The 72,089-nt window shown below is 38.4% G+C and overlaps 2 protein-coding genes and 1 pseudogene across 2 annotated transcripts in view; 1 reads left to right on the plus strand and 2 right to left on the minus strand.

Moving 5' to 3' along the window:
• LOC143539628 (acyl-CoA-binding protein-like) overlaps positions 1 to 489 on the minus strand; it is a 712-nt gene extending 223 nt beyond the window's left edge. The window contains exons 1-3 of the mRNA XM_077032894.1: positions 478 to 489; positions 83 to 200; positions 1 to 5 (exon numbers count right to left, since the gene is read on the minus strand). The exon at positions 1 to 5 is cut by the window's left edge and continues 58 nt beyond it. Of these exons, the coding sequence (XP_076889009.1) occupies positions 1 to 5; positions 83 to 200; positions 478 to 489 (135 nt within the window). The remainder of the gene's footprint in view (positions 6 to 82; positions 201 to 477) is intronic.
• Positions 490 to 25,173: 24,684 nt separating this feature from the next.
• LOC143539654 (cyclin-dependent kinase B1-1-like) lies at positions 25,174 to 25,672 on the plus strand. Its single transcript, XM_077032910.1, has 2 exons — positions 25,174 to 25,488; positions 25,574 to 25,672. Exons 1-2 carry the CDS (start codon positions 25,174 to 25,176, stop codon positions 25,670 to 25,672), a joined length of 414 nt encoding a protein of 137 aa, XP_076889025.1.
• An 8,531-nt stretch (positions 25,673 to 34,203) lies between these two features.
• LOC143539656 (F-box protein At4g22280-like) lies at positions 34,204 to 43,769 on the minus strand (annotated as a pseudogene).
• Between the last annotated feature and the right edge of the window lie 28,320 nt (positions 43,770 to 72,089).

Raw genomic sequence — 72,089 nt, forward strand, 5'->3', positions numbered from 1 at the left:
GCGGTCTACAAACACATAGTAATCTTATATATCCGTTTACAATCACAAGCATATAAAGTTAACCAGATCGGTGCATTCATACCTGTGTTCACCGGTCCAATCGTGGCTTGCTTGTACAAGCCGTAGAGCATGAGCTTGTCCTCATTCTTTGTTCCCGCGGGGAGAGTCTTGGCTTTCTCGGCATACTCTTCAAATTCCTCCTATAAGTTTATTGCATAATTATTAAACACATTAATATCAATGACATATTGACATTATAACACGTGATTCGGATTTTTAAGAACCAATTAGGGAATACATAAATGACCATGATCTTTTAAGGACCAGATCCATTGATCTATGTTTTGTGAATATGATCAAAAACATTCGGATTGCATAATCATGTTCCTCAAATGACCTAATTAATGATAGATACGTTTACAAATATAAATGAAAAGCCAAAAGAATTCAACAAATTAAAGAAGAAAACAATAATACCTTCAAACCCATTTCTTGAATAAAAATTTGATATTTTTCGGTGGCTATCTATGCATGAGAGAGAGGTCATGACTCCATTTATACCAAGTTTCAAACGATTAAAGAATGTCCATAATTTTTTATTTTTATTACTTAATTTATTTTATAAATAACTATATTATCGAAACTCTTTCTACGGGTTTCATCTTCGGCAAAGTTGTCTTGCGAGGAACACATGCATATATATAGCCATTTAATAACAGTGACCGGTTAACCCCGGTTAGGATTTTTGATCGATTAACCGAAATTGATTAATTTTAATAGGTTAGTAACCGGTTAGTGATGTAGTAATTTTTTTTGTTGACTGTTATTAAACGGCTATATAGCCATTATTGAACCATTACAATTAGAGTAGTTAGAATCTAGTTTTTGACCTTTTGTTCTTATCATCTTAAGTGTTAGTATAAATAGGTATTGGCAAGTTGTATTGATTTGATTACACCATTACCCTAGTTTTCAATATATAGTTGTTATTTTCAAGAGTCGGTGTCAATTTTTTCATGGGATCGGTTACAAAGTTTCATAGGTGTCCGTGTGAAAACGTCTTGGAGATCACTTGGTAGCAGCAAAGGTTTACTATACTAGGCCAAGGGATCCCCCCCCCCCTCTCGTTTTTTTTTCTCAGTAGCGTAAATTTACTTGTCTTCGTTTGAAAATTTTTCTACATAGTATAAATTTACTTCATTACTTGTTTTTATCCAGAAAATTTGATTCTGGCTGCCTCCATTAAATAATTTGTTATACGTATAGAGTCGCCACCCCATCCCCCCTCTCCTAGTGTTTTCACCCAAGCTGCGTCACTATTAATTGCTCGGGATTATGATTATATTTTGCTTATATACTATACAAATTATAGGTGCAACCGCACGTCCACATCCCATCTTACTAATTCAGATATATCACTTTCACTTTGTAAAAAGGTTTCCCTTTCTAACCAAAAAAGGAAAAGAGAAAAAAACAAAATAGATTGAAGATCATGACCAACTGAATTCATTTCACAGTGGAAGTGAAGTGTTTTATTACAACGAATAATAAGCAGCCATTATTATTACATTCACTTCCATCTTAATTCCTCTGATCAAGATAATTAATCGGTACCTCTCACATATCTGCTAAGCCTTTGGGGTTGTCCTTGAGGCTATCTGGACGTCCAAGATACCAGTTGTTAGTATGTGTTGAGCCTTTGGAGTTGCCTACAAGGTGGTCTGGACGACCAAGATACCAGTTGTTAGCATTTGCTGAGCCTTCGGGGTTGTCTTTGAGGGCGTCTGGACGCCCAAGATACCAGTTGTTATCATCTGTGGTTACGGTGGTGATGGTGGTTTTGTAAGCGGGGCCCTTAGCAAATGCTAGGATGGCTGCCAAGGCGAGTACTGTCACAACTAAAAGTTTTATCATGGTTGGATGTTTGATTGATTTTTTGGATGGTTGCAGATTGATCAAGTGCTTCATTATTTATAGTGAAAGTTGGTGGATTTGCATGGCCTGCAATTGGTATTGTTTATGGTAATCCTAATTAAATATATTTATTTGCATGTTAGTCTCGTGTAATGTACATCGCTACAATTAAGTAGAATTCATTGGCCGTTTGCATGTTTTTATAATAAAACCTTGGTTAACTGAATTGCTCCCTACATATTTTCATAATTCAGTAACCGAGGAATATATAAATATTTAAAATTAGTAGTTTAATTGGTAATCTATAATCTTGGGGTTAGTCTAAAATACAAAACAAACAAAAAATAAAATGGGTGAGAAGCAATCTGGTTTATTTGATTTGAATGGCTGTGATTAATTTGAGAATAAAAAAAATATCAAAAAGGCATATATGAAATAGTTCATATTTGTTAGGTTTCTCTCTCCGCATGCAAGACACATTTCCCATCATTTTAAAACGTCTATAACTTTTGCATACGACAATTTAAAAAAAAATCACCATAATTACAAACGTTTTTTTTATCTTTAATATGAGTGTCATATTGTTTAAAAAATTAAAAAAAAATAATGGGTTTTATACATTATGTTATTGGTTTATCATTGTGTTTTTTTAATTGAGTTTCTAAATTGTGTTATATGTTATGGTCATTGTGTTTTACAATCGTTACACATATTAAAGATTAAATTTAAAACAAAAGATTTGTGCTTTTATATATGCTCATTATTTTGTCTATTGTTCGTTATTGTGTCTTTATACTCATCATTGTGTTTTAGTCATTGTGTATTATGTTCATTGTGTATTATGTTAGGGTCATTGTGTATTATGTATTTACCATTATGTTTTATGTTTCAGAACATTGTATAATAAGATGTATTCATTATTGTGTTTTATGTTTTATGTTATTGTGTAATATGCATTAATAATTGTGTTTTATGTATTAGATATTATTGTTATTTTATCATTATGTTTACATGTTGAAATTACACAACGGTGTTATTTTAGTATTACAATTTTCAAATTTTACCACTTTTGAAAAAAAAATATCATAAAGATGAATGTAAGACACAATGATAAACAGAAAGACATAATAACGTAATTTTTTTTATCTTATAAAACAAAGTCATACTCATATTAAAGATAAAAAAACATTTGTTATTATAATGAACTTTTTTTTAAAAAAAAATATCGTATGAAAAAATTATAACATTTCAAAATTATAGGGGAATTGACATGTGCTTAGCATGTGACTAGAGAAAATATGTCTTTTTCCTTTTATGTCCTTCATCTTTTGGTTCTCACTTGACACATGACAATCAACTATGACTTTTCATCCAGTCTCATTTTTGTTACCCGTTGTAGAATAACTCAACCTCTATATATACCAGAATTTTTCCAATTATTTGTTTATTTTATAAACTTTCAGTAAATATATAATTATGTTCTTCTTTTATATATAAAGTTAAATAGTAATGTTATTTTATAATTTTAAAAATTGCAGTTTGTTTTTGTTAAGGTTCCGGTGTGACAAAAACACCAAGTGCATCTACAATTCTACTACACCTTTTTTTTCTTATTTTTTTATTTTGGATGGTGAATGGTTATATCACGTTTGTGGCGTTCATTTGGCTTGTTTTACTCTATAAGGGTGGTAAAGTAGTTGCAGCCAGGATGAGGGATAGATTCACATCTAGTTGGCGGGGTTAATTGCTGCTTTAAGGGTGGTCGGGGCCAATTGATGCTTTTAAGGGTGGTCGGGATTAATTGCTTCTATAAAGGATTAAAGGTGATCAGGCTGTAGGGCGAGTACCCCCTGCGGGTAGTGTTGTCATGGCTACCTCACCCCTACCAAGGTTGGTGCAACTAAGAATTCTCAAGGAGCGTTTGGAAAAAAGATGATTTAAGCACGAGAAGAAATTTATTGATGAGTCGCACAAACATGTTACCGATCTAATGTTGGAAATAGTTCTATCCTGAAAACGTTGAAATAGTGCAAATATACAATTTGCCTTGTAATTTTTAGATTATTTTACTTTATCTTTTCATATTTTTATTTTTATTTTTATTTTTTATAGTTTGAATTATGTGATCTTCTATTTTTAATGAAAGGTTATTTAAATTCGTGTATTAAATGCATAATTTATTTTTTAATAAATATAAGAACATTATGTAAGGTATTTGAAAGGGTTTACGTCATCAAATATGATAGTTTAGGACACTTATGAGGTGTCAGCGCAAGATTATGGTACATGAAATAAGTGCCCCTAGAACCCTAAATTATTTAACCTATATATGTTATGTGGCAGGTAACAACACAAGATGAACATGAAGTCGGGCATCGCTCGCCCAGGTTTAATAATTGTTCTAGCCTTTGAAAGGTGGAGATAATTGTAAATAGATTATGTGAAATGGTCAATTAACTTGACCACAATATGCCACGTAGATAGTCACTTTCATCACCTAGAACTCACTTGAATATGTGTATTTGTTGTAATTTATTAGTTTAAGACATCATTTTATGGTTATAAATTTTTATAATTGATTAATAGTTAATTAATTTATGGATTACTTTATATAATAGTAATCAAGTTTTAGATTTGTTTCAATCAGGTTACTGGTGTAAAGTTTTGTTCTATTTAGATCGCTTAACATTTATTTAGTGTTTCAATAATAGATATTTGACATGGATAACAGGTTATCTAGTTTATTTTTTTTTTCAAATATTTTGACATTGCATACTGAACACCTAGGCCTGTAAACGAATCGAACATTCGGTGAATTATTCGTGAACCGTTCGGCGGAAAGTTCGTTTGTGTTCGTTTATTTAATAAACGAACGAACATGAACAAAAAACTTATGTTCGCTTAATTAAACGAACGAACATGAACACATGTTTCGTTCGTTCATTTATGTTCATGAACGTTCGTTTATTTACGTTCATTTATGTCTGTTCATTTTATGTTTGTTTATGTATTAATAGAAAATAATTAAATATTATCTAGATATGTCATCTGCTTAAATGTTTTATATTTGTTAATTTGTGTTCATTTAGGTGTTTTCATTTAAGTTCGTTTATGTTTGTTTGTGTTCAGTTACATTTGTTCATGTATGTTTGTTTATCTTTATTTAGTTATGACGTTCGTTTAGATTTTAAACAAACGAACACAAATGTCCCTTTTTAAATAAACGAACATGAACATAAATATTTGTTCGATTAAGTGTCTGTGTTCTTTTGAAGTTAAATGAAAGAACACGAATGTGCCATTTTTTGTGTTCATTTGATTCATTTACAGGCTTTCATTATTCACATTGATGAATACATCAGTCTCAATCTCTAGGCTTTGCCGATTTTATTTTTGTTCGTTTGTGTTCGTGAACCGTTCGTAAACTCATTAATTTCCTTAATGAACGAACATGAACATAAAATCTCGTTCGGTAAGTGTTCGTGAACCATTCGTGAACGCACTATTTTCTTAACGAACGAACATGAACAAGGCCTTGTTCATGTTCGTTCGGTTCATTTACAGCCCTATGAACACCTATTAGCTTAAAAGAGTGCAAACTAAACACATGTTAACTTAAGAGGAGTGCAAAGTAAATATCTCTTAACTTAAGAGGAATGCGAAGTAAGCACCTCTTAACTTAAGAGGAGTGTAAAGTAGCAGATGTTAACTTAAGATGAGTGCATAGTAAATACCTCTTAACTTAAGAGAAGTGCATAATTGTAATATTGTCAATTTCGGGTTATTTTATATTTGTATTCTTAATGTAAACCCGACCCGTTTTGTATCCCGAACATTTTGATATTATCAAAATGATGAATTTTATGTTATATATTAGTTTTATAGTTGTCGGATCTAAAAAAACACCCTTTTCGGTTCTAAAATGCCCCAAAAACGCTCAAAACGAACTCTAGGGACTAAAACTACCAAAATGAAGACTTGAAAGACCCATTTGTAGTTTGTGCTTTCTTGGGTCTATAACCAACTCATTTTCATGAAACACCTTTTATGAAAGACCCATTCAACTTACCCTATATATACACACCCATCTTCTTCATTTGTGCTTGCTCATTTTCTCATTTCTCTCTCAAATTCTTGAATTCTAAGGTTGTTCTTCATAGTTTGACTCTCAAGGTCAAACTAAGCTAATCTTTCATTTTAACTAACTTCTCGATACTTAAAGCTTGATGTTACAACATATATATAATATACACTCTTTGTTTACCTTCGGTCTTTCATTTCTCCGGTCTCGGCCGGTTGAAATGTCGGGCTAGTAAGGCAAGGTTACATGGAGAACTTTGTAGTCCTTGTTTATATATTTAACAAATCTAACCATATAACTTTTTATACTTGCTTAACTTCTGCATATTTTAGTTTATTGTTCATATTTGTCAAGTTCCATGGTATTGGGTATGTGGTGACCAGCCTCGGTTTCATCCCGAGTTGAGAACCGAACCAAAAACCAAACTTTCGTTTAAAAGCTTTATTGTTAACTTTTTGAATGTAAAACTTGAGTATTATTATTTATAAGTTATTTTACAAGTTCCATGGTAATTGGGTATGTGGTAACCATCCTCGGTCTTATTCCGAGTCAAGGACCGAACCAAAAATCGAACTAAACCGAGTTCACTCGCTTAAGACACACAAGTGTGTTTTTAGCCACCAAAACTCATATTTTTCAAGATTTTATTTTAAATCAATTTTAGTTAATTTCTAAACATACTTGGCATGTCGGTAACCAACTTGATCTTATAACAAGTTCGGACCGATAAAGTCGTATACTCGCTTAACGAACGTTAAGGTTCTTCACAATAGAACTACATACTTGGTTAAGTCTATTTTGATTTTATTGAGTTATCTCATAACATTTATTATTTTGGGAAGTTAACTTTGAGCTTGGTCAGTTATCAAGTCTCGAACCGACAAACCCGAACACTCGTTTAAACCTCGTTTTGGTATTCTTATAACCAAGGGTTTTGCAATATTGCATTTTAACCCACATTATTACTTAACATAGATTGAGTAAAAAAAAGAAAAAAAAAACTAATACCGAGACCCGGTTTTGAGTAAACTTATTTTACAAAACTCGTTTCTTTAATTTCTTAAATATTTACATTTTAAATCCTAAACTTTATTTATTTACTTTATTTGTCATGTATTTTATTTTAAACCCTTCCAAGACTACCTACTAACACAAGACCCGTTTAATATAGGTCTTGCTCGTTAAACCGATCTCTCCGATTATTCACGACACTATCTTTCAAGTTACTTGTTAATGTGAGTACTTTTTCATCCCCCGTTTTCCATATTTCGTTTTGGGGGTGGCATTGCATACTTATTCAAATTCAAATGATTTATACTTGAGTCTTAAACCACAACACTTATTGTATATGTTTGCTTAAATAAATGCTCGATTTGGTGTTATATGCTTTACATGATTATGTGCAAATTCTTGAATGCTAAGGCGGGTAGCCTCATCAAAGTATGATCATACGTTAATTCCGAGTATATATGGCATCCCCATATAGAAAGGTGTCGTTAATGTATTCTTATAGACGGTTTTATTATCTAAATTGTTGCTATTATTTATTGTTTTCATATACTAGTTGTGGATTTCATACTATATACTTATTGTCCAAAACTATGAAAATTGCTCACCAATCTTTGTGTTGACAAACTCTATTTTATGCAATGTTACAGGTTTGATGTTAGCTTGATTGGATTACTTGAAGAAACTTATCATCTTGGCTTTAGGATATTAGAAAATGAAAGAACAAGTTATTTGTTTATCTATCTATTTGGCATTTTGTATGAACAATTGTTGTGTTATTTATGATGATATGGATTTAAATGAGTTGTTTAAATACTGTAACTTTATAGTGTCGTTGTGCAATGAGCAATCATGTCGAGCCTCGACGTTTCCGTCTTCATTGGTTGGGGCGTGACAATAATAAACACCTTTTAACTTAAGAGGAGTTCATAATAACACCTTTTAACTTAAGAAGAGTGTAAAATAAGCATATGGTAACTTAAGAGGAGTGCACGTGTTCACCCCTTACTTAAGAGGAGTGCATAATAAACTTAAATAAGTTGATATCCATGTAAAATATTTAGGATTGAAACACTAAATAAATGTTAAGTGACCTAAATAGAACAAAACTTTACACCAGTGAGCTGATTTGAACAAAATTAAAACTTGGTTTACTATTCTATGGAGTAATCCCATTGATTTATTAACAAGTTATAATTTGTCAAAACCCAATAGATACCAACTGGTTAAGGACAAGTTTGGGACGAGTTTTCGTATGAGTCGCTAGTTACTTTACGAATTGTCGATGATTTAGAGATTGACTTTCCATACTTCCAACAAAGAGAAGATGCTAGACATGAGCTAGGATTTAGTTCTATTAAAGTATCGCTATGTTATTTCTACATGCTTATTACTTTTATTTTATTGAAATGTTATAGTATTTTATCGTGTAGTTTTATTATTTAAATGATTATATTTTTACTAATTAATAAAATATTAAGCAAGTGAAAAAAGTGATTGAATAATAAAAACATTTAGATAAAACCACAACACTTGATTTAAAATGGGGCTTCATTGAACGCATTTTTACCTACGTGACTCCTAGGTGACATTTTAACTAAATAATTGGTTAAAATTAATACGTATAGTCTTATTAACATAAAATGTTATTGGCCGATAATAATCCCAACTGAGTTATTCCGAATGGTGGCTCCAAATTTTAAAAATTGGCTCTCAGTGGGTCCCGGTTAAAAAAAACCTTAATGATGTTAAGTTTTTTCGAATTTCAAACTGATTTCTTAGGACTTTTGGTCAGAATTTAGAATACGAGTTTATTGATGTAAACCCTAGCTCGAAACGATACTCCAAACAGCTTGATTAGTGCTTCAAATCGTGTGTTTGAACTTCCAATGAACAAAAACTAAGTCATTTGTACCTTTGTTTCGACCAAAGTTTACATAAATCGGCTCATATCAGTCTTCCGATAAAAAACCCTAAAAACTCATTTTGAAATTCGGGAAAAAAAAAACTTAACGTCGTTAAGTCTTTTTTAACGGGGGGCGCTGAGAGCCATTTTTATAAAATTTGTTCTCACTAGTGGGAATAAACTCAGTTGGGATTGTTATTGGCAAATAGCATTTAGTTAGTATTATTAAAATCCAATTTGCCTCGCAAATTTGAATGAAAAAAGAAAATGAGGCATGGTTTACTTATCAACGATAATCCACATACATGGTCAGTTAAATAGGCGTGACGACCTAATAATTTGGGAATATACCCGGCCAAATATCACAGAAGCAATTGACAATCTGGTCCAATGATATGTAGTGATGCTTATGACTTGAAATTTTTGAGGTCTCAGGTTCGAAACATAACTCAATGGGGGTTTTCCCATAATGGTAGGTTTTCTCCTTGATAGGTGAGTCATGCATAAAACGTCAAAATCACTATGAATGATTGGCATCCCATTAAGATTCACTCGAATATTGAGGTAGTTTAAAACATCGTTAAAAAAGTTCTATCACAAGAAACGTAATGAACTACATAAGTATAGTTGGTTTTAAGGGTGTCATCCGTAATGGCATGGGTTGATTTGACCATGGCATAGTTGTAACATTCGTAGTGTTTATATCAATTATAAGTAACATTAGTTTAAAGTAGTCTTTTACGCGGCGCAACGATAAAACCCAAGCATTGTATGTCCCGGCTTTGAGGCGGTAAGTCGAGACGAATTCGGTCAGTTTTGGTCATGTGCGTTATGGTATCAGAACTAAAATAAAAAGCAAAACAAAAACTATTTAAAAACTAAGGTGAACCAATGGGTGGCTTCTGTCAGTAAAGCTCGGGCATTGGTAAATCCCGAGTGTTGTCGATCTCGGGTGTTGGGGTAATGAGATTTGGTCAGTCTCTGCCACGTTCGTTACGGTACCGGAACTAAAAAAACTTAAAAACAAAAACAAAATTGATATTCGGCCAGTTTTCGTTACTATACCGATATTAAAACAAAATACGATACGGTTTCATTTAATAACACAACTATCTAGTCCACACTAAAGTTATGTTGAAAGACAAACCATTCTAAAATACACAAAAACATAAATAACACACTTAAAAAGCTTAAACAATTCTATATTCTAAGAAACACAAAAGGCATAACACACTTAAGAAATTGAAATAAACATATCCACAGCTTTAGAGAGTCAAACCCGGGTTCCAAACCGGTACATGCACTTACACTTACAAACAAAACCATCCAACCAAACATTAATCTATATGCCTAATACCAGAACTATTAATACATATACAGGAACAAAAATTACACCCTTTGTGACACCAAAGTTCTTAATTATTCTAATTTATAATATATATCTCCATGATTAATGATGCCAAAGACCAAGATCGAGGCCAAGAACAGGACCATTAGAAGGTGAGTCATTTCGGGTAGGATTCAGGCTGGGTTCGGACTTCCAACAGCCCAACCATATAAATTGTTTTGTTATTTTGTCTCCTTGGATTGGAGCCCAGTGAAACTATTAACCGACGGACATTTTATAAAGATCAACACCATTAAAAGGAACACATGCCTGCATTGAATATGGGATTGTCGGGCGGTCTTGGGTTGGTCCTGGTTATCTAGGCGCGTTCGTTTCATGAATTCATAACATTTTAGAGGAATTGGAATTTGAATCCCCTAACATAGCGACGTAGCGTGTTCGCTTGGATATACAAGTTACTGAAATATGAAACTAATTTCAATCAAATCTCTATGTTCACCCAAATTCAATAATTTTCCACTTTCAAAAAAGTGTTTGAATGTTTAACGTGGTTAGTCGAAATGGGTCTCAGGTTGGAACGGCTTCCACTCACCACGGGTTTGGGTCGAGTTCTAGGTCAGAACGGGATTCGACTCAACATGGGGGCGGGGCAAGTACTCAGGACGAGCTTTGGGTCGGGGCGGGATTCGGGTTTCTGATCATAACGGGTTTCGGCCCGGCAAGGGTTCGGGTCAGGTTTCAGGTTGAAACAAGTTTCAGATTGGCACAAGCTTGGCTTGGAACGAGTTCAGATCGAAACGGAACAAGTTTCGGATAGGCAAGGGTTTTTGCTCGGCAAGGGTTTGGGTCAGGACTGGTTTCTGACGGATTTTGAGTTGGAACGAGTTTCGGATCAGATTGGGTTTCTCATTAAAATGAATTCCCAAAATGACTCGCCTCCAAAGTCATTCCGGTTCCATTTTGAAGCGCCACCACCATTTACTACTAGCAGGAATAAATTGATGTCTCTTAACGAACCAAGACCAAGACCACCTTGCTTTTTATCCGCCACCACTCGATCCTAACAAACCAAAAGAACTTTTCTATTTTCCCAACGTCCTATCTGAAGAGGTAGGTCCCAGCAGAGCCCAGTTGGACCCGCAGGACTCACCTTGAAGAGAGACGTCTGCGCAGAAACCAACTGGATCCGCAGGACCCACCATGCTCAGAGACGTGACGTCCTTACGCGCAGTACGCAAGCTGTTCCCGCAGGAAATGCCTCCTAATGGCGAAGTACTCCACCAGTTCCCGCAGCTGCGGATACAAGCCATCAGGGAAGGCCACCCGCGCAGCAAGGCTACACGCACAAGGCACTTAGCTCTCAAAATAATTCAGTAGTCACCTGAAGGAATGAGCAAAGCCGGGAACAATCCCGCACAAAGGCGGGAGGGGGAATACTCCCGCCCAAATGAGCCAGTCCGTACGATACTGGAGGATCTTTTGTACTGTACCTGACGAGGTATGGGCAAAAGATCTGACCAGAGATACGACAGCTCATTGACAACAGTATGGCGAGCAGCATGCTCTTGTACTGTATGTCACTATTAGCCGCTGCCTACTCACCAACTCCTGTCATACCACGTGCATAGCCTGCAGTTGGTGGAAAAGGAATAGTACACAGCAGGCCTGGTCACTGTCAGCCGCTGCCTACCCACCAACTACCAGCATGGCACGTGCGTAGGCCACAGTTGGTAGAACAGGAATACTATTCAGCCGGCTATACCCTCTTGGAAACCTACCTTCGGCTATAAATACCCCAAATGGTATGATCATCTCATCTTATCTTGTATCTTATATCTTATACCTGATATCTGCTATAGCAATCTCTTAATATACACTTATATTCAAGAGCAATCTAGTCTGATTCTCACGCCGGAGGGTGGTCACAAGGAGGTACCCCCCCTTCTCAGTGACGAGCTCACGGTGTCTGTTTTGCAGGTTATCAGAAGAACCATCTTTGCCGGATCTAACCCCTCGTGGGAAACATCTATTTAACCCCCAGATTATCCGTAATCTGCCCGGGGTAACTTAGTGTTTCTTCATTGGCGCCATCCGTGCATAAAAGCTAGAACTTCATTTCTTTTCAGTTTTTTCAAACTTCTGGAAAGATGGTTAAAGAAACTCCGGTAACCACAACCCCAGCTACTGGGGGGAATACCGGCGACTACACATTTTTTACGAACACTACCCTGGTTACCCAAGCCGGGGTAAGTGCAGTAAATTTTACAAACACTACCCCAGTTACCCAAGCTGGGGCAAGTGCAGTAAATAATCGCTCACTGGGATTCACCGATACCCAGTTAGAGAGACAACGAACGAGGCTCCCCCGCCAAACACTCGATGAAGTTAAAGCGTGGGCGGAAGCACGTCAAAAAGAATTCCAAGCTGAGTTGGATGAACGCTTACGTTTACTCCAACAGGCTGATGAATTCGTAGAGTACTTTGACGATGATTCGGAGGAATCCGATAGTGACGCAAACCCTCGTCATAGGGCGAAAGGGAAGCGTAAGGAAACGGACTCCCAACCGAGAAGGCATTTTGGAGAAACCTTCAAACCAAAAAACGCGGGTGGAAACCCACGTGACTTTTCCAAAGCATTTAGACCAACTGCGGCAAATGCGGGAACGTCCAAATTTGCAAGGGACATTGCGGAAGCAATCGCCCCGAAAAGTGCCAAACAGATGTCCAACATCGGCACTTACGATGGTATATCTGATCCAGACGATCATTTAAACAGATTCATAGCGGGGGCAACCGTCAGTAGTTGGACTGAACCTACGTGGTGTTACATGTTCCAAATGACGCTTGTTGGGGCAGCTAGAGCGTGGTTCGATCGTCTACCGGTCAACCACATCTACGACTGGGCAGACTTCCAACAGAAGTTTAGCCAACACTTCAGCCAACAAAGAAAGTATACCGAAGAGCAATGGACAATCCTCAATTGCATTCGAGAGGAAGATGAATCTTTGCCAGACTTCATCACTCGCTTCAACTCAAAGAAGCTAAGTCTGGGTGATATTAGCGAAGATCTTGTTCGCGCTGCTTTCATCCAGGGCGCGAACGACCCAGAGCTCATCCGCACCTTAACGGGTAGAGATGGCATGCCATCCACATGGGATGCCATCATGACAGCAGCTAAACGCTTTGCGGAAACGGAGAAGCAACTGGGTAGAGATCTCCCCCAGAGCACAAACCTCTACACCCAGAAAACAAGAGAAGACAACGTCCTTACCGCCCGACTAAATAAAAAGCGGAAGCTAGGCATTTGGCAGTCAAGGGTAAACTTTGACACCTCATCCGGCTTGCAACATCGGTTAGGCGGAAGGGATAACGTACAGTCGAACCAGAACTCCAAATGGACGCCACTCACCAAAAGCGTCACCGAGATATTCGCCACTGAGGAGCTCCCATGGCCAAAGGCTCCAATAATCCGACATCGTCACAATGCTGATCGGAGCAAATACTGTGACTTTCACAGGACAAAAAACCACAACACTGAAGAATGCACAGACGTAAAGGACATCGTCGAAGCATTTGTCAGAGATGGGACGCTCGCGCACCTCGTGGCGTAACGAACGCTGAGCAGGCTGACGCGTGTAGAACCCCAGTTGGGGAAAACACGAATAAAATTGCAGCTTCAATGTTGGAGACTACATACTGCGTAAACAACGAGATCCCGAACCAGGTGCATATCGGCTCGATGGCACTCCCATCCCAACAACATGGAAGGGAGCTCAATTACACAGTTTGCATGTAGATCAATTCCAAATTTGTAAAGAAAAGGCCCAGAGCCACTTCTAATGGAAATGATTCTCCTTAGAACATCGATGCTGATGATCTTACATTTATACTTATGAACTTTCCACACGGATATGCCGGTCTTCACCGCATACATAAGTGTGAAAGAAAGTCGTTGCATGGGGAAGGCGGCAAAACCCGCATAAACCCAAAAAACGACAAACCTTCACGCAGGTCAGTTAAAGGTAAAGTTCAGTCATCCCACTAAATGAAAGTGCCGGTCTATCCGCACGAATCATGATAGAGGAAACTGAACACTAACCTATTAACAACCGCGCGTCGAACGGTTAATTTATTCAACACTGATATGCCGGTATTCACCGCATAATTACGTGGAAAGTCGTTGCGTGGGGAAGGCGGCAAAACCCGCATAAACCCAAAAAACGGCAAACCTTCACGCATGTCAGTCATAGGTAAACTTTGGTCATCCCACTAAATGAAAGTGCCGGTCCTAACCGCACAAATCATGATAGAGGAAACTGAACTAACCTATTGACAACCGCGCGTCGAACGGTTAACTTATTCAAAATACTTAGAAAATTTCTAACATAAGGATGAGGAAAACCTCCACGCATGTCAGATGTAGGCAAAGTTTAGCCATCCTACTAAGTGCAAGTGACGGTCTTACCCGCACAATCACGAACGAGGAAGCAAAACTTCAACCTATTATCTACCACGTTCAAAGGTTAACTTATTCTAAACACTTAGAAAATTTCAAAGGAAAAGATGAGGAAAACTTCCACGCAGGTCAGATATAGGTAAAGTTTAGCCATCCTACTAAGTGCAAGTGACGGTCTTATCCGCACAATCATGAAAGAGGACGCAAAACTTTAACTTATTATCTACCACGTTGAAAAGTTAACTTATCTAAGTACTAAAGAAATTAAGTTAAATCAGAATATGCGTGAAATAAACAAGGCAAGGGATTGGCAAATAATCTTTATTCCATCGAAATTCAAATATTACAAAGATTGCTGGGTACATACCCGCATACAAAAGAAGCTATACAAAAATAAAAATCTACTCTAATGGTGGAAAGGGATCTTCAGGATCAAGCTTCAGGACCACTTCCACTTGGACCAGCACCATCAGTAGAGTGTGGCGGTTCAAGGAAGGTCTTTAGAATGGCTAGCCCATCATCAGCAGCAGCAACTTCGTTCACCTTCTCCACCACCGGATGCGGGAAGGCGGCATACTGATTCACTGCTTGGTCATATACAGCTTCAGTATCAACATCATATAAAGGGAAGTTGGAAGGCGGGATGCCTTTCTCAACGAACCCTAGACCAAGCAGGAAGCCGGCCTTTTCCCCATCCTCGTGAGAAGCGTTGAGGGCTGCGCTCATGGCATCGTCGTATGATGTGTCCGTGAAGACTCGATGAACAACCTACAAGAAAAAATACAAGTATCAAAACCTTTTCTATTTACAAAGAAAAGCATGAAGACATTAGGAAGCTAAGCTTACCTGCGACAACGCTTCTCGAAGAAGCCATTCCTTGGTAACCAGAGCCTCCTGGAGGGCAGCTTGAGCTTGGTTACGGGAGCGTTCGGCTTCACTTTTGTTGAGATTGGCAAGCAACACTTCTTTAGCTGCAGCCTCTTCAACGCCCTTTAGCTTCCGCTCAGTATGGTCAAGCACCCCCCTCTGGTCCAAGATCTCTTGGAGCTTCTTGGCGTCTTCCATCGCCAAGGCATCATGAGCCTGTTGGAGCGCCTCTAGTTTGGCTTTAAGTTCCTCATTCTCGAGGCGTAGAGGCTCAGCAACAGCTTCAGCCTTGGTGGCCCTCTCGGTTGCGTTCCGTGCAGTTTCCTTAGCCAGCCGAAGCTGTTCGTTAACAGCTTGGGCAGCCTTGGAACGGGCCTCGAGCCGGGCCTGAACTTCAACCTCGAGGGCCTTGAAGGCCTTCTCCTTTTCCGTTGCCACTGCGGTAAGCCTCTTGTTCTCCTCCCGGACAGCCCGCGCCTGAGCTACTTCTTGAATACGAGCTGCTTTTAACTTGTCGTTTTCACGACAGAGTAGCTCGACGCGCGGCTGCATCCGGGCCAGGAGAATCCGAAGCTCGTTGGTTAGCCTACCCTCCTGGTAGCTAGCCATTGCTTCCCCCAACGCACCACTGGGAGCTGCGTGACGAGCCCACTCCACGCACTCCACAGGCGTGCGAAGGGTTGTTCCTCGGCGGATGTTCCATCGTGGAACATACACTTCATTGGAATCCGACACTGCAAAAAACAAAAAGCAGTTAGGAAAAGATGATATAAAAAAAAAGGCCAAAAGAACCCTACTCACCTGTAGGGTCGACAACAGGCCGATAGCCCCCAAACCCATCACCTGAACCCAAGGGAAATCCATCCAAAAGGTCAGGCAGATGGGAAGGAGGCAGAGGTTGGCGAGAAGCCCCAAGCATACCTGAAGGATCGGCCGTAGCTGCCGACGTCGGAGGAGGCATAGAGGCCGCCGCGGTAGAAACCAGCGGAGGTGAACTCACCGGAGGTGAACTCACAACCGTGGTCGCCGCTGCGGAAGTACCCGCAGAAATAGTCACCGCCGGCTCTGTGAAAGATTCAGTAAATATGGCACTGACAGCCGGCGGAGATGTCATCACAGTTGGAATAGTTGGCTCAACTGGGTGAGCAACTGAACCAACAACTGAAGCAGGCGCAGCCGCCTGGGTCATCGCCTCAGGTAGGTTGACCAAGCCTACCGTCATGGGTCCGGAGGTGCTCCTCCCCGCTCCACCCTGGAATGCGGTAGCATCCACGCCTGCACAAAGAAGATATAAGTATAATGGCGGAAAAATATGAAGTTAAAAAGTAAAGGAAGTTTGTACTTACGGGTTTTCTTGAGCCTAAAAGTGCGAACAGGCGGGGACGAACCCGATAGAGCCGACCTCTTCACGCCGCTCACCGTCGTTGTCCTGGGCTGCTCGGAAGTGACGGTCGTCTCAGCCTCCGGAGCAGTGGTCTTAGCACCACCAGGGTTCCCCGCCACCTCCTCGCTTTCGGTCTCTGAATCAGACCGATGCACCGGATCGGCAGTGGAGGCAACCTTCGCCTTCCCCTTCCCGCCGGCAGCCTTCTTCTTCCGCACCAACAGAGGACCATCTGCGGATTCCTCATCAGAAGATGACAAGATTAGAGGAATTCCAGCAGAGGTTTCAGCATTAAGAGGTCGAGGGTTGAATAACGCCTTACCTGGCCGCGTGGCGCTCAGAATAGGGTGGCCTGGCGGGTAGACCTCCACAAACCGATCCCTCGTTTGCTCCAAGATGGGCAACTCGTTCTCATCGAGAGCACGAGTACCCATCCGAGCGGGACCATCACTCTCCCGCGGCTGCAGGAGAGACTGCAAGTCGTTCCCCTCTGAAAATAAAAGAAACAGTTAGAAGACAAACCTATATAAACAAATAAGACAAAGCATACCGTAAGGGACAGAGTTCAAACCGTATTCGAGGACGATGGGAACCTGTGACGCCTCCTTCCACACCCGGCTCATCCCAAGCATCACCATCCCAGACTCCGCAAAGCGGTACACCGGAGTCTGGATCCGGGAGATCTTGGCGAACCATTCCGCCTCCTGGTAGTTTGGGGCGTGAAGGGCGGGGAGTGCTATCCCATTCTTAAACGTCATCGCTATCGGGACGACACGAGCGGAGATATAAAAAACTCCCTCTTCCACGACCGAAGACTGCGCTCGGTTGCGCAGATCCTCAGCCCCTTGATCCGGTTGACCAAGGTGTACCACCCCTGGATGCACCTCCAAGAATAGAAGGTCATCAACCGGTCAACATGGGGCTCCACGCCCAGAATGAGGCACACCCACTCAAAGTGGCGGATCTTGGCGATCGCCATCGGGTGTACCTCCGTCAGATGCACACCGTGCCTCTCCAAGACACGGTATACAAACTTCGTCAATGGGAACCTGAGATTCCCATAAACGAAGAATGCAGCGTACACCCCTATCTTGCCCTTGGGGGCATCGTACACCGTCTGGTGTGGCTCCAGAAACTCAGGCTCGAACGGCTCGAGCATGAACTTCCGGACGATGTACTGAAAAAGCTCGGCAGGAAGAGCGCACTGGCACTCGCCAGCAGTGGTCTTTTCGTCCTTATCAGAAGTGGACGACGGATTCTCGACGAACACGTCAGACTCCTCGGCAAAAGAAGACATGTTTGGATGTACAGAAAAACGATTTCAGAAGAATGCTCGACGGAATAGTTAGTATTCGCCGGAAATCGTTTAGAAGATGAAGAGAAGTGAAAGTGTGGATTGCAAAGGACCCTCTCCCCCTTTATATACTCATCGCAATTAATGCGATGAATTTAATGCGGAAGAGAGAGAAATCGCAGGTGCAATGAAACTATGACACGTGGCAATGAGCAAGCTGGCAACAGCTGTTGAAAGGACGCGTGCCATTAATTTCGCGGCCACGCGCCCGAAAAATCGCGCCCACGCGCCTGAAAAAGCGCCTGGAATGACCATATACTGTCACGTCGCCATAACTTCCTGCACGTCCTGACACTGTCAGAAGAAACCGTCGGACGACGTTTCAACAGTTTGGACTGTTCTTATCCTTTCACCAACTCTTCAAATTTCAAAATTTCAAAAAGATTCAAAAGTAAGCGGGAAAATACCCCTTACATTGGCAACCAAGTAACTATAAGACGGGTGCGGGTACAGTGTTAAGGCAAAACCCTTCACATACTTAGCACCCGCAGGGAATTGACGCCAGGAATACCTTGGAAGTAAAGTAACCGTAAGACGAGTGCGGGTACAGTGTCGAGGCAAAACCCTTCACATACCTAGCGCTCCGCAGGGAATTGAAACCAAGAAGGATCTTCTGGGCCATGCTTTCGGAAACGGGAATAACATCCCCGCATAGCGGGAACGTCGAGAACTATATTGTTTGAAACTCCAAGATGGAATTGGTGGTTTTAACATAATTGATCACTATGTTCAAAACTACTAAAACCTCATGGAGAATCCACACAAGTGGGACTCAACGCTCCTGACTTGCGAGGAGGTTACAGACCTACCCGCATCATACCCAAAGATCAAGCAGGAAAGTCGGGAATTTCTGCAAGTGACATTAGGACTTCCGCGGGAAGAATCCCCATGGAAAACCTTAAAACTAAACCCTTTTCAAAAACCCTTTGCTTAAGTCCAAAAGTTCACCTCACTTATTAAACATTCATGAGAAGAACATTGGACTGGGGGGACTTGAAGAGGTAGGTCCCAGCAGAGCCCAGTTGGACCCGCAGGACTCACCTTGAAGAGAGACGTCTGCGCAGAAACCAACTGGATCCGCAGGACCCACCATGCTCAGAGACGTGACGTCCTTACGCGCAGTACGTAAGTTGTTCCTGCAGGAAATGCCTCCCAATGGCGAAGTACTCCGCCTGTTCCCGCAGCTGCGGATACAAGCCATCAGGGAAGGCCACCCGCGCAGCAAGGCTACACGCACAAGGCACTTAGCTCTCAAAATAATTCAGTAGTCACCTGAAGGAATGAGCAAAGCCGGGAACAATCCCGCACAAAGGCGGGAGGGGGAATACTCCTGCCCAAATGAGCCAGTCCGTACGATACTGGAGGATCTTTTGTACTGTACCTGACGAGGTATGGGCAAAAGATCTGACCAGAGATACGACAGCTCATTGACAACAGTATGGCGAGCAGCATGCTCTTGTACTGTATGTCACTATTAGCCGCTGCCTACTCACCAACTCCTGTCATACCACGTGCATAGCCTGCAGTTGGTGGAAAAGGAATAGTACACAGCAGGCCTGGTCACTGTCAGCAGCTGCCTACCCACCAACTACCAGCATGGCACGTGCGTAGGCCACAGTTGGTAGAACAGGAATACTATTCAGCCGGCTATACCCTCTTGGAAACCTACCTTCGGCTATAAATACCCCAAATGGTATGATCATCTCATCTTATCTTGTATCTTATATCTTATACCTGATATCTGCTCTAGCAATCTCTTAATATACACTTATATTCAAGAGCAATCTAGTCTGATTCTCACGCCGGAGGGTGGTCACAAGGAGGTACCCCCCCTTCTCAGTGACGAGCTCACGGTGTCTGTTTTGCAGGTTATCAGAAGAACCATCTTTGCCGGATCTAACCCCTCGTGGGAAACATCTATTTAACCCCCAGATTATCCGTAATCTGCCCGGGGTAACTTAGTGTTTCTTCACTATCCCAAAGGAAATCCCATCTTATTTTCCTCCAAATGTTCAAGGCTTTAAATGGAAGAATATATTATTACTAATTATATGAATAATAGTAGTTCTAATCCTAAAAAGTAAAAACCTTGTTCCAGCTCCCAATTTTCCGGCCACTATTACCTCTTCAACACAGGCCAGCCATGAAAATCCGATTAAATAAATTGTGTTTTACAAATTCCTTTTTACCCATCTCTACCGATGTCACCCACTGTTAACAGGGGCGGATCCATAGTTTAAATTGGTGGTTCTCCGGAATCACCCGAGAATAATAATGAAAATATCATAGGAACCGCCTTATAAATTAGAAAGAAACCACCCTATTCACATTATAAGTGTTGGATTAGCTGGTATGTGTTTTTTTTTTTTTTTTAAATTGGTGTCCCTCTCTCTTCCTCATACCCACCCTTGCTACTCTTTCTAGAATTCTCTTAGAGCATTCTCATCCAATCCCTTATTTTTTGTGAGAGATGTTTTTATAATTTAGAGAGTGATTCAAGGTGTTGTGAGTGAAGAGTTTTTATATTTTAGAAAAAATAGTGATTTTTTTGTATATTTGAAAAGTTACTGTTCATCCCTTATAATTTTTTAATATATTTTGAAAGTGGTTGTGAGTGAAAGAAAGAGAAAAGGTAATGATAAAAGGTATAAAAAATATTATTTAATTGAAATGCAAAGAGAAAATGTAGTAAGTTTTAGTGTAACTTTTGGTTTAGAGATAGTGGGTGGGATGAGAATGCTCTTATTTGTTAAATTTTAGTTTCAATTTGTTAGTTCGTTAGTTTTAATTTGTTAGTTTGTATTGAACGTTGCTTGAACCATCGAATCGACCCGAACCTCAAACCAACACGGAATTTTTTATACTCGATTCTATGAAATTGAAATATATAAAAGTATTGCACCACCTGAAAAAAATTCCTGGATCCGCCGCCACTGACTGTTAATTTCATATCCTAACTCTCAATATTGCATTTCTTAATCCAGGTTCCTCAAATTCAACCTCAAACACTGCTTTGGTTTTTAATTCAAATCCTATGGCAGCATCTGTAATTATGTCATAAGTTGCAGATTCCAAAAACCGGCCTTCGTTATCGGAACTCCAGCGTTCTCCGCCATATACATTCGTCGGTCGTCGGGAAAGATAGCATGGCGTGCTTAATATTGCAACGATTGTTTACGAGAGAGCCGATTAGGCTGCATGTAACGGAATGTCCGATGTGTGTTTTCGTCAATTGGCTGGAGAAAACGTAGCGGATGCCGTGGTGTCCGAATCTTAGTCGTTTGAGTTCGAACGGTAGTTGATGATTCGCCTGAGCTTCACGCCATGAAGTTTAAAGACATCAATGATGGCGGCGTGTCTCCGATGAGTCGTTGCAGGGTGGGGGTGGTGATAGTGACGGTGGGGGTTGGGGATGGTGAGGTAAAGCGGGTTTTATTAAAAAATATGTAGGGTTTAATTTGTTATGACAAAAATACCATCCTTCCTAATTTTAAGAAAGTTAAACTTTTTATCTAGAAGAATATATTAAATAACTTTATTACTAACTAGCAAAAGTGTCTGCGCGTTGCTACGGGTTAGCACAAGTTATCGTCTCGTATTGGTTTGTAGTGTTTGGTGTGGTGTGTAATAGGTTTGCATGGCTTGATTGTGCACATGCTTAGTGGCGTATGCATATATATTGGATCGATTATGTTATAAAGTATTGGTACTTAACTTGCTGAAACAAAAAGTTTTTATTTGGTGTTACAAACCGACAAGTAGGAATGTGATGGGAATTAAGAAAACGATAGATATTGATAGACTTAAATAACGGTAGAGACATTATCGATGATGAAGCACTGAATGTGTGTTTAATTCCATAATAATGATTGATCTTAGATGATATATTTGTTAAGTATGATGTATATAGATTTATAATGGGATTTATACTGGATTTCTAATGCAAACGTTGTATTGAATTTGATTGTTTATTTTTTTATATACATGAAGCATTAGACTTATGTGTTAGTAAGAATTAGGAAGTTTTTTTTAGAAATTGATTATGTGATGATTAAATTTTTGAGTTCCCTGCAGGTCGTATATAATTAAAGATCTGAATGTCTTCGAATCGTAGAAGTAATGGCAAATGACATGTTAGGTATATTTATTAGTTTAGATCAACTATGAACATAAAAAAATCCATTGCCTCCTACATTAAACCAAGTAAAACATATAAAACAAAAAATAAACGAAAAAAAAAGAAGGATAATTTCATGAACACAAAATTCTATGTTTACATGATTAAAATAAAGGGGGTGATAAAGCTAGAAAGCCAAAGTTTGTAGGGAAAGAAAATCTTTATTATGGGGTTGTTAGAGTCTCGGTATAAACAATGGCTTGTTGTCCTTGATAGTACAACAAAGGATAGTACGATTCGTCGCCCATTGTTAATTGTGTCTATCTTATTAGTAAATCTATCATCTGATATGGCCATAAACTTGCCAGTTGTGTTGATGTATGTTATGGTAAACCCTAACAGTATAGGCCTTTGGGGGGGGGCATACTTTTGTCCATGTGTGACATGTCATCTTCCATAAATCTACGGTCCAATACAGGAAAGCGTGAGTAGAAAATATGTGGGGCTCGTTGTGAATTACAACCAAATCTCCATATGAGGGTTTTGTTGGAAGTTTTGGAAAGGTTGTATTAATGAATTTCTCCGTGTGAGTATCGAAAGCCAATAACAGAACCCGTCGCCTAAAATATGTGGATTTCACAACAAAGTACAAAACTCCGTTATTGAATGTTTCGCTTTTCCACTGATGGTCCTTTGTGCCCGGTTGATATTCATTTAAGGTTCCAACTATTTTCCAGACCCTTGGTTCTAGTGATTACTTGTATAATTTTGTTTTCTCATGGTTGTGTTTTACATGTAGGAGTATAGATTCATTTGAATGCTGTAAGTACAATTCAAAAGTGTCAAACTGTGTGTTGAAAATGCCTCTAGTTGTAGGTAGAGTTGTATATGCACTTGTTAGGGGTTCTAGATGACCAAGTTTCACAAATTAATATTGATGAACCACTAACCTTAAATAATGCCATAAACTTTATTTATAATAAACTAATTAAAAATATTATTACCCTTGTGTTGTGATAGAGCACGTCAAATACATTACATGTTTGGATAATTTTTTGAATACAAACATACATACATGATAACATCCTAATCAATTCGTAATCGATATAACATAAGTAGCTCCAACTGAAACTATGAACTTGAACATGCTCCCCATAACTGAAACATGCAAACATAACTATGAAGAAGAACAGACCACCTCTTGTTTTTTTGCTCTCCACTTCGATTGTTCTTTCTCAACATTCTTTGCCAATATCTTTGGTTTCCAAATTAGTTGATACGACTAGAAAGAAATATTGATACGACATTAAAAAATATATATATGAACAAAGTAATAATAAACGAACAACCAATATATAGAAAAAGCTTTTGAAAAAAAATAAAGAAAAAATAATAACTAAAACACAAAATTAAGTGCATAAGTTCAAGCAACAACCACTTACACACGTAGAAAAACTTTAATAAAAACCTTATATTAAATATGAGTTTCTAAGTATAAAAGTTTCATTATGTTATGTTCATATTTCGTTAAGGAACAAACAATGACCCTTTTGAAAATGGTCTCTGATTTTCAATGTTTAGAAACAACAAAGAAACTTACCCTCTCAGTTATAATATTATCTTTTTCTCCTCTAAATATGAAAATAAAAATTTCATCAGTTTTCTCTCTTTTAATTTAACTTGTAATCTCTTCAAACCATTTTGAAGGTTACACACTTTGTATGACCTCAATGTGGCCTCCGGTGATGTTATGTTCACAAACATATTTCCGACATTACATTTATTCCCAATATTATTTCATTTCGAATAATAATGATAAAGAAAACAAAGTTAAATGAAAATAATGGTACGATTGGGTTAAACGATATAAAGGTCAACTTTTGTGTTTTAAAAAATTAAATAAAGCACATGTTGGACAAAATAGAGATACATCAGAAAAAAAATATATATGGCATTAGACTATATAAAATATGGGCTAAAAAGTTAATGGATATATGAATTCGGTTAATTTATTTGAACCAAACTGAGAATCTTGAAACCGAAAACTAAATATGTAAAATTCAGCTTATTAGAAACAATTACTGGTAGAACCAAAGGATGACTTTTGTTCATCACCCCTCCTTAATAATATAATAATATAGATATATATTATATGAGCAATATATTTTGATAATAGTTAAAAGTTGAAATAAATAATAATAATAATAACTACACTTTTAAGTTAAAACATGTTGAAGCCATCAAATATTAAACCACGCTACCGTTCTGTTAGAAGCACCAAAGTGACGAAATCCCTCTGTTGTTTGATCGCCGTTGATTTGAACTCTGAAATCTTACTATACACCGAGGCCGCACCGGATAATTTATTGATGATGAAGAAAATATATAAGTCTCAACAATTCGCATAAAGACTAACAAACCCTAGCCATATCGATATCCGTTTCATTTCAACGATTCAATGATTGTTGCTCTTCAGTTCAACTTTATTCAACGATTATTGCTCTTCATTTCTTCAATTTCAATTTTATTCAACGATTATTGCTCTTCATTTATTCAATTTCCATGGATGAAAAATACCAAAATTTAGGGTTTATTGACCAAGGCTCTCAAGGGATCGTATACAAAGCAAAGAACAGACAAATCGGTGAAATTGTAGCAATATAGAGGATTCAGTGTGATGCTGATGAAGACGGCATCTCGGCCACCGCCCTTAGAAGATCGGAATTCTTAGCTGCTCCATGGCTCCGGTCACGTGGTTCGTCTCCTTGATATTGCTTCACTTCGATAATTACCTTTATCTCGTCTTGGATTATTTTGGAACCGATTTGAAGATACACATAGGTTCCGAGCCTGTTGATCCTTCCAAAATCCGAATCATTTTATATCAGTTATGTCAAGGCGTTGCTTATTGCCACAACATTGGAGTTCTTCATCGTGATTTGAAACCAGAATACTTGTTAATTGAACAAAACGAGGGGGATGCGACACTGAAGATAGCTGATCTTGGGCTCCGTAGAGCTTTTACTCTTCCGGACACACCGTATACTGATGAGGTTTTTATCTTCTTCATATTCCTATTTATTTGATGTTAATACTTTTGGTCAGAATTATATTATAATGCCAATTTTTATTTTGTAGATTGTTACGCTTTGGTATAGAGCTCCCAAGGTGTTGTTAGGATCATTTGTTAAGTTCACTGGTGTTGATATATGGGCTGTTGGTTGCATTTTTTGTTAGTATTTGAAGAAACATGGGATGAATCCGGGTCGGATCCATGTTGATGCTCCCCGATCTTCAAGATGAATGAACCCATGACTTTATTTTCTTCTCCGGTTGCTCGAGATCTGCAATGGAATAGTAGGGGAGTGGAGGTGACTACTAAAAGTTTCCTCTTTTTTACAGACACAAAAATATGTTGAAGGCCAAGGGTCCAAAAGGAGATCCTTCAAATGAGAGTTGAAGACCCCTTATATAGGAACTCCATGGCTACCATCATGAAACCCTAACCATGTTGGGCCAGGCCTGGTTAGGGGTTACCTCCACAGACCCCTAACCCGTCAGGCTTTAGTTAGTAGATAATAATAATGTAATAAATATAATACATAATATAATTAATAAAAGGCCAAATCGGGTTTTGACGTACCCTACCCCTACAAGTTCCCCCCTAGTCCAGTGCTGCTCCTAGGCGTGAAGCGGTTAGGTGGAGTTATGGACTTACGAGGAGTGTTCGGAGGTGAGGGTTAATCGTTTTTTGACTCAGTGCTTCCTGCATACCCTTTTACATATATGTCTACCTTGCTTTCGGGTTGTAAAAGGTTCTAAATCATGATGGCGTATTTAGGTGTAACAGAGCGTGTCCGGCGTGCGAAGTGTGTCCAAAGTATGCGGAACGTGTCAGTCGCGTGGGGCTTATTATGAGGTGCCCAACCTTATATTCGGCGCATAGCTGTATGGGTGAATTATAAGGTTCCCATCATCGGGCTTATTATAAGGTGCCCAACTTTATGTTTGGCGTGTAGCCATATGTTTTTCATTAATATAAGCACTTAACTTTTTGTGCAATTTTTTAGCGTAAATCTTATATACTCAAACGTTTTGTTTTGTTTTATTTTGTTTATATATAAAAACCAAAATCAATATAAGCGAAAATTTTGAGGTTGTTGTAAAAACTTGTGAAGTAATTTACTTACTTGAGGAACTTGTAACCAAACATGTGATATTGTTAGCATTCCGGGACTTGGCCACGAGGGTTCCACACCTCTGACTCGAGGGTTCGCGCCTCTGACGCAAGGGTTTCGCGACTTGGCCGCAAGGAGTCCACGCCGAATGGGTTTTTTATAAGGATTCCCAACCTTTATGTTCGACGCGTAGCTGTATGTGTTTTTTATAAGGATTCCCGACCTTTATGTTCGGCACGTAGCTGTATAAGTTTTTGAGACAACTTATTCAAGTTCAGATACTTGTTTTATTATCTTCATGATTGCTAATTTAATGTTGGCAAATGCGATAATACAATTATCAAAACAAAACTTTTGACACACTTCATGAGTTACCTCATTAACTGCAGCTGCAAATGCCTTTTCATCTGATTTAGTCACTAGCTTATGGTGTAATTCTTGTTGTAGTTCCATTAGCATCTTCATTAAACTCAGACTTCATCTTCTTTCCTTTAGCTGATTCAACATATGTATCATCTCCACTTTCAGCATCAAAAGTTTCCAGTGCAAGATCCTTGGAACTCATTTCTTCAAGAAGACTACTCCTGCCCACATACCCTTGAGTAAAGAGACTTGTCTTAAGGGTATTTTGGTTTGAGGATGATGATCCAGGTGCAGAGGTATTAGGAATTTGACTTTGTGGTGAGATTGGCTGAATAGGAGTTTGGACAAACTGCATTGATTGCATTTGAGGAATTTGCAATTATTGATACCGAGGAACAGTATTATGCATAATTGAGGTTTGAACAAAATGTGTTGTGAAATGATTGTTGAAGCTTTATTGGTGAGAATTTGAGTGAGATGGATAATTTGGGTAGGTTATAAAAACTGGCTTTGATCGGGACTTGTCTCCAAATGAGTTCTGCATTCTTTGGCAAAGTGTCATAGTTTGTTATATTTGTGACATGTCATTTTCGACTTGCCAAAACCAACTTTTTGTCCTATTGTTAATCCTTTGGAAATTTTCTTCTAGTTCCTTTATAGAACTTGTTTGTTCTGACAGTTAGTAAAGCTAGTGAGTTCGAAATCTCCATTTCCTTCAAATCCACTAGATCTATATATTGAAAATCATCCACAACAAAGGATAAATTGCTAGATATATTTTTTGGATTATCATAAGCAACAAAGGCTTGATTTTCAAACCCTGTACCAATACCAGTAGTTTTGGGGAAATGATTATCCTCAGTGCAAAGCTCATAATTTGGCTCATGCTGTTCCTTTACTTGGACCTGATGGTTTTGATCTTTTATCAGTATAAGGATGACAATGTCTTTTGCTGAGTAAAAACTGGATTCTGTTAAATGTTGATGAGTTAGGTGCTGTTTGTTTTTGCAGACATAAACTGTCTGCAAGCTGATTTCATCTGTTTTCATGTCTGCAACTGAAGATGTGGTCTGAAGATCTGCAAGCTGAAAATATAAGACTGTTTGTTTTTATAAGCTGATACTGTCTGCATAACTGTCAAACTTATCTCACAAGATAGAAGTCATTTATTCAAGTTACATAGAAAATATAATAATAAAATTGTGGCGGCGGATGGTGGGTAGTGGCGATGGATGGTGGTGGTGGACAGTGGGTGGTGGTAATGGACGGTTTTGGTGGGTGGTGGACGGTGGTAGTTGACGGTGATGGCGTCCGACAGTGGGTGGTGGTGGTGATGAACGGTTGTGGTGGGTGGTGGACGGTGGTGATTGGTGGTGGCTGTGATGGATGGTGGTGGTGGTGGTGGTGGCGGACGATGGGTAGTGGTGGTGGATGCTGGTAGTGGCGGCGGACGGTGGGTAGTGGCGGTGGATGGTGGTGGACGGTGGCAGTGGGGGATGGTGGTGGTGGCGTACGGTGGGTGGTGGTGGCGGACAGTGGTGGGAGGAGTGGATGAGAGGGTGGCTTCAAAGGGATAAGAGTATGATTTTTTTGCGAAGATGTTTTAAGCAAGATTTCTTTGCTTTTCTTTTAAGATGAAAGAAGATAACTTAAGATCTGTTTTAAGAAAAAAAACAAACAGTCTTCAAGGGTAATGTCTGCGCGCGTGCAGACATTAGCTCCCTTGAAGATGTTTGAAGAAAAAACAAACACCCCCTTATTTTCATGATTGCTGTTTTTCAGAAAATGCTTAAGTATAACAATGTTAAATGATATTTTTTTCTTAACATTTGTCTTTTGTTTTGTTTTGTTTTTTTTGAATGAGGATGAAGGGAGAAATATTTTAGATTTTTTTACTTGTTTTTTAGTTTTGATTTATATATTTTACCCTTGGATGAAAGTTGAACGATAGTAAGAGATCGAAGTATGTTTTGCAAAGTAATGCGGCTAGCTAATCACATGGAGCCTCAAGGAAAACTTGGCCCATGATGGAAAGGAACATATATGGTGGTCGAAGCAAACGATAATGGTTTGCATGTTCTCACTCAAGAATCTAATTTCAAGAACATGGAACAGAGTGCACTTAAAATGTTATGGACTGCAGCCATTGAAAAGTATAATATTTGTCCCACATCAGTTGTATGGACAATTGATGTGAGGTATTTAAGCCAAATGGGTTTCTTCACCTATTGGTCATGGCTAGCTTCATCTAGGCTTAGCCACGTTGGTCACGGCTAGCTTCATCCAAGCCACTACTCCGTGGGTTACCACTCTAAGGTTGGTTTTAATACCAATGTTACAAGCTAAACATTCAAATTATAGTGTAATGTTATATACAAAATCTGAAGCGCACCCATTATAAAAATGGAGTGCAACCCATAACTACACTAGAAAGGTGATGGAGTGACTAAGGTATTAAATCCTAATGCATAGGTTGTGTTAGATCCTTGTGATATACCTTGTTATATCACGTTTTTAAAGTTTTTTTCTTTTAACATGGCCTCCTCCTTTCTGGTCCACAAGTTATTCAATACTCAATTGTTTTCATTTCTCAGTTTTTTGGTTAATAGAAATGAGGGGTGTATTCGTAAGTATTTTTTGAGAAAATACATAGAACAATCAACAAATTGTATTACTTTTATACCAAAGCTTATATAGCTATGGAATTTAGATTTATAACTTGTAGCTAGAAAGAACCATATATAATAAGGAAAATTTTAAAATATAAAAGACAAAAATGAGAAGTGTGAGAAAAATTTGTGGTTTAAACAACCTCTCAAAAAAATTAAAGAAAAAAAAAATTCATAACTCAAAATGTAGATAAAAAAACAAAAAAAAGCTAAAATGTTTCCTGTCTTTTTTGTTAAAAAAAAAAGATACAATGCCGAGAAAAAAAGAAACACAATAACAAAAAAAAAACACACACAATGATAAATAAAAAAAGATACAATAGATTATGTAACCATTTGTTTGGTCTAGTGGCAAATGGGTGTTACTCACAATCAAGAGGTTGTGGGTTCTAATCACACTTGTGACTTGTTTAATTTTTTTTTCATACAAAAGTTTTTTACACAACTCAAATTATAACCATCTAAGCCCATATAAAAATTAATCTTTTTAAACCCAACAAAATACCCCTTATTTAAGACCCAAAAAAATTTTCGCCTTCAGCCCAAAAGTTTTTTTGCTTTCTCGGAGCCGACCCTGATTAATACGTTGCAAAAGGTAAGTAAAACCCTAATCAATTCGATTTCGCAAAATCTGTTAACCTAAAATCGATTTTATAAGATATCTGATATGAACCCTAAATCGAAATCTGAAATCGAGATTGATTTTATTTATAGGAGAGAATTGAAATCGAAGAGGATTCACTCGAGATTCTAGGATCCCCCAATTCAGAAATGTTAGGAAGATAGTAGGAATGTAGGATCCCCCAATTCAGATAGGTGCTCTGTTTGTTTCTAATGTTTTTTTTTAAAGAAATACAAATAAACTTATTAGAAAGTTTTACCTTTTTTATTCACATGTAATCTTTCATTTGGAAACTGGGACATGTTGCATCTAATCTTTTCATTTGGAAATGGGGCATGGAACTAGTTGCATCTAAAGGATTACCGAGCTTTTTAATACATTATTAGTGAGAACCATCTAAGTCAAGCAACATATTCGGGTCGATTTAGTTACAAGTACATATTGCTTGATAAATGAACTTTTGTGCTAAGGGTTTATTATTATTATTTTTTTTGAAATTATAAATTGTTGGTCAATTGATTTGAAACTTAACAGTTAGGCTGCACTTTTTAGGGTAATCTGTTGCATTCTAAGTTTCAAGAGCATTATCGGAATTAGTGGCGGGTGTATAGTATAATTAGGGGTAGCGGACAAACTTTTCGTCGATAGTGTAATTTTTGTTCCATTTTGGGTCGGTTTCGTATTTCGTTACCTCTGGAAAAAATATTTTGTTACCCCTATTTGTTTAAAGCCCAACCAATTTAAAAGTTCAAATCAAATAAAGCCTAAACAAAGTTGATAGGCCAAAGTAAAAAAAAAAAAAAAAAAAAAAAAAAAAACATTAACCTTTTTTCTTTTGTTTGAACGAGAAACATCAAATAGAAATAGGCTCAACGGAATAATCATTTTTTAAAAGTTCAAATCATATAAAGCATAAACAAAGTTTATAGCCTAAAGCCAATAAAAACCATTAACCTTTTTTTTCTTTTGTTTGAACGAGTAACATCAAACAGAAACAAATTCAACAAAATCATCATTTTGAGGTTGAAGCTTTTAATACGGTTTTGGATATGCAAATTCAAGAACATGGAAATAGATTTTGTGAGGTCTTAACTAGTTTGTTAGAAAATATATCCGGTTAAGTCTATGAGATTTGTTTTCCAAGTTTAACATATCTAAGATAGTGGCATTTTTGGAGATGTATCCGAATGATTTTAGTATGAAGAAAGAGGGTGTATTTCAGGTGATCATATGACCTTTTATTACATTTTAAAGGAAGAAGATAAATTTGCAAGATTGAGTGGAATGTGTGACCTTGCTCGTGTAATGGTGGAAACCGGAAAGCACACCACTTTTTCTTTGGTTTATCGAATATTGAAACTAGTGTTGGTTTTACCGAGTGCAACTGCAAATGTTGAAATATGTTTTTCTAAAATGAAGCTTATCAATGCGGGTTTGCGCAAGCAAATTGGTGATGAGTATTTGAACAATGATTTAATTTGTGCGGTCGAAAAAGAAACGCTTGATAAAAAAAAGAGGGTGCAATGACTCGAGTCCAACTTTCAAAAACCGAAGAGGAGAAATTTGCACCCATGTGTTTAATTATATTTATTATCGTGTTTCTACATTTGTTTCGTTTACATTGTATGAAATATGGTAAAAAAAAATTTAAACGTTACCCCTAAGATTTATGTCTAGATCCGCCACTGATCGGAATCTTTATTTTAAAACTAAGATTTTAATTTTTGGCAAATTATATTTCAGGTCCGCAGAAATTAAGTGACTAATCTGGTCACAAGTAAAGTGTAGCTTTAAAGGGCATTCGGATAGACACGGATCAAGGGCAACAAAAACTGGATCAGGTTTGTTATTGATATCAGGCTTGTTATTTATATTTTATTTTTTTTTTGGCTAATTACTGTGTCATGACTTGGATTATTGATTATATTCTATGATGCAGGTAAAGGGAGATGGCCCAAAACTACGGTAAGGTTCTTTGTTAACATCATTTTTTTTATTCGGGAGTCATTTAGTGATAGTTATGGGGATGCATGACCTGTTTTTGTCATAATCCATACATTGATAAGATTGTTCAAAAAAGTGCAAGATTGTTTAGCTGCTCCACGGTTCCGGTCACGTGGTTTGTCTCCTTGATATTGATCACTTTGATAATTACCTTTATCTCGTCTTGGATTATTTTGACACCGATTTGAAGATACACATAGGTTCCAAGCCTGTTGATCGTTCAAAAATCCGAACCATTTTATATCATTTATGTCAAGGCGTTGCTTATTGCCACAGCCTCGGAGTTCTTCATCGTGATTTGAAACCAGTATACTTGTTAATTGAACAAAACGAGGGGGATGTGACACTGAAGATAGCTGATCTTGGGCTCGGTAGAGCTTTTACTCTTCCAGACACACCGTATACTGATGAGGTTTTTATCTTCTTCCTATTCCTATTTATTTGATGTTAATACTTTTGGTCAAAATTATATTATAATGCCAATTTTTATTTTGTAGATTGTTACGCCTTGGTATATGGCTCCCGAGGTGTTGTTAGGATCATTTGTTAAGTTCACTTGTGTTGATATATGGGCGGTTGCATTTTTGGTTAGTATTTGAAGAAACATGGGATTAATCTGTGTCGGATCCATGTCGATGTTCTCCGTCTTTGAGATGAATGAACCTACGACTTCATTTTCTTCTCCGGTTGCTTGAGACCTGCCATGAAATAGTAGGTGAGTGGAGGTGACTGCTAAGAGTTTCCTCTTTTTTACAAACACAAAAATATGTTGGAGGCCAAGGGTCCAAAAGAAAATCCTTCAAATGAGAGTTGAAGACCCCTTATATAGGAACTTCATGGATACCACCTGAAACCCTAACCATGTTGGGCCAAGCCTGGTTAGGGGTTACCTCCACAAACCCCCCAACCCGTTGGGTTTTAGTTAGTAGACTATAATAATGCAATAAATATAATACATAATGTAATAAATAAAAGGTCGTACCGGGTTTTGACGTACCCTACCCTTACAACTCTCCCCAGTTCAGTGCTGCTCCTAGGTGTGCAAGCGGTTAGGTGGAGTTCTGTACTTATGAGGAGTGTTCAGAGGTGAGGATTAATGGTTTTTTTTTACTCAGTGTTTCCCGTATGTACCCTTTACATATATGTCTACCTTGCTTTCGGGTTGTAAAAGGTTCTAAATCATGATAGCATATTTAGGTGTAACAGAGCGTGTCTGGCGTGCGAAGTGTGTCCATAGTATGCGGGTGTCAGTCATGCGGGGCTTATTATGAGGTGTCCAACCTATATTCGGCCCATAGCCGTATGGGTGAATTATAAGGTTTCCATCCTTGGGCTTATTATAAGATGCCCAACTTTTATGTTTGGCGCGTAGCCATATGTTTTGCATTAATATAAGCACTTAACTTTTTGTGAAATTTTTTAACGCAAATCTTATATACTCAAACTTTTTGTTTTGTTTTATTTTGTTTATATATAAACCAAAATCAATATGAGCGAAAAGTTTGAGGTTGTTGTAAAAACTTGTGAAGTAATTCACTTACTTGAGGAACTTGTAACCAAACATGTGTTATTGTTAGTGTTCTGGGACTTGGCCGCGAGGGTTCCAAGCCTTTGACGCAAGGGTTCCGCGACTTGGCGGCAAGGATTCCACGCCGTATGGGTTTTTTATAAGGATTCCCAACGTTTATGTTCAACGCGTAGCCGTATGAGTTTTTTATAAGGACTCACGACCTTTATGTTCAGCGCATAGCTACATGAGTTTTTGAAACAACTTATTCAAGTTCGATTACTTGTTTTATCATCTTCATGTTTGCTAATTTAATGTTGGCAAATGCAATAATACAACTATAAAGACAAAACTTTTGACACACTTTATGAGTTACCTCATTAACTGCAGCTGCAAATGCCTTTTCATCTGATTTAGTCACTTGCTTAAGGTGTAATTCTTGTTGTAGTTCCATTAGCATCTTCATTATACTCATACTTCATCTTCTTTTCTTTAGCTGATTCAACATAAGTATCATCTCCATTTTCAGCATCAAAAGTTTCCAGTGCAAGATCCTTGGAACTCATTTCTTCAAGAAGACTAATCCTGCCCACATACCCTTGAGTAAAGAGACTTGTCTTAGGGGTATTTTGGTTTGAGGATGATGATCCAGGTGCAGAGGTATTAGGAATTTGACTTTGCGGTGAGATTGGCTTAATAGGAGTTTGGACAAACTACATTGGTTGCATTTGAGGAATTTGCAATTATTGATACTGAGGAACAGTATTATGCATAATTGAGGTTTGAATAAAATGTGTTGCGGAATGATTGTTGAAGCTTTGTTGGTGAGAATTTGAGTGAGATGGAGAATTTCGGTAGGTTATAAAAGCTGGCTTTGATTGGGACTTGTCTGCAAATGAGTTCTGCATTCTTTGGCAAAGTGTCATAGTTTGTTACATTTATGACATGTCATTTTTGACTTGTCAAAACCAACCATTTTATCCTATTGTTAATCCTTGGAAATTTTCTTCTGTTTCCTTTATAGAACTTGTTTGTTCTTACCGTTAGTAAAGCTAGTGAGTTTGAAATCTCCATTTCCTTCAAATCCACTGGATCTATATATAAATCATCCACAACAAAGGATAAATTGCTAGATGTATTTTTTTGCATTATCATAAGCAACAACAGCTTGGTTTTCAAACCATGTACCAATACCAGTAGTTTTGGGGAAATGGCTGTCCTCAATGCAAACCTCATAATTTGGCTCATGTTGTTCCTTTAATTGGACCTGATGGTTTTGATCTTTTATCAGTATAAGGATGACAATGTCTGTTGCTGAGTAAAAATTGGATTCTGTTAAATGTTGATGAGTTATTTTCATGATTGTTGTTTTTCAGAAAATGCTGAAGTATAACCATGTTAAATGATATTTTTTCCTTAACATTTGTCTTTTATTATTATTATTATTATTTTGGATGAGGATGACGGGAAAAACATTTTATATTCTTTTTACTTGTTTTTTAGTTTTTGATTTATATTGGATGAAAGTTGAATGATGTAAGAGAGAGAAGTATGTTTTGCTAAGTAATGTGGCTAGTTAGTCACATGGAGCCTCAAGGAAAACTTGGCCCACGATGGAAAGGAACATATATGGTGGTCGAAGCAAATGATAATGGTTTGCATGTTCTCACTCATGAATCTAATTTCGAGAACATGGAACATAGTGTGCTTAAAATGTAATGGACTGCAATCATTGCAAAGTATGATATTTGTCCCACATCAGTTGTATGGACAATTGATGTGAGATGTTTAAGCCAAATGAGTTTCTTCACCCATTGGTCACGACTGGCTTCATCTAGGCATAGCCACGTTGGTCACGACTGGCTTCATCCAAGTCGCTACTCTGTGGGTTACCACTCCAAGGTTGGTTTTGATACCAATGTTACAAGCTAAACATTCAAATTATAGTGTAATATTATATATAAAATCTGAAGTGCGCCCATTATTAAAATGGAGTGCATCCCATAACTATACTAGAAAAGTGATGGAGTGACTAAGGTATTAAATCCTAATAATGCATAGGTCTTTAGTTCGATCCTTGTGATATACCTTGCTATATCACTTTTTAAAATTTTTTTTATTTAACATGGCCTCCTCCTTGCTGGTCCACATGTTATTCAATACTCGATTGTTTTCATTTTTCAGTTTTTTAGTTAATAGAAATGAGGGGTGTATTCGTAAGTATTTTTTTGAGAAAATACACAATCAACAAATTGTATTAATTTTATACCAAAGCTTATAAAGCTATGGAATTTAGATTTATAACTTGTAGCTAGAAAGAACCATATATTATAAGGAAAATTTTAAAATATAAAAGACAAAAATGAGAAGTGTGAGAAAAATTTGTGGTTTAAAAAAACCTCTCAAAAAAATTAAAGGAAAAAAAAATTCATAACTTAAAATAGATAAAAAACAAAAAAAGCTAAAATGTTTTCTGTCTTTTTTGTTAAAAAAAAGATACAATGCCGAGAAAAAAAGAAACACAATAACAAAGAAAAACACAATGATAAATAAAAAAAGATACAATAGATCACAAAATATAACACAATGCCGCGTAATATAACATAATCTCAAGAAAAAAGAAACAATGTTAAGGAAAATTGATACAATCAATGAGAAAATAAATAAAAAGGACAATAATAAATAAAAAGATTCAATGGTGTTTTTTTCTTAACATTGTGTCTTTTTTTAACGAGGACGACAAGAGAAATATTTTAGTTTTTATATATATATTTTGAGTTATTCTTTTTTTTATTAATTTTTTTATTATCTATTCAGAGGTTTTTTTAAGGTAAAAATCATCCTCATCTTTCTCAATTTTATCCCTATTTGTATAATATCTTGTCCCTATATAAGCCTAACTATTTGACTCAAGAGGCCCTTGGGTTCAAATGCTCAATTAACTAAACATATTATTGGCCATATAGAATTAACTAATTAAACATATTATTGGCCATATAGAATTAACTAAAAGAGGAATCTGCTTTTTAATCTTATTATTTGTGCCTCAAAATATTAATGATCAAATATGTGTAATTTATGCCATTTTATTATATCTAATGGCGATTTTTTTTATTATTATTGTAACATATTTTTATTATGTTATGAACCTTACCCGTAGCAAATTATCGAACCGAGCTAAATTTTTATGTTTAAAAACAGTGCACCCACTGGAAAAAATTTCTAGATTCGCTACTGCATACAACTAATGCGAGACAAGTTTCATATCTTGCAATGGTTTCAGTCTGTAACACAAAATGTGTTACATGTAATTTATTTTAGCTTGTACTTCGTACTTTGACGAGATGTGTTACGCTTGCCTTGCTATATAATAAAAGTTTCTAAGTTTCAATTTGGGTAATACAGCTAACATACTAGTAACCAAGAAGATACCCCGAAACAAAAGCCTTAGTGTTATAATGCAATAGTAAAAGTGCTATGGCATAAAAATACAAGCTCAAATCTGATTAAAGGATATGAACAATTTTAAACTAAGATGTCACGACGTATCAGGGGCATCTAGTCATCTACGTATGCAAACGGATCCGATACTATAACCCGGCCCATCTAATATTATGCACCTGACTACCCCAAATATTGGGCTTACATGTAGCTCCATAGAACATAAAATCTACACAACATTTATAATTATCACATGACATATCCAATAATATATAAACAACTAATAAAATTACTACCCAACAACGAATATAATACTCTGGGTATCACAACCGGACTTAGGCTTCAATTTTCCTACGCTGCCAAAGATGTTTTCTTCCAGTTCCTTTATAGACCTTGTTTGTTCTAACTGTTAGTAAAACTAGTGAGTTCGAAATCTCCATTTCCTCCAAATCCACTAGATCTATGTATTGCAAATCATCCACAATAAATGATAAATTGCTAGATATATTTTTTGGATTATCATAAGGAACAAAAGCTTGATTCTCAAACCATGTACCAATATCAGTAGTTTCGGGGAAATGATTATCCTTAGTGCAAACCTCATATTTTGGCTCATGTTGTTCCTTTACTTGGACCTGATGGCTTTGCTGAGTAAAAACTAGATTTTGTTAAATGTTGATGAGTTATTTTCATGCTTGTTGTTTTTCATAAAATGCTGAAGTATAATCAAGTTAACTGATATTTTTTCCTTAACATCTGTTTTTTTTTAACCAGGATGACGGGAGAAATATTTTAGTTTTTTTTTTTACTTGTTTTTGAGTTTTTGATTTATATTTTTTACTCTTAGATGAAAGTTGAATGATGTAAGAGATAGCATTGGTTTTGCAGAGTAATGTGGCTAGCTAGTCAGATGGAGCCTCTAAGGAAAACTTGGCCCATGATGGGAAGGAACATATGTAGTGGTCGACACAAATGATAATGGTTCGCATGTTTTCACTCAGGAATATAATTCCTAGAACATGGAACAGAGTGCACTTAAAATGTTACGGACTGTAACCATTGCAAAGCATGATATTTGTCCCACATTAGTTGTATAGACAATTGATGTAAGGTTCTTAAGCCAAATGGGTTTCTTCACCCATTTGTCACGGCTGGCTTCATCTAGGCATATCCACGTTGGTCACGACTAGCTTCATCCAAGCCACTACTCCGTGGGTTACCACTACAAGGTTGGTTTTGATACCAATGTTACAAGCTAAACATTCAAATTATAGTGTAATGCTATATATAAATGTTGAAGCTTTGTTTGAGTGAGATGGAGAATTTGGGTAGGTTACAAAAGTTGGCTTTGATTGGGATTTGTCTGCAAATGAGTTCTGCATTCTTTGGCAAAGTGTCATAGTTTTTTGCATTTGTGACATGTCATTCTCGACTTGGCAAAGCCAACCTTTTGTCATATTGTTAATCTTTGGAAATTTTCTTATAGTTCCTTTATAGAACTTTTTTGTTCTGAGTGTTAGTAAAGCTAGTGAGTTTGAAATCTCCATTTCCCCCAAATCCACTGGATCTATATATTGCAAATCATCCACAACAAAGGATAAATTACTAGATATATTTTTTGGATTATCGTAAGCAACAAAAGCTTGATTCTCAAACCTTGTACTAATACCAGTAGTTTTGGGGAAATGATTATCCTCAGGGCAAACCTCATAATTTGGCTCATGATGTTCCTTTACTTGGACCCGATGGTTTTGATCTTTTATCTGTATAAGGATGACAATATCTTTTGCTGAGTAAAAACTGGATTCTATTAAATGTTGATGAGTTATTTTCATGAATGTTGTTTTCAATTATTGTATCGTATTTTTATTATGTTATGAGCCTTACCTGTAGCGAACTGTTGAACCGGCCCAAATTTTTTATGTTTAAAAACATTGCAGCCACTGGAAAAAAATTTTGGATCCGCTACTGCATTCAACTGATGCGAGACAAGTTTTATACCTTAAGATGGTTTCAGTCTGTAACACAAAATGTGTTATATGTAATTTATTTTAGCTTGTACTTCAACTTTGACGAGTTGTGTTACGCTTGCCTCGCTATGTAATAAAAGCTTCTAAGTTTCAATTTGGGTAATACAACTAACATATTAGTACATCCGCATCAATCTGATTGGAACTAAATTGGATTAGTGAATGATAATTTTACAAAACACTTTCTTGTAACCAAGAAGATACCCGGAAACAAAAGCCTTTGTGTTATAGTGCAATTGTAAAAGTGCTATGGCATAAAAATACAAGCTCAAATCCGATTAAAGGATATGAACAATTTTAAACTAAGATGTCGCGACGTATTAGGGGCATCTAGTCATCTACATATGCAAACGGATCCGACACTATAACCCGGCCCATCTAATATTATGCACCTGACTACCCCAAATATTGGGCTTACATGTAGCTCCATAGAACATAAAATCTACACAACATTTATAATTATTACATGACATATCCAATAATATATAAGCAACTAATACAATTACTACCCAACAACGAATATACTACTCTGGGTATCACATCCGGACTTAGGCTTCAATTTTCCTGCGCTGCCAAAGATGCTTTGATCCACTTAATCCCATATTGTGTTCACATATCGCAAACATTGAACCTAGTTTAGTGAGTACTCAACCAAAATGGACATTTTAGGAGTCTAAAATATACTACAAGTCTAATTTCCAACCCTAGTGGCCTCGTGTAATTTTGACAAGTTTTAGTACTTCAAACTAGACTTATTATCCACTATCATGTGCCACAATTTTGTGAACTCAACCCAACCTATCTTTCATGCTTTTCTTATTTCACCTTTCACCGCTTTCAACCTACTTTTCTCGCTTTTCTTACCTAGTCATGCAATAAATAAACAATATAGAATTGCCATTTGGATTATTAAATATTTCAACACAAAAACATTTCCTTAAGGTCATAAAATCATTGAATTGCAAACCTTTATGGTCTCTCATGGGTAAAACCCTTGATGCATTAATCTAACTTAGGGGCGAAAGACCAACTGAGTTAGACATCATTTGCCTTTTAGGTGCATCTCTCCAAGGGGGTTTTCTTAAGCCCGATGGAAAGGTCGCTCTCTGTGGGATCTTTCCTTGTACGTGTGCCAACTTTGATGCCAGGTGAGCCGAGTTAAGACAACTAAAAGGAAGAACACACCTTCCACTCTTCCAGCCCAACCATAAGCCCATTGAATTTGAGACTTTTGTGCTTTTTTAGGTGGTATGTTTAATCAAAAAGTTATTTTACTCCTTTTAGGCCTTTGACTTTTGTGCTAAAATAACGTTTTTCTAAAACTTGTTTTATAGGTGATAAAAATCAGGAATTTGTTAGTTTGAGTAACCATCTCTCTCGTAAGGGCCTTGTTTGGGGCTTGTTCGGAGCTTAGTAGCCCATATAGTATCGGCTTGATTAAACGTGTTACTTATTGCCGTTCAAAGTCGCCAAAAAAATCATTTTTTCAAACTTTTTCATAGGTGATAAAAATCCCGGTTAGTTAGTTTGAGCATCCGCATTCCTCTCATTAGGGCCTCGTTTGAGAGTTTTGACTTAGATCTCTTATGGCACATACGAGGCTACTTAGACATGGCCATGAAGAAGTATTGGGCCTTCATTCATAGTTGGTTTTGGTGTGAAACGTTGGATTGTAAGCCTTCATTAAATGGCATCACCATAAAATCCGACGATGACACATGACATTTTTATAGTGTCACCGTCACCTCAAAAACACGTTATTGTGCTAATAAACTGTCTCGAGTGCTAACAAATCGATGAGTTGAACCATAGCATTTCAATCTCTGTCTCCATCTATAAAAGTTGAAAAAAAAATGATAACATATTTAAAATAAATACAAGGATAAACAATCATTTAAAAGAAAAAAAATATAAAACTTTTACCATGAAAAAACACTTTGTGGCTCCTTCAAACAAACCTTCTTATAAACTCTTCCTTGAGATGAATTTGAACAATTTTTTATTGATATCCATATCGGTTCAAGCTTTGTTATATCTCTGCTCTTTGCATGCATCAGATAGTCCTTGTTATATTATTTTTGGACCTGGACCTCCATAGTGGGCTCCATCTGATCCCACGTCACCACCCAAGCTGATATGGAGTCCCATATTGGTGTATTTGACGACCTGGCTCCTAGCTCCGCTATGTGAGATAACGGAACACCTAGAAGTAATTAAAGCGTGGTCAACTACCTAAAACACTTCTTTTTTAGCTAAATCCCCTAAACCATCAAAAATTCCATTTATCCAGATCATAACAATCATCCGATATATTGGATTTGATTCATGTGTTTATGCCTTTTCATAAAAGAACAATCATATAAATAAAAAGTAGTACATGCAGCTAAAATAGTCAATTAACAAAAAACATGACATAATTAAAACCAAATGTCTATAACTTGAACAAGCTCACAACCTAAAAACCAGCACCAAATACTTGTAGCACGCGACTATATGACTTATAATTATCACTGTTGTTCCTTAAGATTTGAAGCTTCTTTAATCTACTCCCCTCCCCGTCCTGTGACAAAAAAAAAGGAGCTTCAACAAAGTAACAGACAGACATATGAACTCGCATAATAAAACAAGCTGCACCAACATTGTGCACAATGCTTAATTTGGTCTCAACAAGAAATAAGAACCCCTAATCAAATAGATGATACTATAGTACCCAATATTGAATTCCGTATGTATGACAGCCGCCACTCTTCCCTTTGTTCATATGTAGAATTTCCAAACCGGCCCGAGACTGAAACCAAACATTTTGGATACTAAAACCCCGTAACTAGACTGTTAAAGGGTGAGTCAGTCTCGGGTTACTCTGGTTGGGATTCGGCTTGGGTTAGCACTATTCTGAAAACACGATTCGTGCATGTGATGTTATGCCACCAGTCTAGAAACTTGAGTATGAAAATTATGCAATTCGAGTAGTGCTAAACCCAAGACCAACAGCATGCAAATTTGGTTCTAAACATAACAAGATAAACGTAATATAGTTATAACAAGATAAACTATATTGGGTTCCAAACATAGCAAGATAAACTTAATTAATTTGGTTCCAAACATAAGAACTAAATAAGAATAGCTAGGTAGTGCAGGAGATGACCATTGCAGAAGAAGATGATAAAGAAAGAAACCTGAATCAAAGATAGAAAATATTATAGCATCAACAAAAAGTCTAGATCACCACTCGCAGCTACATCACAACATTGCTCGTGCAACTCCTGTAATTATGTCATAAGGTTGGTTTTATATATATACACATTGTAATGTAATTCTTGAACAGTAATAATACATACCTCAGTCAAGGTGGCTTTTGAAGAACCACTTAGCAAATAGTTTTTTACTTCAGTAGACACAATAACTCTCGTAAATTTGTACGTGTGCATCAAAAAACAATACAATTTTGGAAGAATCTTTAAAGTCTTTAAGTTAACAAGTGGGGAAGGTTGGCGTGAGATTAGTCTCAGGGATGCATTCAAAAGCTGCAGAAAATTGTATTCAAGAAAACACACTATACACAAAACACAACAGAATAACTCATGTCTAAAAAGCTAACCTGAATAATCTCTGGTGAGTGAAAGAAGTTTGACATTGGGGAACTTTTGAATGATACAAATAATAGTAGGAGCATCTTTGCTCCTTAAATGATAAAAAGAGAGTTGTGCTTCTTCCAAAAAATCGAAAGCTTCCGCTGAGAACATGGAAGGACACTCACCTCTAATGAGCAACGAAGCAAGCTTAGGAGCAGAAATTCCATAATATCCATGGGACTTTAAAATAGTCAGACTTTTCAGTTGAGGTGTAACCACGTCGACTCTAAATACAGTGCCTGCCTCCTCAAGCTTGAGATTAGAAAGCCGAGGATGACTAATCCTTAGAGCGTTTGATCCCGTCATTTTGCAGCAATTTAAGGTCAGACTCTCCAAGTTGGGGCACATGGAGAGAAACCCATCATGTAATGTGATAAAATTAAGACTCAATGTTGTTAAATATGAAAGCTCTCGTGTTGATGTGAGTATAGCGTAATCGCTTAAAGAACGCCAAGTCAAAGTGAGATGTTTGGGATGAGTAGGTGAACTTGAAAAGGATAAAGGGTATCCTGTGTGCTTGTGATTAAACAACCACGGAACAAATTGAGACATAAATGCAATGTTCACTTGTTGGGCATTGAGGGAGAATGCATGGTTTATAATCCGGGCAGCACCGCAGCCATCCATTCCACTAGCATAAAGTTTGAAAGAAGACAGCGGAGCTTGATTGTTTCGACGAGATAGGACATGGGTAACAAAGTCGAAGAACTTGTCCATGGTACGGAAATCGTCACTTGAGAAACTAAGATGTGGAATTGAAGTCCACACACACCTCCATCTTGATGACAAAACACAGGTTCCAATAGCATCTTTTAAACCAACAAAAGAGAGGATTTTTAGGATCAGATCATCCGGCAACCCGCTTAGCCTATCGCCTTCTATGTTCATTCTCATCCTATCACGTCCAGAATCCATTCACCGGCCTTGTTTTTGACTCTAGAACCAGAAAAATGTCAATTACCACCCACATAAATTCATTAAAAACCAAACAAAATACAATAATACACATTTAGGTTAGGTCGACTTAAATCTAGACCATTAATTACTGAACTGCTATGGTGTTTTAACAAATCTTCTACACTTTTCTTTTAAAATCCCTTTAAACTGATTAAATCTCCTGCCTGCAAATTGATTGATTGATTGATTATTATATTATTATTATGTATTTAGCCCTAAAAACAAATAATTAGGTCATGATTTCAAACCTATCAAACGGAATATGTGATATGATGATGATCTAGAACAATCGCTAGGGCTTTCTTGCGAAAACATACCTTTTTCTGCAGATCAAAACTTGCTGATCGCTTCACACAGATGGATTTGCAGAGAAGTGAATGTTCTACGAATATCAGATCGTTGATTTGCTAGCGGAGTTTTCAATGTTAAGATTGAGAGCCAGTTTTTACCCTAAATTAAAATACATCCTTAAAAAGTCCGGCCCAACATTTTTTTACCTTTTATCTTTTACACGGATGTTCAATGTGGTTTAGAAGGATTTCACATTTGGTTCTTTAACTATGAGAAATTACATGCATGCTCTCTTATATTTTCATAGTCATTTAACTGGATGATATTAAGTTTTTCAGTTAAATGTATGATTAAATTACTAAAATACTCATACCCATATATAAATATAATAAAGATCGATCAAGATCTTGAGTTTGATGTACATCAATATTTTGAATTTGAGTTTGTAACTTAGGAGATAGCCAGCTAATTGCAGGTTTTCGTCTTTCACGAAAGTTCTTGTTTTTTCGGGTAAATACGCGACCTACATTTCTAGAGATGTTATAACAGAATTTTGTGAGTGTATTGTGAGGTTAATTGTGACTATGATTGTGAATTTTTTAATTTGATTACTCTAAATTGTAAAGAGTTTACATAGCGGAGATGGTCAACGGTTGTTTTGGTTACCGAAGATGAAAGTGTAAGCAGTTGAGTGGTCGGGGCCAAGGTCTATTTTATTATTTAACTAGTTCTTCTACCTGGCGTGTTGCGTCGGGGCAGCTGACAAAACTCAAGCGTTGTGTCACACCCCGACTTAGGGCTTAGGCGTGACACCTGTAGTTGGTACCTATTTTGAAAATACATCAGAGTTGTGGGTTGTTAGCGAAAGTCTTTGGTTAAAATAAAATATTAATTTATTTTGAAAATCTCTTGGAATAAATATCTAAGTATTTGATTTACAAACTTTTGTTTATTTTTGTTTGCAATATTTTATTAATAAAAACTGAGTCATCTCCACTTGCGAGCATTTAACTCTATGAATGGCTCTAATTCATTGATATCTGTACTATACTTGCTTTCCTATAATATGGGGGAAAAATACGTCAGGGATATGCTAGTGAATCGTTACTCTAAAAACATTTAATAAATCTTTGACTAACAAGATAGTTTTTTTGAACAATCTCAGCAGAAACGTCTCTTATTTATGGGAATTTGTGTCACTGCTATACACACACAATTATGGTTCTCCGGGAACTAACGCCCATTGGAGAACTTTTGTTATGTCTGTTAGCCTGCGGCCACGTAGCCTTGATTGATAGGTTAACAAATATGTTTGGATCCAGACACATGTGTACTCGGCCTGAGTTGCTTTTATTTTCTATCTTGTGACTTAGGGATCACGTATTCCCTAAAATTTAAAGATCACGTAATCTCTTATAAACATTTGACTGACTGTTTAAGATAAACAACCCGTTTATCTTAATGACTGACTGTAAAAGGTTTAATGTATTCATCTGTGATTGTCTTTTCTGAATGATGTGGTGATCTCGTTTGAAAACCTTTGTGAACGAATGATGATTGATCTTACGCGGGTATTTGGAGTTTATATGCCTAAGCTTGTACAGGCAGCACTTCTACTCTTTATCGTGTATTGAAGCTTGAACCGTCGGAACTTCGGGGCTTGGAACGTACTACGAGGTTGGCACACAAACCGAGGCTAAGTGTGTGAAAATGATGGTGTTTGTTGTGAGTTAGAATGTGCCACCGGCCTAAAAAGGAAGGGCCTTTCTCTCTGGGGGTAGGAAAATCATGATCGAGATAGCGGGTTATGGAACTTGGGTGTGGGTCTTTTGTCGAAATGGAATGGACTTTTTATTTATTATTTATCGTAAATGAGTGAAGCATTAAACATAGTATGCGTATGCCCGTCCCCCATCAGCGTGTTTTTTTGTTTTACGCGCCCGTTGTCACACCCTAACCTACGGCGGAATATGCTGGGGAGCGCCATAATTGTATCATAGCTCAAAAGACACTAAAATAAATCCACGTGTCAATATCTAAATTATTAAATTCATATTATTCAAGTTCATAAAAACACAAACATTGTCTCATGGAAATAAACATTACAATTAAATAGAAAGAAATAAATAAGTCTTTAATTCATGCATCCTAAGGTCGAATCTACTCTTTAAACCTCTTGCTTCATCTAATATAGCTACATGCGCCATGCGGGAAAATACATAGTTTGTCAACATAAAGTTGAGCAAGTAATCATGGTTTTTGAATACATATAATATAAAAATGACAATTCCTTGCGATAATATGAAATATTACAACTGGCATAACAACAATATAACAATAACTAGTTTTAGAGCCCGCGTTACATACGGGATAATTCAAATTATAAAATTATAAGTAAAACAAATAATTAAATGACGTATATGAAAAAAAAAATTATTACATCTATGCTTGTATCTATACAATGTGTACATAAATTGATTTTATTTATATCACAAAATGGTTTTTTTTAAATGAACTTAATAAAAAAATGTCCGTGCAAAATCGTATCCGATAATGTTTCTTTCTATTGAAAAATTCATTCTCGGTGTCATATATGTATAATTAAAAGAATTTTGGTTATGAACCAATTTCGAAAATAAGACTTCTCATACGATAGTAGTTCTAATCAATCAGCCTAAATATAAAGAGGCGTTACCTTTATTGATGTATTTATCAATTTACCACCCATCAAAAGAAATTTAGGATATTAAATTATAACAATGGATGTTCTTCAAGAACTATGTTTTTCTGAGCTACACCATAAAAAAGATTTTGATAACTTTCAGAGTGCTTCTCGACTTTGTCATAATGACAACATAAAAAATAACATGTTAACCCATTCAATTTTGTGAATATTTTGTTTCATTTGAGCATAGTTTTGCATGACATGCTTCTCATACAACGTTCTGATCACCATTGAAGAAAAATTGATATTGACATAAATATTTGGAATTTGATAAAAGTTAGAAGCATTGATAGGCATGGGGGTGGCATGTCGAAAGTGTTTGCAATCTTTTCTTAAGTTTAATAGTTGAGGGAAAAAATAGTCAATTTGCCAAATCCCGAACCTGATTATTTCAAAAAATGCCCTTAAAAATAAACTTGGAACCCTAATCATGTTTAAAATTATAACTTTCATGCTTTTGACATTTTAAAGTCAACACTTTGAACCCATAACAAATTTGACGACAAATCTATTTTGCATTCTCAAACTTTTAAAAATACTCAAATTTTCATTTTTGACCCGTAACAAAATTTGACCTAAATGTAGTTAACTTGTACCAAACAATCTATTTACTAACTTTTGACCCATAAAATCAAATTTAACTTCCACAAAAAACCCAAAACAATTTTCATTTGAGAAACATGATTTGTTGTTGATTTTTGGAATTCACCAAGTATTTTAAAATATATAGTAAAATAATATGTTAATATTTATATTTATAAAAATATATAGATATTATATAAATATAGTGTAAAAGGAAAGTGAATAATTATTGATTTATTACATATATTAGGGTATATTAGTTTTGGAGGGAAAAAATATGTGAGAATTAACCAAAACATGACAAGTGTCCCCATTTATTTTACTTTATTAGAATATAGGTAGATATAAAAGTTGTCTTTTCACTCGAATCCCTTGGATAACGAGCTACTCCGACGGCGTATGATCATACTAATGAGGATGAGGATGAGGATGAGATGCCAACCACCAAAACATAAAATAAACACATAGTCACATTTACACGTATAACTAATTGAGCAATATCACAAAACGCAAATAGTGGAATTGTAGTGAAAATTGATTAACGCATAACGCCCCCAAAAATATAAAACGGTAAAAAGGAGAATGTGAATTACTTATCTTATGTTTGGATTAAATGAGGATGAGATAATAATAAATAGTGAGAAAAAACACGTTCAAGCCTTCGAGATACGTCAACAAAGATGCCCTGATTGATACGATAGTATTATATTAATAACCCAAGAAAATTAAGGAGACAAAAAAGATTTGGGATTTGATGTGTTACTATGGGTTTGAACATCATTATTGTAAGATAATTGGATTGAAAGATTTAAAGTCGTTTAGAGTTTAGTTTCATTATTACAATCGTTATTTATTATTTCTATCATTATTAATATCATTCCTATTATTATTATTATTATTTGGTAACTAAGATAAGCGATATAATTTATAATATCTATATTTTCAAGTAATGAATTTTAATAATGCATAACCGATATTTAGCATTAATAAACATTATATATATACTTTGATGAAACATTGGTGTTAATTATTTATAAAAAGTTACACATATGTATATATATTACGGAAAAATTATTTGAACCTTTAAGCTATATCGATTTAGATAAAATATATTTTTGTTTGTAAATTATTTATGTATATATATATGTATGTTTAGGTATATATTTATATATACTTGTAGATAGAACAAATATGACGCCATGGCCAAAATAATACCTCTTAGGTTCGGTTTTACTAAAATAATGTTTATTTCTTATTATTATCATTATTAAAGAAATTAAAACAATGAATTACAAAAAAATAAACAGAATCGGGCCTGGGGGATTCGAACCCGCGCCCCTCGGTCGATTCTTAGTTAATCTTGCAAACGCTAGCCACCAGACTAGCATTCTGTTTTGATTAAGTGACGAGTTTGGTTACTTAAATATACTTAATCTCATTCATGTTCTTCCCCAAATCAAAACCTAACTTTAATCGGTTGAATTGATAATTGTTTGTTACAATTTGTTTAGGGTTAACGTTAGTTGATGAATGAAGATATGATTGAGTGAATTAATTACCAGAAACACTAATGATTTGTTGATGAACGACGGGCTAGACTTCGCGGCTCAAACCCGAACTCGTTTAGGGTCTGGACGAGCTTGTAGAATGAAATTAAGTTAGGGTTTCGGTTCGTGATGCTATGAGGAAGGCGAGTGCAAGTTTAATTGAATTTTTATTGTGTTTATATAGTAGTTTAGTTACCTAGGTCAGCCACGGTTTATAATCGCAATTATGTCTATTAATCAATTTGATAAATATCCAATATTGGTGCCACAAGATCTGTTTGCCTGCTTTCGTTTTAAGGATATAGGATTTGTTTTTCAAAGATAAACACTATATGTATTATGGTTCAAATGGTGATTCCCGTTTCCACCTACTATGTGCTGCTTTGGCTGCGAGGGTTCGAATCCCGTTCAGGTATTTTTTTTAACCTGTTTATTATAATTTTTTGTGGGACAGCTGTTGTTGTGGTTTTACGCACGTGTCCATCACACCTGGCTCTTCGGTTTTATGCTTTATCCTGCATGTTGTGTTACTCCTCTTCAGTCACTTCATTTTTTGTTTGCTGGTTTCTGCTTTCAGGTATCATATTTTAGGGCTTTTTCCATTTCTGTGATTCGTTTATCATTATAGATGATGATTTCTTTCTAATTTTTTTGTGGTCTTAATTAGGTATAAGTTTAGAGCTATTTTGAGACTTTCATTTTTGTTCCTATTGTTGTTAATTTAGGTTTTTGTGATTCGAAATTTGACTTCAGTTTTTCATTGATGTTTCAATTGCATAATGTTGTTGGATGGTTGATTGATGTTTAAATTGCATTATGTGAATGGTCATATTTTCAAATAATTTGTAGTTGGAATTAAATGCTACAAGATATAAGTCTTTTTCACTAATTGAATATGAAATGGTTGTTGAAGAAACACTAAGTGAACCCACGGGCAGATTATAGATAATCTGGGGGTTAAGTAATGTTTCCCACGAGGATGAGGTCCAGCAGAGAAGGTTGTTCTTCAGGAGACCTGCAAAACAGACACCGTAAGCTCGTCACTGAGAAGGGGGGGGTTCCTCCTTGTGACCACCCTCCGGCGTGAGAATCAGACTAGATTGCTCTGAATATAAGTGTATATTAAGAGATTGCTAGATAAGATTGAGATATCAGATGATGTCCTTACCATTCCAAGGTGTTGGAGTATTTATAGCCGAAGGTAGGTTTCCTAGAAGGTACAGCCGGCTGAATAGTATTCCTGTTCTACCAACAGTGGACTACGCACAGGCCATGCTGGTTGGTGGATAGGCTACGGCCAACAGTAAAGGTTGGCTGTATACTGTTCCTTTACTGCCGGCTACGCACTGTTCCACCAACTGTAGGCTGCGCACGTCCCATCGTAAGGGTTGGTGAGTAGGCAGCGGCTAAATAGTGACAAACAGTACTAGAGGGTGCTCCTCCTCGTATTGTTGTCGGTGAGCTGTCACCCTGTGATTGGTTCATGGGCTGCTCTGGTCAAATTGTCTGTTCCGCCCATACCTTAGTAGGTATAGTACGAAAGACCTTCCAGAAGCATACGGACTGGCTCATTTAGGCGAGAGTATTCCTGCCTTGCTCATTCCTTCATGTGACTACTGAAGTAGCGAATGCCTTGTGCGTGTAGCCTTGCTGTTAGTGCGGGTAGCCTTCCCTGATGGCTTGTATCCGCAGCTGCGGGAACAGGCGGGGTACTTCGCCATTGGGAGGCTTTCCCTGCGGGTACAGCTGGCGTACTGCGCGTAAGGTTCTCTGAGCATGGTGGGCCCTGCTGGAGCAGTTGGTTATTGCGCAGACGTCCCTATTCAAGGTGAGTCTTACGGGTCCAACTGGGCTCTGCTGGGACCTACCTCTTCAAGTCCCCCCAGTCCAATGTTCTTCTCATGAATTATTAATAAGTGAGGTGAACTTTTGGACTTAGCAAGGAATTTTTTGAAAAGGGTTTAGTTTTTCGGTTTTCCGTGGTGATTCTTCCCGCGGTTTTCCTGATGTCACGCAGAAATTCCCGACTTTTCTGCTTGATCTTTGGGTGTGAAGCGGGTAGGTTTGTAACCTCCTCGTACGTCAGGAGCGTTGAGTCCCACTTGTGTGGATTCTCCGTGAGGTTTTGGTAGTTTTCAACATACTGATCAATTATGCTAAAACCACCAATCCCATCATGGAGTTTCGAACAATATAGTTCTCGACGTTCCCGTCATGCGGGGATGTTATTCCCGTTCCCGCCAGCATGGCCCAGAAGATCCTTCTTGGTTTGAATTCCCTGCAGAGTGCCAAGTATGTGAAGGGTTTTGCGTTGACACCGTACCCGCACTTGTCTTACGGTTACTTTACTTCCAAGGTATTCCTGGCGTCAATTCCCTGCGGGTGCTAAGTATGTGAAGGGTTTTGCCTTAACACTGTACCCGCACTTGTCTTACGGTTACTTGGTTGCCGAGGAATTCTTGGCTTCAATTCCTTGCAGGTGCTAAGTATGTGAAGGATTTTGCCTTAACACTGTACCCGCACCTGTCTTACAGTTACTTGGTTACCAAGGTAAGGGGTATTTTCCCGCTTACTTTTGAATCTTTTTGAATTTTGAACTTTGAAATTCGAAGAGTTGGTGGAAGGATAAGAACAGTCCAAACCTCTGACACGTCGTGCGACGGTTTCTTCTGACTGTGTCAGGACGTGCAGGAAGTTATGGTGACGTGACAGTACATGGTCATTCCAGACGCTTTTTCAGGCGCGTGGGCGCGATTTTTCGGGCGCGTGGCCGCGAAATTAATGGTATGCGTCCTGTCAACAGCTGTTGCCAGCTTGCTTTTTGCCACGTGTCATAGTTTCATTGCACCTTCGTTTTCTCTCTCTTCCGCATTAATTTCATCGCATTAATTGCGATTAGTATATAAAGGGGGAGAGGGTTCTTTGTAATCCATACTCACTCTTCTCTTCATCTTCTTTGCGATTTCCGGCGAATACTCACCTTTTCAGGCAAGCATTCTCCCGAAATCGTTTTCTTTTTCTTTTACAAGATGTCTCGTGATCTCGAATCTACAGGTGATGACCATAGTACTGCTGGCGAGTGCCAGTGTGCTCTGCCTGGCGATCTGTATCGGTACGTCGTCAGGAAGTTCATGCTCGAGTCTCTCGAGCCTGAGTTTCCTGAACCCCATCAGACGGTGTACGATGCCCCCAGAGGCAAGATCGGGGTTTATGCTGCATTCTTTGTTTATGGGAATCTTAGGTTCCCATTGACAAAGTTTGTTTACCGTGTCCTTGAGAGGCACGGTGTTCATTTGACCGAGTTGCACCCCATGGCGATCGCCAAGATTCACCACTTCGAGTGGGTGTGCCGGATTTTGGGCATTGAGCCCTACGTTGACCGCCTGATGACCTTCTACACTTGGAGGTGCATCCAGGGGTGGTACACGTTGATAACCCGGATCAAGGGTTTGAAGATTTGCGCAACCGAGAGCAGTCTTCGCGCGTGGAAGCGGGAGTTCTTCTTCATATCCGCTCGCGCCATCCCCATTGCCATGAAATTCAAGAACGGGCAAGCACTTCTCAGCCTTCACGCCTCCAACTACGAGGAGGCGGAATGGTTTTCGAAGATATCCCGGGTCCAATCTCCGGTTTACCGGTTTGCGGAGTCCGGGATGGTGATGTTGGGGATGAGCCGGGTGTGGAAGGAGGCGGATGCGCGAAAGATTCCGATCGTCCTCGAATACGGTTCGAACTCTGTTCCTTACGGTATGCTTCGTTTCTTTTTTGTTTATTTAGAATCTCTTCTAACTTTTCTTTTTGTTGTGTATTTCAGAGGGGAACGACTTGCAGTCGCTCCTGAACCCGCGGGAGGCTGACGGTCCCGCTCGGATGGGTACTCGCGCTCTAGACGAGAACGAGTTGCCCATCCTAGAACAAACGGCGGATCGGTTCGTGGAGGTCTATCCGCAAGGCCATGAGATCCTTAGCGCCCGCCGGCCAGGTAAGGCGCTATTCGACCCTCGACCCCTCAATGTTGAAACCTCTGCTGGAATTCCTCTAATCGTTTGTTCTGATGAGGAATCCGCAGATGGTCCTCCGTTGGTGCGGAAGAAGAAGGGTGCCGGCGGGAAGGGGAAGGAGAAGGTTGCCTCCACTGCCGATCCGGCGCCTCGGTCTGATTCGGAGACCGAGAGCGAAGAGGTGGCGGGGAATCCCGGTGGTGATAAGACCACCGCTCCGGAGGCTGCGACTGTCACCTCCGGAGAGCCCAAGAAGACGACGGTAACCGGCGGAAAGAGGCCGGCTCCATCGGGTTCGTCCCCGCCTCTCGGTACCTTTAGGCTCAAGAAAACCCGTAAGTACAAACTTCTTGTCTTTTAACTTCATAGCTTAATATCATTTAACACTTATCTTTTTTACGCAGGCGTGGATGTTGACGCATTCCAGGGTGGAGCGCAGAGGAGTACCTCTCCGCCAATGACGGTAGGCTTGGTCAGCCTACCTGAGGCGTCGACCCAGGCGCCTGCGCCTGCTTCCGCCGGTTCAGTTGCTCATTCCTTTGAGCCGACTGTTCCGGCTGAGATGACGTCACCGCCGGCTGTGAGTGCGATTTTTACAGCATCCTTCACCGAGCCGGCGGTTACTATTGCTGCGGCTTCCGCAGCGGCCACCGCGGCGGCCGCCACCATGCCTCCTCCGTCATCGGCAACGACGGCCGGTCCTTCAGGTATGCATGGGGCGTATCGCCAAACTCTGCCACCTTCCCATCTGCCTGACCTCTTGGATGGATTTCCCTTGGGTTCAGGTGATGGGTTCGGCAGCTATCGGCCTGTTATTGACCCTACAGGTGCGTAGGGTTCTTTTGGCCTATTTTATATTTGTCAATCATCTTTTCCTAACTGCTCTTTGTTTTTTGCAGTGTCGGATTCCAATGAAGTGTATGTTCCACGATGGAACATTCGCCGAGGAACAACCCTTCGCACACCTGTGGAGTGCGTGGAGTGGGCTCGTCACGCTGCTCCCAGTGGTGCGTTGGGGGAAGCCATGGCTAGCTACCAGGAGGGTAGGCTAAGCAATGAGCTTCGGGTTCTCCTTGCCCGGATGCAGCCGCGCGTCGAGCTGCTTTGTCGTGAAAACGACAAGTTAAAAGCAGCTCGCATTCAGGAAGTAGCTCAGGCGCGGGGTGTCCGGGAGGAGAATAGGAGGCTTTCCGCCGCGGCGGCGGAGAAGGAGAAGGTGTTCAAGGCCCTTGAAGTCGAGGTTCAGGCCCGTCTCGAGGCTCGCTCCAAGGCTGCCCAAGCTGTTAATGAACAGCTTCGGCTGGCTAAGGAGACTGCTAGGAACGCGACTGAAAGGGCCACCAAGGCTGAAGCTGTTGCTGAGCCTCTACGCCTGGAGAATGAAGAGCTTAAAGCCAAATTAGAGGCTCTCCAGCAGGCTCATGATGCCTTGGCGATGGAGGACGCTAAGAAGCTTCAAGAAATCCTGGATCAGAGGGGGGTGCTTGACCATACCGAGCGTAAGCTAAAGGGCGTCGAAGAGGCTGCGGCTAAAGATGTGTTGCTTGCCAACCTCAACAAGAGTGAAGCCGAACGCGCCCGTAACGAAGCTCAAGCTGCCCTCCAAGAAGCTCTGGTTGCCAAGGAATGGCTTCTTCGAGAAGCGTTGTCTTAGGTATCTTTAGCTTTATGTCTTCACGCTTTTCTTTGTAAATAGAAAAGGTTCTGATACTTGTATTTTTTCTTTGTAGGTTGTGCATCGGGTCTTCTCAGAGACGTCCTATGACGATGCTATGAGCGCAGCCCTCAACGCTTCTCATGAGGATGGGGAAAAGGTCGGCTTCCTGCTTGGTCTAGGGTTCGTTGAGAAAGGCATCCCGCCTTCCAACTTCCCTTTGTACGATGTGGATACTGAAGCTATTTACGACCAAGCAGTAAACCAGTATGCCGCCTTCCCGCATCCTGTGGTGGAGAAGGTGAACGAAGTCGCTGCTGCTGATGATGGGCTAGCTATTCTTAAAGCCTTCCTTGAACCACCACGCTCTACTGATGGAGCGGGTCCAAGTGGAAGTGGTCCTGAAGCCTGATTCTGAAGACCCCTTTCCACCATTAGCGTAGATTTTTGCTTTTGTATAGCTATCTTTGTAATATTTGAATTTAATGAAATAAAGATTGCGTTTGCTCTTTGCCTTGTTTATTTTACGCATGTTTTGTTCTAACTTAGTAATTTCTTTAGTACTTAGATAAGTTAACTTTTTAACGTGGTAAATTATAAGTTTGTTTCGCTTCCTCTTTCATGATTGTGCGGGTATGACCGTCACTTACACTTAGTAGGATGGCTTTACTTATATCTGACCTGCTTGGAAGTTTTCCTCATCTTTTCCTTTGAAATTTTCTAGGTGTTCAGAATAAGTTAACCTTTGAACGTGGTAGATAGGTTGAAGTTTTGCTTCCTTGTTCGTGATTGTGCGGGTAAGACCGTCACTTGCACTTACAAGGATGGCTAAACTTTACTTACATCTGACCTACGTGTAGGTTTTCCTTATTTTTATTGTTGTGTTTATGCGGGTTTTGCCGCCTTCCACACGTAACGACTTACTTCTTCCCCCATTTATGCGGTGATTACCGGCACCAGTGTGGGAAGTTCATAAGTATAAAGGTAAGGCTATCAACACATTGTGATAAAGGAGAATCATTTCCATTAGAAGTGGCTCTAGGCCTTTTCTTTACAAGTTTGGAATTGATCTACATGTAACATTTGCGTAATTGAGCTCCATTCCATGTTCTTGGGATGGGAGTGCCATCGAGCCTTTCGAGCCGGTATGCGCCCTTTCCCAGGACTTCTTTGATAATGTATGGCCCTTCCCAGACCGGGGCCAACTTTCCTGGGTTTTCTTGGTTCGAAGCCTCGTTGTTACGCAGTATGTAGTCTCCTACATTGAAGTTGCAGAGTTTTACCCGCGTGTTGTAGTACTTTTGCATTTGTCGCTTGTAGTTCTCTTCACGCACTGCGGCTAAGTCTCTGCGTTCCTCAGTTAGCATAAGGTCTAACCGTCTTTCCGCATCATTGTCTTCTGGCTGAATCAAGACCCTTGGTGAGGGTAAACCAATTTCGACCGGGACCATGGCTTCAGTGCCATAAGTGAGACTGAACGGGGTTTCTCCCGTACTGGCCTTCTTCAACGTTCTGTTTGCCCAAAGGACGTGCTGAAGCTCGTCCACCCAGCCAGATCTGTGTTCCAGGAGTCTTTTCTTTATGCCTTCGACGATGCTCTTATTTGCTCTTTCCACCTCACCATTACCTTGCGGGTGTGCCACTGAGGTAAAGGTGTGGGTGATTTGAAGTTCTTTCAGCCACTGTTGTAGCTTCTTGTCAGCAAAGTTGGTGCCGTTATCGCTCACCAAATTCTGTGGAAGTCCAAAACGACAAATAATAAATTCCCAAATAAATTTTTTGATATGTTTCGCGGTTGTTTGGGCTAAAGGTTTTGCTTCTATCCACTTGGTGAAGTAGTCGATGGCTACCACTAGGAACTGAACATTTCCTGCTGCTGTAGGAAATGGGCCTGTCACATCGATGGCCCACTTCTGAAATGGCCATGAAGAAGTGACTGGAACAAGTTCATTCTTCGGTCTGTGCGTGTTGTGTGCGTAAAGCTGGCAAGACCTGCATTTTCTGATGTATGCCAGTGCATCCGTATGCATCCCCGGCCAAAAGTATCCCGCATTGTTTAGCTTAGCTACAACAGCGCGGGGACCTGCGTGTACTCCACAGATGCCTTCGTGTACTTCCCTTAGGAGGTAGTCAGCATCTTGGTTGTCCACGCATCTTAAGAGTGGGCCAAGAAAGTTACGTCTGTAAAGGATGTCATTGATGAGTTGATAATTCAGTGCTTTACAGCGTAGTTTTCTTGCCTGTGTTTTGGATTCTGGTAGTGTACCTGCCGCAAGGTATTTTATTATTGGTGTCATCCACGTTTCCGTGCCGGTTTGGATGACAAAAATTTCCTTGTGTGGGACCGAAGGTGTCTCAAGGAGTTCAATGCGGATATCCTTTCCTAAGTGGGTGAAGGCTAATGATGCAAGCTTGCTTAACGCATCCGCAGATTTGTTTTCACTTCGCTTGACGTGTATGACTTTGCAGTCGTTGAAATCGCGCATAAGGGATTTTGCTTGTGCGAGGTACAGGGCCATTGTGTCGTTCACGGCCGTGTACGTCCCGTTGATTTGATTGGCTACTAACATGGAATCCACGTGGGCTTCCAAGTTTTTCACTCCCATCTTACGCGCAATTCTCAGCCCAGCCAAGAATGCCTCATACTCGGCTTCGTTATTCGTACTTGGAAAATCCAGTCGAATAGCGTAAGTGTATTCTTGGCCCGCTGGGTTGGTTAGTTTCAGCCCTGCGCCTGAACCCTCGTTACTGGCTGCTCCATCAGTGTAGAGTTGCCAGACATCATTGATGTCTTGTGCTGGAGAGGGTTGAGCCTCTTCCTGGCACTCTTTTTCCCGCGATACAGGCACTTCTGCAATAAAGTCGGCCAGAACCTGGCCTTTTATGGCTGGTCTTGGCTTATACTTTATCGCGTATTCCCCCAACTCAATTGCCCATTTGGCTAGGCGTCCCGATAACTCGGGTTTGCCTAGAACATTTGCAAGTTTGAAGTTGGAGAGAATGGTGATTGGGTGACCCTGGAAATATCGTCTTAGCCTGCGTGAAGCGTGTATAAGTGCTAAGACTAATTTTTCGAGGGTAGAGTACAGGGTTTCTACGTCTGTTAGGATACGGCTGACATAATAGATCGGCATCTGGATGCCTTTTCGCTCTACTAGCAGGACTGCCCCGGTTGCTCTATCAGTTGCGGAAAGGTATAGGATTAACTCCTCTCCCGCTTTTGGTGCTGTCAGCGTTGGGAGTTCGATCAAGCGTGACCGAATCTCCTGAAAAGCTGCTTCCGCTTCTGGTGTCCAGCGGAAGTGCGTTTTCTTTAAACAGTTTCTCAATGTTGACACGAAGGGAAACGACTTATCCGCGTGGTTTGCCAAAAAGCGATTAAGTGCCACTAGTCGTCCATTCAGTGTCTGAGCCTGTTTGATGGTAGTAGGTGATTCCATTTTGATAATGGCTTCGACCTTTTCAGGGTTCGCTCTGAAGCCATCTTTAGTTACGATGACCCCCAAGAACTTCCCTTCTTCCATTCCAAAGGCACACTTGCTCGGGTTGAGCTTCATGTTTATCTTCCTGAGCGTGTTGAAAGTTTCTTCGATGTCTTTCAACATCGCTTCTGGGTCAGGGCTTTTGATGACCAAGTCATCCATGTAGACCTCCAAGTTCCTCCCAATTTGGGCATGAAACTGGCTGTCCATCAGGCGTTGGTATGTGGACCCGGCATTCTTAAGTCCGAATGGCATCATCTGGTAACAAAATGTGCCATCGGGCGTCCGAAAAGCGGTTTTGTCCTGATCATCAACGGCCATGTGGATTTGATGGTACCCCTTATACGCGTCCAGGAAGCATTTAAGGCGGAATGGTGCCAACGAGTCCACCTTAAGATCAATTTCAGGTAACGGATAACAATCTTTTAGGCATGCTTTGTTCAAGTCTTTGAAATCTATGCACATGCGCCATTGTTTGTTATTCTTCGGTACCATAACGGGATTTGCAACCCAAGTTTGATATCTACTAACGCGTACGATGCCTGCGTCAAGGAGTTCCTTGACTTGGGTTCTACACGCGTTAGTTTGTTCTGGCCCCATTACTCTGCGCTTTTGTACGATCGGCGTAACAGCCGGATCGCATTTGAGCTTATGCTCTGCCTTAATTCGGGGTACACCAGTCATGTCAGCTGGTGTCCACGCGAAGATGTCAGTGTTCTTTTGTAATAAGCGCTTGAGTAAGGTGCGTGTGGGATCAACAATTGTTGGGCCAATGGTGACGGCCTGGTCAGGGTACTTGCCGTTGAAGGCCCATCTTCCTGGTTCGGTGATGGTTGGTTTAGCCATCTTTGGTTTGGGTTTAGATGAGACAGATGCGATGCATACCTGGGGAATGCCGGTGATCATCGCTACACCCTCAGCTGTTGGCCATCCCATCATGCCGTGGACTGAGGATACCACGGCGTTGAACCTTGCCATCCCGTCTCTCCCGAAGAGGATGTCGTATGTATGGTGTGGCTTCCTCATCACGACAAAGTCCACATCTTCTGTGCGGGAGTGTTTCCCATCCGTAAGAGTGACTGGGAAAGATAGGATACCCAGGGGGGTGTTTGTGCTGCCATCAAACCCTTCCATCGAGGCGTAGATCGTTTCCAGGCGTTCCTTGTCTTCGTCGTCTAGCTTGTCAAAGAACTGCCTGTACATCACCGTTGACGAGGCGCCGTTGTCAGCAAGAGTGCGGGAAGTGATGTAGTGCCCCAGCTGGCTTTTGATGACGATAGGGCCTTCTTTGCTGGGTCCTCCTGGCACTCGCGGGAAGCGCACCTCAGCTTCCTTCCACGCACATGGTTCTGGCGCTCTCCTTTTTCTTCCTCTGATCTTACCATGAACCATGTTGATGCTGATGTCAACAGGCTTTCGTCCGTTGCCTCGGTACCGGTTGTCGTTTCTTCCTCCCTTCTTGATTGATGCCACCAGGTGTGCCAGTCTTCCATCCTTGACGAATGCTTCGATAATATCCTTCAAGGATGTACACTCTTCCGTACTATGACCTTTTGTCCCATGGAAGTCACAGGATTTGCTCTGATCCGCATTAGGTCGCTGCCGGATCATTGGAGCTTTTGGCCACGGTAGCTTTTCAGTGGCAAATATCTCCGTGACGCTTTTGGTGAGTGGCGTCCACCGGTGCTTTTGGTTTGAAGGGTGTGCGTGATTTCTTCCGCCAACAAGAGGGTGAGAGCTGGATGAGGTGTCAAAGTTTACCCTTGACTGCCAGATACCTAGCTTCCTCTTTTTGTTCTGCCGGGCGATCCGAACATTGTTCTCTCTTGTCCTCTGCGTGTAGAGGTGTGTACTCTGGGGAAGATCCCTTCCCAGTTGCTTCTCCGTCTCGGCAAAGCGCTTAGCCGCCGTCATGATGGCATCCCATGTTGATGGCATGCCATCCTTACCCGTCAATGTGCGGATAAGCTCTGGGTATTCGGCGCCTTGGATGAAAGCGGCGCGAACAAGATCCTCACTTATGTTGCCGAGACTTAGCTTTTTGGAGTTGAAGCGGGTGATGAAGTCTAGTAAAGATTCATCCTCCTCTCTAACGCAGTTGAGGATCGTCCACTGTTCTTCAGTATATTTCCTCTGTTGGCTGAAGTGCTGGCTGAACTTGTTCTGAAAGTCCGCCCAGTCATATATGTGGTGGACCGGTAAACGATCGAACCATGCCCTGGCCGCTCCAACCAGAGTCATCTGGAACATATAACACCACGTGGGTTCCGTCCAGTTACTGACGGTTGCCCCCGCAATGAATCTGTTCAAGTGGTCGTCTGGGTCGGATAGACCATCATAAGTGCCAATGTTGGACATTTGTTTGGCACTTCTCGGGGCGATTGCTTCCTCAATGTCCCTTGCGAACTTTGACTTTCCTGCATTTGTAGCAGTTGGCCTAAAGGTTTTGGAGAAGTCACGCGGGTTTCTCTCCGCATTCGTTGGTTTAAAAGCTTCCCCAAAATTCCTTTTCGGCTGGAAGTCCGTTTCCTTACGCTTCCCTTTCGCCTTATGGCGAGGGTTTGCGTCGGTATCGGATTCTTCCCTTTCGTCGTCTGAGTACTCGCACTCGCTGTTCATATTGAGATGTTGGCGAGTACTGCCGAATTCGTCAGCCTGTTGAACTGAACGCAAGCGTTCATCCAATTCAGCTTGGAACTCTCTCTGACGTGCTTCGGCCCACGCCTTCACTTGATCCAGTGTTTGGCGAGGGACCCTCGTTCGTTTTTCCAACTGGGCATCAGTGAACCCCAGTGGAATATTTACTGCACTTGCCCCGGCTTGGGTAGGCGGGGTAGTGTTCGTAAGATTTGTATAACCGCCGGTGTTCCCCCCAGTTGCTGGGGTTGTGGTTACCGGTGTTTCTTGGTCGGTTACTGGCCTTGGGACCGGAGTAACGTTAACCATTTCTTCAGAAATTTTGAAAAAACTAAATTAGTTCTAGCTTTTATGCACGGATGGCGCCAATGAAGAAACACTAAGTGAACCCACGGGCAGATTATAGATAATCTGGGGGTTAAGTAATGTTTCCCACGAGGATGAGGTCCAGCAGAGAAGGTTGTTCTTCAGGAGACCTGCAAAACAGACACCGTAAGCTCGTCACTGAGAAGGGGGGGTTCCTCCTTGTGACCACCCTCCGGCGTGAGAATCAGACTAGATTGCTCTGAATATAAGTGTATATTAAGAGATTGCTAGATAAGATTGAGATATCAGATGATGTCCTTACCATTCCAAGGTGTTGGAGTATTTATAGCCGAAGGTAGGTTTCCTAGAAGGTACAGCCGGCTGAATAGTATTCCTGTTCTACCAACAGTGGACTACGCACAGGCCATGCTGGTTGGTGGATAGGCTACGGCCAACAGTAAAGGTTGGCTGTATACTGTTCCTTTACTGCCGGCTACGCACTGTTCCACCAACTGTAGGCTGCGCACGTCCCATCGTAAGGGTTGGTGAGTAGGCAGCGGCTAAATAGTGACAAACAGTACTAGAGGGTGCTCCTCCTCGTATTGTTGTCGGTGAGCTGTCACCCTGTGATTGGTTCATGGGCTGCTCTGGTCAAATTGTCTGTTCCGCCCATACCTTAGTAGGTATAGTACGAAAGACCTTCCAGAAGCATACGGACTGGCTCATTTAGGCGAGAGTATTCCTGCCTTGCTCATTCCTTCATGTGACTACTGAAGTAGCGAATGCCTTGTGCGTGTAGCCTTGCTGTTAGTGCTGGTAGCCTTCCCTGATGGCTTGTATCCGCAGCTGCGGGAACAGGCGGGGTACTTCGCCATTGGGAGGCTTTCCCTGCGGGTACAGCTGGCGTACTGCGCGTAAGGTTCTCTGAGCATGGTGGGCCCTGCTGGAGCAGTTGGTTATTGCGCAGACGTCCCTATTCAAGGTGAGTCTTGCGGGTCCAACTGGGCTCTGCTGGGACCTACCTCTTTAGTTGTAGTTGAGCAAAGCCTGAGCTTGTCTGGCTCAGGTTTGGTTCCTGAATAATTTTCAATCTCGGGCTCGAGTCATTTATTAGTTATTTTAGTTATATTTATACTTAATTGTCGTTTATATAACATAATATATACGTATATTATTTGTTTTATTTATGTTCTGTTTGTTCGTTTGACGTTTATCGAAAAATCCGGCACCGAAAAATTTCAGCTTGGTGATAGTTGTAGTTGCTTTTTTTAAGTACCTTAGGTCTATTTTGAGGCTTATATACCGAAATAGTTCGTTTTTACGAAGACCTTCGGTTTGGTGGTTCCATAACGGGCTTTCTGGTTCCTATTTAATATCTTCGTTTCCGCAACTTTTTCGATTCCGGTGGATGGGATGTATTTACGCCACTTTTTGGTTCCGGTACTGAAAAAGTTCGGTTTGGTGATAGTTTGGTTGTTCCGAACGGGGCTTTCCAATGAAGTTCGGTTTGGTGGTAGTTTGGTGGTTCGGAACCGGGCCTCCTATGTTGTTCAACTTTTTTAGGTTGTAGTTGCTTTTTTTTAGTGCTTTAGGTCTATTTTGAGGTTTGCATACCAAAATAATTCGTTTTAACGAAAACCTTCGGTTTGATAGTTTGGTTGTTCCGAACGGGGCTTTCCAATGAAGTTTGGTTTGGTGGCAGCTTGGTGGTTCGGAACCGGGCCTCCATGTTGTTCAAATTTTTTAGGTTATAGTTGCTTTTTTTAGTACTTTAGGTCTATTTTGAGGTTTACATACCGAAATAGTTCGTTTTAACGAAAACCTTCGGTTTGGTGGTTCCATGACTGGCTTTCCAGTTCCTATTTAATATCTTTATGTTGTTAAACTTTTTATGATTGTAGATGCTGGTTTTTTTTTTTGGATATAACTATACACATGAGTTGCCTAAATTTGGTTCCGGTACCGAAAAACTTTGGTTTGGTGATAGTTTGGTTGTTCCGAACCTGGGCTTTCCAATAAAGTTCGGTTTGGTGGCAGTTTGGTTGTTCCGAACCGGGCCTCCATGTTGTTCAACTTTTTTAGGTTGTAGTTGCTTTTTTTTATTACTTTAGGTCTATTTTGAGGTTTATATACCGAAATAGTTCGTTCTAACGAAAAAGTTCGGTTTGATGGTTTTGTACCGGGCTTTCCGGTTCCTATTAAATATCTTCATGTTGTTAAACTTTTTATGATTGTAGATGCTGTTTTTTTTTAAACTGTAAGTCTATTTTGAGGTTTGTATACCGAAAAAGTTTGGTATAACGAAAAAATTCGTTTCCTTCTGGTTACTGTTTAACAACTTCATGTTGCGTTTATCAACGTTAACGAATGATCTTTTCCAAAACGAACAAGTTTAAAAAAAAGTTGTTGTCGTAAGTTGCTGTATTAAGTACTAATATATGCTAATTTAGGGGGTGTACTTAAGCAGAGCCTGAGTTCGTCTTCGTTTATATTGATATATTATTTGCTTTTTTATAATATATTTATGTTCTGTTCGTTCGTTTGATGTTAGTCAAAACATCGAACGCGCACGAACAGCTAAATGAGGATGCTTTCCGTGCTTGTATTCGCTCATTTAGAAAGTGAATATGTTTGTGTTTGTGTTTGTTCTTTACGTTTATCAATGTTAAAAAATACATATATTATTTTCTTTTTTATAATATATATATGTTCTGTTCATCCGTTTGATGTTAATTGAAAAATCAAATGAGCACGAACAGTTAAACGAGGATGCTTTCCGTGTTTGTATTCGCTCATTTAGAAAATGAATATGCTTGTGTTTGTGTTTGTGTTTGTTCTTTACGTTTATCAACGTTAAGAAATATGGTGCTGAAATATGCTGATCATTACTGAGAATGTGGTGTTGTAATCTGCTACAGGAAGCTGTTAATATGCTGAAATATAGTTATGTAAAATGCCGATGATAGTTCTTAGATGCTTTGCTAATTAGTGCTGAAATATGCAGTTAATTTACGTTCAAATTGCTGTATTTTGCTGCTGAAATATTCTGTTAATCAGTGCTAAAATGTGCAGCTGATTTACGTTCAAATTGCTGTATATTGCTGCTGAAATTGCTGTATATTCTGCTAATTAGTGCTCAAATATGCTGCTAATTTGCGTTCAACATGCTGTATATTGTTATATATGGGTGCTGTAAATTATGCATTTTTGCTTAAAAATAACCCTGTAACTTCCTGTCATAGTGTGCTGAAATTTGTGGTCAACATGTCCTGATTTATGCTGCATGTTTACCAGTACCATGGTTGTTAGTTTAATTTTTGGTTGTGCAAAGGTTAATTTTTTTTAATTCACCTATGCTTTTCCGTTGTCTTTGATCTCAGTCTGGATTTGCCGTGGCTTTCACTCTCTGCGTGTAAAGGTACGCTTGTGGTTGTCATACAATAAATTTAGACTATTGAAAGTTTATGCTTTTATAGATATTCTGTTAATTAAGTGTAGTCTATAAATAGTAGTAATTTATTTAAAGCTTTTATAAATCCGTCTTAGCGTAAAATTATTGAGCGAATTTTAAGTTATTATGTCGGCCTCATCTAACAATCTTAACCAACCTCTGTTGTCTCAAAAAAGAAGCCACATGTCATTAGTTTCTGATATGCATTCGGTTAACGCGTCTGGTCCGTCACCCGTTAATGACACAATCAGTGGTCATCTAACTTGTGTTTTGGGTTTGGATGCAGCCAGCCTCAGTGTGTCTTTGTTTACTTAGGCGCGTGATAATCTGCGAAATAAGTCTAACCCTTGCGTTTCTTTGTCTGCCTCGACTTCAGCCAGTTCATGCTTTAACGATCTGGGAGACTGTACTTTGTCGTGTGAGTTTTGTGGTGCTCTATTCTGGAATGATGAACGACTAAGTTCGGTCTCGCTTAGTAGAAGGCCTAGGTATAATCAATGTTAGAGGTTCCGAAAATCACGGACACCATGGCTGAAGATGTAGCTTTTGATTGGGAGGCCATTTTTGAGTATAGCTTTGCAAGATAATGGTTTGGAATGAAAATGAATAAGGATTTGAGAATGAAAAACACCATTTTCCCCATGGTGGGCACCAAACTGTTTTGGTTAAAAATTACCGAAGTATTAATTGAACAACTTAGTAAAGTGAGGTAGTGTGTGTTTCTCAATAACAAGCTAAGTAAATGCAGCAAATGTAAAGGGTGACACAACGATAGAGGAAAATCCTAGGATCCTGATAAGGATCTTCGGAAAAAACCTCGGGAGGGGAAAACTATCCCCTGCCTTAATTTATTAACAAGGTAAAATCGGTTACAATTCGAGAACTGTATGAGAACGAGAGCTAAGTACAAGTATGAGTGTTGTGAGTGCAAAGAGATGTGTGTCCCTAACGTTCTCAATCAGCCTCCTTTTATAGCAACAAGATTAACAAATATTCCTAAAAACTAGCCTGTTTACTAGGTCTTCACTTGAGCTGCACTCATATGACCGTTGTAGACTTGTTCATCTTGCTTCTACGTTCTTTTCAACTGGAACTCCGAAATACTAGCGAGACTCAGTCTACTATCTGTTCTAGGTCGTTAATCAAAGAGTAACTTGCAAGCATACTAGCTAGTTTACACAGAATAAGGCTCAGGATTCCGACTTAGGATTCCGAACCTGCTGAGGATGCTGATTGTTAGGATATCATTTAAGATCCCAATTAGGACCTCACCGAGAATTTGACTCATAACAAGTGTCATGATATAATTGGAAAAAAGTTGAAAAATAATAATGTAAACTTTATGGTAAGTATAATTCTAATTAACATCGTAGTGTAATTTAAGATTCAAGCTATTTTACAAAGGGAGGCAAGAATGAGAAGGATGAAAAGAATTTATAGCCAGACAAAAAAATCCCTAAAATAAAAAAAAAATTCATAACTCAAAATTTAATAAAAAAGCGAAAAAAGTAAAAAAAAACAAAAATGTTTCCACCACCATCTTCCTCGTTTAATAAATAAATAAATAAATAAAAATAAAAAACACAATGTTGAGGGAAAAATATCATTGTGTCTTTTTGTTTATTTTTGTATTTTGTGTTTATTTTCGCCATTGATTGTGTCTTTTTTCCTTGACATTGTGTTTTTTTTAATATTTTGTTATATTATTCAACATTGTGTTATATTTTGTTCGGCATTGTGTTATATTTTGCGATCTATTGTGTCTTTTTAGTTATAATTATGTCTTTTGTTCATTTGTCATTGTGTCTTTGATCTTAACAATGTGTCTTTTCGTCGTTTTTTTTCCGGAACGAGAATCATGGAGGAAACATTTGAGTTTTTAAAATTTTTTCCGTTGTTTATTTATATTTTGAGTTATGATTTTTTATTATTTTTTTTTAAATATTTTGGTTGAGCGGTATTTTGTGTGCTCACAAATCTTTCTCACTTTTTGTATTCCTTTGTATAACATTTCCCTGTAATTTTATTAATGGCATATTATAAAATTAGCATACTTATTAAACATAAATCCTTTATTTATTTATCTTTTAACGACCAGTGAATAAAGCTCGACTATCCGGGGTACCTCAATGACAAAAGGTGACCTCATACGCTCGCGATTACAGATAGCGCTGGGTAGCCCAAGCCCACCGTCTTCAATTCCAAGAAAGCCTGTCGCCAAGGACCCACTATGATAAACCTGATTAGAGTCATGTTCAAACTTGAAGCATTATAGTATTCAACTCAACTTTTCACTTTCTCTACAATAACCATTGAGCTAAAGCTATAAAATTCCGATTAGTGATGCTTTATTGGAACCACTATTGATGATAAGTTGTAACTTAGTCTCATGGAGGCAAATTAATGGTATTAGTAGTAAGAGTAACTAAAAAGCAAATGAGAAATTAATAGGAAAAAAAATAATAGTAAATAAAATAAGTGGAAACTAATCATCAATTGCACTTTGGTTAGCTTCAACTTTGCAGCATCGCCAACATGATAGTGAATACATGGTTCCAACTAAACGATTTTCCCATTGGTATAACCCCTTATTATGACTTTTCAATTTTCAAGAAAGGTATCAACGTTTCACCCCAATCGTTGTGTTTTCCGACTTTTACATAAATCATAAAATCATCTTTTTAAAAAAAAAAATTTTTTTTTTAGCATTAGTTCATCGTTTTGATACATTCAAATGACTAAACATTTCACGATAACTAAACTGGATTTATTGTCGTAGCATGCATTTTTCAACAAAATCGATCCATTTAACTCATGAAGTACATAATAAATATACTCGTGAAAAATCAGTGGATATAATAACTTGTTTATCCTTGGTAGTTAGAAGCTTATATAGAATATTTCAGCAAATTTGAAGATGAAATGTTAATACATTGTAAATTAAATCATAAAGTAAATTAATTTATAGGTTATTTCGTAAGTATATATCACCAATTTTGATAACTAAACCTGATTTTACTTAAATAGAGAATACATAAAGAAAATGAGTACGAATGCATAATTGGATCACAAATTCACATTCAACAACTAAAACTATTTGATCTTAAGATAGTAGATTGTGAAGCATGGTCTCAGCGATTGTGCGGGAACATATTAGTTGATGGTGCAAGATATCTCCCGTCTACGATTTTTTGGTTAGACATGTTAGAACTTCACAAGACCATCAAGCTTGGTGAGGCCGAGAAAGAGGTGTTTCACGGGATTATTATTATTGCTTGTTGGAGAATTTAGAAAACGAGAAACGAAAAGGTTTTCGAAGGTGAGGAGGTGAAAGTAGAGGAGATTATTGGATATATTAAAGCGATAGGATTTTTATGGTTCAATAAAAGATCCAAGTATAGTTTGGTAGATTGGTTAAATTGGTGTAACTTTGATTTCATGTAGTTTGATCTTGTTTGTGGTGTTGCTCTCCAGCCGGGTTGTGGAGGTTGTGCGTAGGTGTGTTGGTGCTGTGTTATTTGGTGTTGGTTGTTTATTAAAATTCACAGTTTGAAAAAAAAAACATCTCCAATTTTGACGGGAACGAGGCTTTAGTGGTATGGAAAAAAGTTTGCTATAATTTTTTTTAATGGTTTTTAAAACTACTTCTAATACCCGAATAAACCTATCTAAGAGGGGGTGTCAACCGTCTATACCTATTTTAACGTTTAATATTGGACTCACCCAGACCATCACGAGAGGCAACCAACCACTGTAGAAAAACTTATTTGAAACAAGTTTCGAAAACTTAAGATCATAAAGATCTCAAGCCTCAATTACCATAAGCCGATTGCTAAGTTTGTTGTCATGTTATATACAAATGTCAATTTTCGTTGTCAAAATCCCATTTATAATTTTCTGAATTTGTGATGATTCAATCAACTAATCAACGTACGAGACAAAAATGGATTGAGTAAATACACAACAAATGATGACCCGGTATACTTAATGTTAGAAGAAAATAATACTTTTAACAAGTTCGTTTGATACAAACTCTAAACAAAAAAGAACAAAACATATTTATTCGATTTGTCTAATCCACCAACTCTAAACGTCTCTAATCAACATATTAATGGAATGTTAAACTAGGATAGAGCCTGTGTGATACACGGGTTGTTAAAAAGTAAAATAGAAAAAGTTAAATTTAATAATATACATATTAACCTATCTTATGGATTCATAAGATATAAATAATTTATTAAAATACATAGATTAGTAAGTATAATTTGTATTTGCATTTTAAAAGTAATAAAATGAAAGGTTGTGAATTTATACCAATTAAGAAAAAAAGAATAATAACATCAATTAATCTTAGTTTAGTTGGTAAGTCATAAACATATTAAAAGTAAGGTATTGAGTTTAATTCCAACCAACAATATATTTTTCATTTTATCATTCATGAAAAAAAAATTTTAAAAATGAAAACTTGTACACTTGGAGCCTATATGAAGAGTCTAATTGAATGACAAGTGGAAAAATTATGTTGATTTAATATATAGGTAGATTGTTCCCCATTTTGTCTAAATGTATATTGTATCGAAATTTTTTTCTTTTTTCATCAACGAATAAATTTAAGTATTAATTTTTAATCTTGATACAGTTTTTTATAGAAAACAAATAACTTTGTTAGAGATAATGAGTTTTATAATATATTAAATAGAGTATTGCCACCCTGCAAATAGTTTATTTTATAAGTGCATTATAGTAATAATTTTCTAATAATACGATATAGTAGTTTTCATAAATAAAAAAAATTACAAAAACAAAGTTTGAAAAAGTGAATGCCTTATTTGTAATAGCGATTTCCAATTGAAAACAGATTCTAGAAACTTGAACTGAATTTACTATTAAAAATGGCTATTACATCATTCTTATAATATCATTTTTAAAAGGAAAAAAAAACATTGTTTTTATCCTGTAAAGATTATGAGATGTTTATGAATATATGCTCTTAACTATAGTACTAAAAGTTGGATTACGGTTAGCAGATCCTGTAAATACTTTTAATACGCAAATAGCTATTTGAAGTTTTGAACTAGTAGAAAAAAGTAGTTATAGTTATATTTCATTACAAGATTAACCACCATTATTTATAGATAATTACACGATCAAATGAAGAAAATATATGAACATAACTTAACGAACCAAGCCAACTAGTATAATATATGATAATGAACAAGTCAAGTGAACCTTTATAGATTTATTGTTGTCTAAGAGACCGGAGGATAAGGTGTAACACCCACAAAAATTTTGGTTCAAATTTAACAAGTTTATAAAGTTAAAGGACTAAAAGTATTTATGAAATAAGTAATGAAAAAATAAGATAAAGAAATGAAGGCATTTTTATGCTAAGGAAATAAGTATGGAAACTCCATCCCACATGAAAAGTAGGAAATAAATGAAAGCACTTTATAAGGAAGGAATTTTGCTTGATAATGTTATTGTGTAACTAACCACTCTCACTAGTCCTAGCGGAGGGTGCGAAGCACCCGACGCGCACGGACTCGGACTCTTACTCGGGCGATGGGCGTAATGTGGTGTTTTGATGGCGCACTTTGCACTTCGCGCACTCGCATCGCCGCATAAGGGCCGCTTTAGTACTTTTGAGCTATGATCAAGATGTGACAAGTTACCAAAGACCAGGGACTGAAAATGAAACTTTAGCATCTTCGCGTATCGCGAATAAGGGCCGCTTTAGTATTTTGAGCTATGATCAAGATGTGACAAGCTACCAAAGACCAAGGACTGTAAATGAAACTTTAGCATCTTCGCGATACGCGAAGATGACAAGAAAGGCAACTTCGCGATACACGAAGATGCAGGACACGTCACGGGACACGTGGCAGACCGGAGTGACACGTGGCAAGCCTACGCGATGACTCACCTAAGCTAGTGTACCTTTGCGATACGCGAAGATGCACAGATTCAGGCTATCAATAGGCAGCTATGGGGATGAAGTCTCCATCACTTCACACACACTTTACCTCGGTTTTCGTGCCAAAATCGCGTCATTCCCGATATGCTCGTTGTCTAGAATTACGTGCAAGTAGGAGTGTTGCCCACGTGAAGTTTAAGCATTTCATAAATAAGCCATACAAGGTAGGGGTTTTGCCCGATTATTTTATTATATATGGCTTAAACCCTAGTCAGTGGTATAGTCTATACCTTGATCAGATAATAAGTGAAATGTAACTTTCATAAGATAAGGTTATGAATAAAATATTATTCTTTATTACAAAGATATTTCTTATGAATGAAGAAATGGGATATATATACGTTTCTTCATGATGAAGAAACGTGGTATATAAATGTTTTATAAATGAAATGAATATCAAGGTAAAGGTTATCCAAATAGACTTAAGGTCTATAGCTAGATTGTAGATCTAGTTATTTATAAAATATTATTCTCGTACTATAGGTCCGAGATAAAGAGCAAGCATTTATCAGTGAGATACATTGATATCACAAAAGGTGAATACGTCCAACCTTTTTATATGTTTTATGACGTGAATACGTCTATGTACTGTTTAAAGATTTACTATAGAAGGTTATCCATAGATAAAGAGTCAGAAAAGATTTTTATGAGGATTGGTACGAATCCTCTATGTTTATGAAATGTTTACTCTTATAAACTATGGACTGTTATCCATATGTAAAGAGTTATGAGAATATTTGCATGAGGGTTGATTCAAATCCTCTAAAACGTTTTGATACAAGGTAGTACTAAACACTCAGGCTAAAATACATGTGTCTGGATCCATACATATATGATTTGTAGTGGGCACACTACAAACATACTGACCACGAGGCAAGTGACTGTCTCTAGGGCGAGTGAAGTCCAATTATGTGGTCTATTGGTATTTTTAGTTCCGATGAGATGGGATGAGGCCCACTGAGTCGTTGAATGCTACTGGTTGTGTTATAACGAAGGTGATTTTGTATTAAAGAATGTGATTATGTTATGATGAATTATGAAACCTTTTATTGAGTCAGCGTTATTCACCAGCACATAGCTGACGTATTTTCCCCACATTTTAGGGAAACAGTAAAGGTTAGAACAAGCAAGCATGACAGATTAGAAGATTGGGGGACATAGTCATTAGAGGTGATCTGATGGCTCAAATATTTTAAATATTGTGAAGAATCATATTTTAAAATGACAGGTATTTAAAATATCAAAACGGGTATTCAATTCCCGAGATTTCAATATAATAACATTTTATTAAAAAGACTTCCACTAAAAGAACATAACTCTGATATATTTACAAAACAGGTACCAACTATTGGTCATACGCCTAGGCCCTAGGGCGGAGTGTGACATAAGGAATCACCTACAACTTCGTATATTACTTAGAATTCAGTCTTGATCAACATTTGATATAATAATAACAACAACAACAACAACAACAATAATAATAATAATAATAATCTATATACACATATAATTATTATCAAATAATCCCACGTGTCATTCTTTGATCGCTCCCACCCATATATCGTGTCATTGCCACCAGATTGTTTCAATTCTAAATGGTG

This window comes from Bidens hawaiensis, unplaced genomic scaffold (assembly GCF_021521415.1).
Source record: "Bidens hawaiensis isolate Kalapana, Puna unplaced genomic scaffold, B.hawaiensis_p1.1 tig00011963_1, whole genome shotgun sequence".
Taxonomy (NCBI): Eukaryota; Viridiplantae; Streptophyta; class Magnoliopsida; order Asterales; family Asteraceae; genus Bidens; species Bidens hawaiensis.

Bases quoted from the DNA above. Each gene is read 5' to 3' on its own strand.
- LOC143539654 (XM_077032910.1), top strand. From the start codon at position 25,174: ATGGCTCCGGTCACGTGGTTCGTCTCCTTGATATTGCTTCACTTCGAT. The intron at 25,489-25,573 runs GTTTTTATCTTC...TTTATTTTGTAG, and splicing joins ACACACCGTATACTGATGAG to ATTGTTACGCTTTGGTATAG.